Source organism: Ixodes scapularis, unplaced genomic scaffold (assembly GCF_016920785.2).
Source record: "Ixodes scapularis isolate PalLabHiFi unplaced genomic scaffold, ASM1692078v2 PGA_scaffold3__209_contigs__length_174095766, whole genome shotgun sequence".
Classification (NCBI taxonomy): Eukaryota; Metazoa; Arthropoda; class Arachnida; order Ixodida; family Ixodidae; genus Ixodes; species Ixodes scapularis.
The window spans coordinates 137,148,606-137,220,694 of NW_024609868.1; the positions used below are offsets into that span (position 1 = coordinate 137,148,606).

Sequence of the window (72,089 nt, forward strand, 5' to 3'; positions counted from 1 at the left end):
TTTTGTTTTTGTTGTCGGGTCATATCCAATGAGATCGCCGCATTGTCAGATAACACTGCTGAAGAAAAATTACTACTTAATAGTGTTTACATAATAATACCTGCCGATTGTTTCAAGCTGACGGTGACTGGAGTGCGATACTGTCGAGACCGGTTATAACGAAGTCGGTTAAAACAAAATAGCGGATATAGCGAAGAGATTTCCGATTCCCGTTGGCTTCGTTATAACCGGTCTCGACAGTAGACCCTATTCAAAGGAGCCCCATCTGGGAGCTACTGTACCAAATACCCGAGTGTGATATTGATTGGATACATTAGCTGAGCCTGTATCGGACACGAGTGCTGCATCAGCGTTCGGCGAGGACCCGAATCCCATCACGTGGTATGGGCCCAATAAATGGCGATTCCCATTGTTGCTTGATGGTTGTTTTAAAAGGTCTATGAACTTTCGCAAACTCGTTCTTTTTTTCGCCCCTTTTGGCCCACATCGAAGGGTTTACCAGCGGTCGGCAGAGGGTCGGACTTTGCATCTCTGTGCCACCCCTTTTCAGTTCATTTCATTTCATTCATTATACCTTAAGGGCCCCAGTAGGTCCTTAAATAAGGCAGGTAATATAAAAGCACAGTAGATACATATAAGGTTATTACAAGTGTAGGTGACTACTTATCAAACGCTGTTCGCCTTCAATTATGACATTCTACTAAAAGAAACGCATGTCGAGTGAGCTACGTTGAAAACAAGGGATGATCAATTATTGTTATAAGAGATTCCGATAATGAATTGCAATCACTTATAGACGAAATTGGGGGTGAATTTTCAATGTGTTAGTTCTGAAAAAATGCAATTCGTGCTTATGACAGTGGTCAGGGCGAAGGATTGGTTGGTTGATTTGGTGTTTATGGCGCAAAAGCTACTAAGGCCATAGAGCGCCAAAAACGAGACTATTGCTGGAAAAGGTTTGTAGAGAAAAAAGAGGCTTTAGTAACCAGTGATTAGATAAAAGATGGTAATGGGGTACCAAAAGGTAAAAGGGTGATGGGCATGATCTGTAGGTTAAGAAAGCTACAATCGGTGTAGAAGGCCGATACTATCTAAAAATTTGAAAACATCAGTATGTGTCACAAGAGAATCATCACTTAAGAGCAGAGCTGTGTGTAGTGGGACTTGTTCTTGATACAGTTGCGAAAAATACAAAAATTGTTCCTCATGATAAGCAGGATATTCAACTAGAATATGAAGAATGCTTAAGTCATTGTCACACTGCTCACAAGTGGGGGCATCTTCCCCACGAAGGAGGTAGCCATGAGTCAGATGAGTGAGACCAATCCTGAGCCGGCAAAGGACAACCTCAAAAAAGCGTTCCTGGTGGCGTGCACTCTGCAATTCGCTCAAAAGAGGTTTGATCATGCGCAACTTGTTGCCGAATTCTTGGTCCCATTCAGCCTGCCATTTGCACTTAACGTGACGCCTGAGAAGGCTTTTGTAGTCTGCATAAGGAATGCTGTGGAGGTCAACTGTTCGCTTTACACAAGTACATGCTGCGCGATCTGCTGCCTCATTGCCCGGAATGCCCACGTGGCTGGGAATCCAGCAAAATACAATTTCGTATCCCTGTCTTGAGGCAGCAACAACCTTATTTCGCAGTTCAAGGAGCAGGAAGTGCTTGAGGGGTGTTAGTGAAGACAGTGCATGCAATGCACTGAGGGAGTCGGTGTATACGATGGAGCGAGAGAGCTTTTTATCAAGTATGAAGCCTATGGTAAGAAGCAGACCATAGAGCTCTGCTGTAAAAATAGAAGCAGAGGAGTTTATTCGCCTAACAAGTTGAACTGTTGGGCCAATCATGGAACAGCCAGCAGCAGATACCGTCTTTGTACCATCTGTGTAGAAGCTTACATATTCGGAATACTGACTTTGCAGTGCTAAGAATTCCTGAAGAAACACACCATTAAGAGTATCAGCTTTCTTGTATCGCGTGAGTGAAAGGTCACACTTAATGACAGGGTGCTCCCAAGGTGCTCCCGCAACAGTAGACTGCACTACCGGGGGCCTCCAATCGAGTCCCATGTTCTCACTGGCACTTTTCAATCTCAAAGAGAAGGGAGGCACAATTGCGGCTTTGTTTTGAAACACCCTTTCAGAGCGCATGTCTTCCACAGCCATTCGCGCAGGGTGATCAGAGATGGACCTGACTCTCAGGGAATACATAAAGCCCAGTGAAAATCTTCTCTTCTCAAGAGACAGCTCGTTGGCCCCTGCATACAGACTTGGCACAGGAGACGTGCGAAAGGCACCCGTCGCCAATCGCAACCCAAGATGATGAATGGGGTCGAGCATTTTTAGAATGGAAGGCCTAGCGGAACCGTAAACAACACTGCCGTAGTCCAGTCGTGATCGCACTATCGAGCGATATATCCTCAAAAGGCACGTTCGGTCAGAGCCCCAGGATCGGTGGGACAGGACTTTAAGAATATTAAGTGATTTGTGAGCGTCGGGGCGAAGGGAGATGTGATTGCTGTTGACAAGAAGTCGCGATCAGTCCAAGTTTTGTATAACATGTTAAAAAACAAATGTCTCTTTACAGTGCGCCTGTCCTGAAGGGGAGGTAATGAGATTGAGGTTTTTAGTATTAAAATGCTTGAGGCTCAATAATTGTGAAGAATGGGGTCGGTCGCAAGGTTTTGATTTGCTGCTAATATATCAGAGAGATAAGTCTGATGAGGTTTTCAGATGGTAGATGCATACTTCAGTTTGGATTGGACGAAGGTGCAGTATGACAGCTGTTTGATTTTTCGTGATGTTTTATAAAGATGGTGTCTTAGGATTCCTAAGGCTTTCTTTGTGCTTGAAGCTATATGTTCATTATGAATTTTTAAGGCGATTGATAAACATAAAATGAAGATATAAGGCGATTAATTAACTTGAGTCACTCAGCACACCACTTCTCAATCAAACATAGGCCATCTTGTAATGTATTGCAATCGACATCACGGGTAATGGCTCAGTATATAAAAACATCGTCGGCAAACAAATGAGCACTGCTTCTAAGTTGGCAACCAATATCAATAATGAAAATAAAAAAAATCAAAGGTCCCAGTACCATTCCCTGGGGTAGTCCTGGAATAACTTGTAAATAATAATTGGTTGCATCCCCAAGTCTGCCAGAGCGGGTTCGTGTGGTAAGAAAGTTGTTCCTACAAAAATAGCCTTCCACCGATTCTTCTTACGCTAATGGGATGCATTTCCAGAGCAGGGACTTGAATTCCGCACGGTCCTCTGAAGGCCTGATTGGAAAGCACAATTTACCGGTCGAGTAAATTTAGACCCACTCACGAGCCCGCAATAGGCAATGCAAGCGTTCCGTTCCCCTTTACAAACGGACTCCCTGGAGGAAATGGCTGTGTTGACATTTGAGTGATTGTTCTTTCACTTAGAGAGCTATACTCTCTATTCAGGAGACAAACACGCGCCAGTAATTCATTGATGGCAAACACATTCCCAAAGTGGCGTCCAAGAGTGGTCATGGCTGCCCTCTTCGGGCAGTTGAAATAGCACCTTGCTTTCGGAAGAATAAACTTAATATAAATGAGCAAACATTAATTGAGAGACTTTTTACTTAAAAAAGGAACGAGATATTAAGAAATCTGCTGCCTCTCTTATTTGACTGCGCACTTCAAAAATTCATTTGCTGTAAGCCATGTTGCAATCTCGCTCAACGAATCCCTATTAGCGAAAATACGCTGAGGCCCTAAAAACACAATATGCGCGTTGGCCAGACCGGAAAGGAAGTACCAAGATGACTGAATTCTCATTTAAAAATGTAAAAAGAAATCGTTTATAAAGTTATGATATATATTTCCTGACTTACAACCTTATATATATCCTGACCTTTAATTAATATTTGTATCGTGATTTGCATGTCAAAAAATTTCTCATGATTATTTAAATCGTGCCTTTTCGCACAAGTGTACACGAAACTGTCATGTTTAGCGTTAATCAATTATTTGATGTGTTCCATGTATATTTTATTTAAATTAAATATTCAGCAAGAAATAAAAATATATATTAGACTGAACACGAGCAAAAGCGGGGCTATTTTAAGCACATCAGAAAGTTGAGCATTAATCTTCCTTTCCCTTTGTTCGTAGGTTGCAATTCTATTGAAGTAAAGTAGAACCCTGAAGATATGATGGAAACAAAAACGCAAGCACACATTAGCAGACCGGCAAAGAGAGGCCGCTACTGATCAAGATATCGACTAATACGTCTAGGTTTGACATAGCATCGGTCATTATAATCATTTCGTGCTACATGAGCTTGCTGCATCTTTTATAACACGAAGCAGTCGTCTTCCGCATTGTAAAATGAGAGCAAAATACAACGGGCTATAGGTGATTTGGAACGTGTCCTCAATTTCTAAGGTCAAAATTCTACATCTTAGAAGTCGTTTTGTTGTATTTTTTATATTTACTATTGATCAACACGATAACGTCTTGTGTGCAGCCAATCACAGAGGCAATTGTCACGGGGATACCCTGTACAGAGCGCGACACTGTTAGCGCGAACAAGCGATCGCCAGGTTTCTGTGTTGTTCTCTTAGAACCGAAAGGTGGTCATCACAGATATCATTGTTATAGAGAAAGTTCATTTAGGGCTCTAATTAAAGGGGCAAAATTGTGTGCCCACTAATACTCTTTCCTAATGAAATGCGAAAAGGCGCCGATGTCGTGTTCGCGCTAACAGTGCCGCGATGTGTACATATAGTTACGATAACATAATTCACTTGAAAATTTTAAGCGTGAAGATGCGCGGATTTTTTTCCCCATTGTCCTCAAATATTAAACTCAAAAGTGCATATGTTTTGGTTTCCTGAGATGTAGGGATTTTTTTATTAAATACAAGAAGATATTGTTCTTATTATTATGAATTGCGGGCTGTTTTCTTGTACCCGTCTTTATGTTATTGTATTTCTCCCTTGTACTTTCATAAACCCGTTCAATGAAAGGAGGAGGGATTCTGGCTGTGTTTATAAAAGTTATTTTGCCGGTGGCCATGTCATAAGTTTTCTTGCAACAGGCGGATGTAGTTGCGCTGCGCTCAAACACTCCTGTGTTATCACTGATATTTCTCAATCTTTCGTACCCCGTGCTGCAATGCATGGTTATTTCTGGTCGAATTAGGTTTACCTTTGACTTCTTTTTCTGCTAAAGAGCTTTTATGTTAAATGGCGATATTAATTTTGACATGCTTCGTGCCTCAGTGACCATATTCCAAGAAATTCTTGATGTTTTTTTTCTAAAAGAGATTTAGAAGCATCAATTTAGAAGGCGACGCGGGAGGATTTTGTGTCTTTCCAGATTGTGGTATCTAGTACTGATCAATAAACGTACGAGCGCAAAATATGGTAATCCGCTCTGCATGCATTGAAACTCAACGTGTTGGTAATTTTAGTGTTCGTTGTTTTTTTAGCATAGATAACTAAACCGTACACTTGTGTTGGCGCTGAGAAAGAGTTTTAATATTCAATCCCAGGCACTTCAATAAACTTGTGAAGCAACATGATTGTAATACTTCTCTTCAAGCTATTTATAAAGCTGACGGTTATGAACAGTTCGTACCTCAGTTTAACATTTTTAAAAAGGCGGCTACATGGAATGTATATATTAAACAGCGTAGCATATACCGGAAGTAGATCTCTTCAGAAATATTTGCAGCTATCAAATAAAAATACCTCCCATGTGCGCAGTCGAAACGCTCCCCCAATGGCACTATGCTGAGGTTAAATTTTAACCCGTACAGTAATAAGGTTAATGCCAAGATTCGTCGGAATAACGCACGCACTGTTGAAATACATTTAAGGACCGCCGTTCTAACACAAAAAATCTTCGTCCCTTATCAACAATCTTCATGGTACAAAGAATTGCATAAAAGTATGAAAATTAATGCCAGCTACCTTCTTTCGCAAATCTCTACTGATGGCCAGAATATTGCACCATTTTTTGTCTCGAGTATCCGGTATAGCAGGACAACTGCCAGATTTATGTACTTTAACGTATAATGTCCTGACTCGGCTTATCTTCTCCTTCTCTATGAAGAAGAGCCTAAGTCAATCCCGTTTAGTCTTAAGCCTAACAAACATCCATGTATCGACGCTATATTAGCTAATAACTTGCGCAGAAACGTTTAGGCCATTAAGGCTGTTTTGCTTTAAACTTTAATAGCTCTATATCTAATAGTGTCATACCGTTAGCAATAAAACCATATTTGATGATTATATAGTTCAAGGGAGGCGAGCGAAGTAGCACAGAAAATTATAATTCTCTTTCAATTCCACCTTGCTTTGATAAAATTCTGAACAAATATTTCTGGCTAACTGTGAACACATTTTTTAGAAATACACGGTATAGGTCTCCTTATCATTACGGATTCGCACAAGGCAGAGTTTCCCAAATATTCACTGATTATTTTTCCGACATGCTCAATTCATCTTTTGAACGGAATCCTGGGTGTCCCCAAGGCCTTGTATAGTGATTGTAACCACGCTTTCATAAGAGAGCTTTTAAAGTTAGTCTTTCGAGGTTTTTTTTGCTGCTACTGGAAAACGTACGGAATAGGCGTCAAGGTTCTTTGAGTTGGAGGGTATCAAAGTGGATTTATTTTTATCAAAGGTGGTGTTCCCCAGGGCTCGGTCTTAGGATCACTATTATGTAATCTTTATGTTAATAACCTCTACACTGTGGTTCCAACTTCACTATTTCAATATGCTGACGATGTAGTTATTTTATCTAGAGTGTCTAATTATTCAGATGCCTTTACGGGTTTACAAGCTGCATAAATTAAAACTATGGACTGGCTTGAAGCTAGTTTAATGAAAGTTAATGTACCCAAAACCCAAACTGTATGTCTTCACAACCCGTTAAAAAAAAGTTAGCATAACATCTTTGTTAAGGTTACAGACGTCAGAATGTTTGTAATATGCATGTGAGCCTGTACGGAATACATCTTCTGTATTATATCTTAGATTATTTTTTGACGGCAGCCTAAACTTTCATTTTGCTCATGTATTTAAGATATTCCGTGCAGTGTCTTATTTGTTAAACAACATTATATATTTTTTGCCTCTATCCGCTAGGAAAATTGTTGTCTGTGCTCTAGTTCACACTGTGGTTGGTTACGACATTATCATGTATGGTCATTGTGCTCTCTATTGGCACTTTCAAAATAACTCAATGCTGTGTTCTCTGTTAGAGTAGTTCCCATGATCAACGACTCAGAAAGGACATTGAAACATTTAAAGCACAACATTTGCCTGATTTTAACTCACTTTTGAAGGAAATTGTGTTTAATAGACACTTTTGGAATGGTCAATTTAAATTTATATGTGCCATCTCCTATTCTTAGACCTTGAGAGCGTTGCCAAATACTTCGATGTTCGAAAATATTTCGAAAAGGGCTTGTTGTAATGTACCGCCATTTCGAACAAACTGCCTTCTAGTATTCTTAATTTCAGAACATAACACAAAGTCAAGAAAGCGCTGAGAAATATTAGATTGTTAAGTGCTCACTAGTTTGCTTTTTTAAATTCTAATTTACTTGTGTGGAGTTTATTTTTCATGTTTCCTTTTGGATACGGCTGGTTTCGCTAAATGTGATATGCTGCCAGTCTATCCCAATGTGACTTTGAATATATATATATTATATATATATATATATATATATATATATATATATATATATATTAACGAATCATATTCAAGCTGAGAGGAATGTACATCGACGGTGTCGAGCATGACAGTACTATAAATCATGTATGTGTGGTTCATAATCATGGTGTTATAGGGCAGTGGGTATTGGGATAGGCTGTCAGCATCTATATATATATATATATATATATATATATTTATATACCGGGTGTTCTTGCGAAGACTTTCAAAAATACTAAAAATTAGGGCGATTGAAAAAAGAAGAAACTCTCTCCGGGAACAAACTACCAGCCACGATGGACGTCAGGAATTGCCAAAAACCTGCTAATTAGCCAGATAATTGATTAAAACTTGTTAAATAACTTTTTAATTAGTGAAAATAGACATATGATTCCAATTAGAAAGTTGCTGAGGGTTATCGAAACACACTAAATCAGTCATTTTCAGAAAGACTTTAAGCGCTTGAGAAGAGTAGTAGCGCACGAAAATTACCACTCGTGGAGCAGGTACAAGGCTGGGGCTAGATCAGAGGCGGAAAAATCGCGCGGGCGCCTTACCGCAACCGCTAGCCTTGTACCTGCTACACGAGTGGTAACTTTAGTGCGCTACTACTCGTCTCACGCGCTCAAAGTTTTTGTGAAAATGACTGATTTAGTAGTTTTCGATAACGCTCAGCAACTTTCTAATTGGAACCATATGTCTATCTCCCCTAATTAAAAAGTTAATTAACAAGTTTTAATTAATTATCTGGCTAATTAGTAGCTTTTTTGGCAATTCCTGCCGTCCGCCGTGGGTGGTAGTTTGTTCCCGGAGAGTTTCTTCTTTTTTCAATCGCCCTAATTTTTAGGATTTTTGAAAGTCTTCGCAAAAACACCCGGTATATTTAGAGGATCGGTGTCGATGGGATTAAGGTGATGACGTGATCCGTGGCTTTCAAAAGATGGCGGTTGAAAACTGACACCGGATCTTGCTTCTTCTTCGTTGACCTTCGCTGGTTAAATCCGAAATCCAATTTTGTTGTTCTTCGACTGCATTCGTGACAGGATACTCCCCGTGGTGGAAGCGCCGGTCGCCGGCGTTAGTGGTCGATGCGGTGATAACGCTTGAGGCGCGCGACTTGGACGATGTCAGTGTCCTGTGATCGGTGGCCAGGAGGGGGCGAAGCGGGGCCAACCTTGTAGTTAGTTGAGGAGACACGCTGAAGTATCCGCAAAGGTTCCTTGAACTTCGTGAGGAGCTTGTCGCATTTATGCGGCGACCGCGACGGTGTCCACAGTAGTACTTCGTCTTCCACATTATAGTACACAGGAATGTGGGTATCGGAGCAACGAAGAACTTGGTCCTGTTGGAATTTCAAGGTGTAAATCCGTGAAAGTTGGCGATCCTCTTCTGCACGACACAGTATGTCTTCGGTGTAGCTACCAAGGGAAGTGTTGTCAATGTAGGGGAGAAGAGTATCCATCGGCGAGAGCGCTTCACGGGCATTTAAATAATATGGTGAAAATTTGGTTGTTGCTTGGCGACTGGTGTTGTATGCGTACGTGACATAAAGAAGGATGGTGTCTCATTGTCGTGGTCTTCTGCTACATACATGGATATCATATTAGCCAAAGTGTGATTTAGGCGGTCAGCAAGGCTGTTCGTTTGTGGGTGGTAAGCACTACTTATGTGATGTACTGTCGTCGCGAGGCCGCACAGTTCATTGAGGACCTTCGCGACAGAGGGTGTGCCGCGGTCACTTATAAGTGCTTGGCGGGCACCATGCCGGAGAAAAATATAATGGTGAAAAAAATCAGCTACTTGAAGAGCTGTGGCTTCGGGAGCCGCTTTAGTTTCGGCGTAGCGGGTAAATAGTCAATGGCAAAATTATCCATAGATTGTTTTTTTTTGAGCGAGAAAAGGGGCCCAAGAAATCGACACCAATTCGCTCAAAGGGATGGCTCGGCGGGGAAATTGGGCGGAGGTTTCGAGCAGGCTCGATCGTTGGTTTTTTCTTGGTCTGGCGCTGGTGGCATGACCGGACATACTTGTTAATTGCTCGGTGCATACCACTCCAGAAGTACCTCGCACCAGGCACGTAGCCAGGATTTTGTTTCGGGGGGGGGGGGGGGGGGGGGGGCGCCCATAAAAAAATGCTGTATGAGGGTGAGCGCGGAGAGGAGGTCACAGCGAAATGGAAGATTTCGGGGGGGGGGGGGGGGCGGGTCCCATGGCCCCCACCCCCTGGCTACGTGCCTGCTTCGCACGTATCTGTAAGTAGGTCTTTAAGAAGCCCAGATGTACAGTGGGGGGTCATTGTGGTTATGTTCGACGACTTCTCAGTAGCCACCGTCATCCTCGAGGCCCGTAATTTTTGCGTTAGAGAACAACATTGTAAAGGTTGAAGAGCAGGGAACGACGCTGTAGGTGCGGGGGGGGGGGGGGGGGGGCTGGTGGATTCTTGGACGTAGTTTATCAGCGGCTTTAACGAATCATCTTCAAGCTGAGAGGAATGCACATCGACGGTGTCGAGCATGACAGTAGTATGCATCATGTATATGTGGTTCATAATCATGGTGTTATATGGCAGTGAGCATTGGAATAGGCTTTCAGCATCTAGAACTTTCTTGCCCGATTTGTAAACTAGTGTAAAATTAAACTCTTAGTTTCAGAGACCAGCGACCAAGACGTCCTGAAGGATCCTTGAGACTAGCCAACCAGCAGAGTGCGTGATCGTCCGTCACGATTGAAAAGGAAGAGCCGCAGAGGTAGGGGCGAAACTTTGAGGCTGCCAGGCACCCTTTTTCTGTGGTAGACAAGTTTCGTTCACATTTTGTGAGAGTCCGGCTGGCTGGCGCAAAACACGTTGCTTGTCGTCAATGACTTCAGTGAGAACGGCACCGATGCCATGGCCGCTGGCGTTGGTTCTTAATTCTGTGTCTGCACCTTCAATAAATTTATCGAGAATGGGAGGAGATGTGAGTGCAGTTTTCAGAGTGGCAAAGGAAGTTTGCTACTCCGAACCCCATTCGAAATGGATTCCAGTACGAAGCAGCTGGTTAACAGGTTCAGCAATATCTGGGGAAAAAAACACAGATGAACTTGCGGAAGTACGTGCAGAGTCCGAGAAATATCTGGACGACTGTGACTTTTTTTGGAAGTGGAATTGGGATACCGCTTTCAATTTTTCAGGGTCTGGGCGGACGCCATCAGAATTGACAAGGTGACCCAATATTGTAATTTCGCGAGCTGCAAAAGTGCGCTTTTTGGAATTGAGTTGCAACCCAGCAGTGTGAAAGCACTAAAGTACTTGGTGGAGCCTATTTAGGTGGTCAGCAAACGTGGAGGAAAAAACAACCACGTCATCAAGGTAGCAGAGGCATTTTTTCCACGTTAGTCTGCGGAGGAGGGAGTCCATCATACGCTCAAATGTTGCTGGCGCATTGCAAAGTACGAAGGGCATCACGTTGAAGTGGTAACGACATTGAGATGTGATGAACGCAGTCTTGGGTTTTTTGGTATCGGCCAGTGGGTTTTGCCAGTACCCCCTGCCCTATTGGAAATCGCTCTGAGGGGGCTTCATCATTATTTAAAGGGTGTGAAGGGGACTTCAGGAAGTCTTGAGATTTTTAAAGGGGGCACCGATTTTTTCTGGTGGGTTCGATGTCACGTCAGAGGCTCTCCTGAAATGTCTGAAGTGTCCTTTACAATGCCTTGAAATGTCTGAAAGCCTGTGACGAACTTCTCTAATGGGGTCGGTAAAACCTTCAGCCATCTTGAGATGTCTGTGGGCCACGACTTAGGGGGAGAAGATACATTTCGCAAAATTAGAGCATAGTATACGTATTGTTCGCGAAGGGAAAAAATTAAGTACATGGAGAATGTAGATTGTATGTGTGCACGATCAGATTTATATTACTGCTCTTCTATCAAACACGACTGGGCACATGGACCCGTCTGTCACTTGCCGGGTGTTCGGTCGCCAAGAAGGCCACTGGGGGCGATCGCCCCAAGTGGAGAATTGACGAGGCACGGGCCGAGTGTTGTTGGCCGAGTGGCGTTTTGAGGCGAACAAGCTTTGCCTGTTGCATGATTAATAATAAAAAAGGGCAATCCGAGAGCAACGCATTGCCCAGGAACAGGGACACGGGGGAGATGGCAAGGGCGAAGCGGCAGGGACTCGTCCCGGAAACCGGTTCCTCCGCGGGGGACGATCCCCAAAAAAGAGAAAATAAACAGGACCGTTTTGCGTTTCACCAGAATCGGGCGTCCTCTATTTTTCGTCGTCAGAAACACGGACAGGCAACCCACGCTGCGCTTCTCTCCGCCCGGTGATGGGAAGAGGTTGCAGAACCGCCAGGCCAGCCGGGCCCTTCTCGAGCGGTCTGCGGGAGAGAGTGGTGTGAGGAAGCCAAGGAGGTTAGGAGGCCGCTATAGCCATTTTCTTTCCGCTCGTGGGTGGTTTGCTTCTGACCGCCGTGGATATCTGGAAAGAACCGGTTTCCTCCAGACAGGTGAGCATGGCTTTGAGGGCTGGCCCATTGGTCTGTTTTGATTCGTTCAGTTTCTTCATTCATTCCGCGGGTGAACCCCAGTTCGGCGTTGGCCGCCTTCAGCACCGCTCGAGCGCCATCGTGTTCAGCACATTCAAAGATATGGTGGCCGGTGTCGGCCTACTCTCCGCAACCCTGGCACTCGGGGTCAGCGTCCCACCGCATTTAGTGTCTGCGCACCCGGATCATGGCACTGTGGGTTCTGAGGCGGTGGATTATGGCCGCTGTTCCGCCTTGTTCCTTGCGCCTCTTCGTCCGTCCGGCTTCAGAAGCATCTAGCGAGTGAAAAATACGCCGAAGACGCCACCCCGACGGCATCATGGGCGAAACCGTGACTGTGCTCAGGATTTCTCAACAGTGGCGTGTGCTACTTGCGAGTTCGTGGTTTTCGCTAAACGTGCTTACTGAGACAGTTTATGTGTCCGTGAGGTGCATGGGCTCGGTTTTATTAGCTGAACTGCCGTACATCAGGAATTTACCCAACGCCATTGTGAGTACTTTGAAAGATACTTTTGGTCGTGATAAAGAAGTTAGTTGTCTCTATTTGATATGATCTCTTTCGTCTACAGCTGCTTGCGCCCGGGTTTGAACAAGGGTCGTTTTTTATCGTCTTTTTGAGTTTGAATATGCATGTAAAACTAAATGTACGCAATAAATTTTCGATAACGTTTTGAACTGTATTTTTGTCCATGGTTCACAATCATTTGGACGTCTAAAGGGTTGATGGGCTAAGGGGTTTGGGCTGGAGGGTCTGACGGGTTAAAGGGTTGTGGGGCTGGAGGTTTTTTCTGCGGGGTATACCTGAAGGGTATTTCTGTAGGGTATTTCTGAAGGGCTTTGAAGACCTGTGGGGTTCCATAGCCCTTCAAGGTTGATGGGCTCTTTAAAATTATATTCAATAGGGCGCGCAGGTCCATGGTTGAGAAATAGGTGGAGCCTTGCAGTGTGTCCAGGGTGTCATGGATTCTAGGTTGCGGGTAGACGTATTTTCTTGTCACCTTGTTGAGTCGGCGATAGTCGACGCAGAAGAGCCAGGTGCCATCTTTTTTCTTTACAAGAACAATGGGGGACGACCACGGGCTAGAGAATGGCTCGATAATATTTTTCTTCATTATGTCGTCGATGTGCTCTTGAATGATGCGACGTTCGGCAGCGGCTACTCTGTATGGTCTGCTGCGGACGGGTGGTGAGTCAGCAGTGCCATTGTGGTGCTGTACGATCGATGTTCGTGGTAGCGCATCGCTGTTGAAGTCAAAGACGTCTTGGCGTGTCGAGAGAAATTGGGTCAATTGTTGCCGCTCTTGCGTGGTCAGGTTAGGATGTATTATGTTGGGGGCTTTCAGGGAAAACTCGGCCGAATATAAGGTGGTTGGGCTTGACCTAACGTTGGGCAAGGCTGCGAACATTTCTTCTGTACACCCGTGGAAATTAGTGATACGGCTATGACGAGGAAGAATTTGCGGCTGTGAGGAGGTGTTTGTTAACCATACGTGGATTTTCTCTTCAGTAACGACCACGATAGAATAGGGAATTAGAATGCCGTCTTTGAGAAAAGAAGTAGTAATTGGCTTGATGAGACGAACTACGGTTTAAAGAGGTTTTCTGAGAGTGAGAGAGACTGCGAGGGCAAACTATGGTCGTAGCAGTAAATCAGTGTCGATTTAAAGAACTGTGATTGATGTACCAACAGGAGGAGGAGGAAGAGGAGCGTCAGAATTGTTAAGGTGGAGCTCACGATTTGCACAGTCAATGAATGCGTCAGTAAGCGACAAAAAAATTTAGCCTAATATGACGTCGGCGACGCAGTTGGGAGTACTGTAAACATTACAGTGTGGTAACTATGGCCAACGCGTAGACGAAGAGTGGAGTAGCCCAGTGGTTGTAGGAGGTCACCGTTTCCCATACGCAGCCAGTGTCTGTTAGACGTTGGGGTGAGTACGCAACGCGAATGGCGACGGACAAGTTCCGTAACACAAGATTTGGCGTCACCTGTATCGACTAGAGTAACAAATTGTTGTCCTCCGATTTCTGTTACAGTTGTGGACGGTGTTATGGAAGGAGAGTTTGTGGCGTCATTAGTTAAAACAGCCTGACCTCCGTTGTAGATGCAGGCTGCTCCTTTTAGTTTGACGGCGGCAAAGTCGACAAGGCGGAGTCACTGAGCGGCGATACAGAACGGCGACGCTCAGGGTATGGCGACAAGGATCGGCCAGGGTGGTTTTTACGATGTTGCTACGGCACTCTGAGGGCGGCGGTTTCGATTGACAAGGTGGTGGTCGTTATCTGCAGGGTGTAGTGGGTAGCTCGGTGGAAAATGGCGCCGTGTTGAATACTTTGTCTTTCGACTTTTAGGGAACGATGTGCTATTCTGAGTGTCTGCGATAACACGGGGAGTGCCTGGTGGAAAACGACGGAATCGAGAGTCCTGGTCTCGGCGGCTGCAAAAACACAGAATACGGCCAGGAGTGTGACAATAGTAGCAAATGGGTTGGTGATCCTCGGTTCTCCAAATATCTGTTCTATGGCGCTGTTGATTTCATTGTGGTGGTGTGGAGTAGGTGGTGGGAAACGTTTGGCAGGTGCGGAGGAAGGCGAGTGTGGGTTGCGACGTCACAGGTTCATGAGTGAGCCGGGTTGGCGCGATGGAGTGTAAAGCAGCACAGAGTTCATTTTGGATCGTTTGCCGGACGTTGGAGGGTACTCTAGAGTGTTGAAAAGAATCCTGAGACTCTTGTTGCTGCGCCTTTAAAGTTTGCAGTTCTTCATAAATTATAGGGCGAATTAGCGTGATCAGACTGGTGTCCTCTGAAATGCCATGGCACACTTCTGGGAGACGGTCGAACGCACGGTTCAAACTTCGGTCACCATCTAGCTCCCCCCCTCGTACTTCCTACACTCTGCAATTAGAACCGTAACATTTGTGGGCGATTTTGGGGCCACAATTAAAAAAAGGTGGTGTGAAAGTTCTTTCAACAAATGACAGGCTTTGACGTTTTCGGGCATGTTAGGGTCCACGAGTCGGCAAAGGCGGAGGACGTCCTCTATATAGGCCGTAGAGGTCTCAGCTTGTGTTTAATAGCGGTGGAGCAACTTATCTGTGGCTTTTTGTTTTTGGTGTTCTGGGTTTCCAAATGCCTCGACAAAGAGCGTTTTGAAGCCATTTCCAGAGTTGGTGGTGTCTTCATGGCTGTCAAACCAACAATACGAGATGTCTTTCACGAAGATCACAACGCTAGCGAGCTTAAATGAGTTATCCTAGTTGTTGTGGTGACTTACGCGTTCATAGTGCTTGAGCCAATCGTCGACGTCCTTATATGGCGCTATCGAGAATATGGGAGGGTGTCTTTGGGGGTGCTTGGTAGCTGGGAAAGGGGGAGGGGGGCGTTGGTTTCTGGTGTTGCCTGTTTCGTCGGGCATAGGTACTTGCGCGGTTCGCCCTCTGCAGAGCTCCAGGATGGTAGCGAGAGGACAGGAGATCGTTCACCCCACCAACCTGAGAGAATCGGTGTGAATAGGTTTAAGGTGATAAGGTCATCCCTGGCTTTCAGACGATGACGGTGAAAACTGACACCGCATCTTGCTTCTTCTTCGTCTACCTTCGGCGGTTGAATCCGATATCCGATTTCGTTCTTTTTCGTTTACCTTCGTAACAATATATATATAAATATATATATATATTGAAGAAGTGTCCGGGGAACTATCGCTCCTTTCGACTGCTCTGCAAGTTTCCACCGGTCATCGCTTTGATTCGAGACATCCGGCACCAGCGAGCTGTTTACTACTCAGATGAATCCCCGGCGTCGCCAAGGGCAGCGTCTTTGACCAAGATCAGTTACGCAACGTTTTCACTGACAGCATCGCACCAGGTATGCCTAAGTGGGTTCGCGTTTTGGCCCGGCTCGGCTTCTGGAACGCCCGTCATGCGCAAGCTTGCCTGGCGCGACGATCTTCACGGTGAGCAAACAATCTCGCGGCAGCCTGCCCAAGACATTAGGGCGACGCACGTACCACGAGAGTGTAGCATTTTACATATTTCCATTCTGCATCACCCAGCCCGGCTTGAATGTCCTGCTTCGTGTCTCTCAGCAGTGAACTACCCAAGAAAGTACTAACAATCTCCGGACGCCGCGCGTCACAGGAAGACGCGGCATCTATCGGCCTTTCCTTATACTCTTTGCCCGTCGGCTCTCTCTTCGCAAGCCAGGTGCGCTAAATACCAAATGAGAATTGCCAGTGATGGTCAGCATATGTCTTTCGCCGATTGTAAAGGATCTTCTAATTGGGAGAGAATTTCTCCGGCATTGCGAACTACGCGTTCAAAACCGTGGGTGCTGGAAAGCAGGAAGTCTGGCGCTGTCAAATATGCCGAGGCCACTGAGTGGTAATGGTTCCCCGAGTGGGGCCGGTATGTTGAAATGCGCATCTTCTGCTACCCCGGACCTCTTTCAATCGTTGTCAGCTAAGCTAAATTGCCTCACATCACTCAGGACCAACCTTGATGCCCTCCTGACATTGCCAACCAAAACGGATAAACTCTTGATCTTGAAGCCGCCAGTCAAGAGCCTGAAGTCAGTGGTCATTGATCTCCAGCAGACTGTTGACTTCCTGTCCGATAGATATGACTCTCGGTTGCTGGTATCCACCGCCAATTCAACCGGAATAACAGAACTCTGAAACGAGACCTCGCCCCTACGGTCAGTTGTAAATCAGCAGTCTTAGACTGTTAAACCTCTGGAAGAGGAGCTATACGACAGCGGTCAGTTTAGCCGACTCTCAAATTTAGAAATACATGGGCTGCCTCATTCCCCAAATGAAAAACCAACGAGTGTTGTGAGCCAGCTGGCTGGCCAACTCGGCCTGGTTGACTTTCAAACAAGAAACACACAGATGATGCACTGCCTCCTATCAAGACGCAACATCCAACCAGACGCAGCCAGCAAATTGTACGGCCGTCCTCCAGCCATCCTGATTCGTTTCGCTTCGGTGACAATCAGAGACCAGTGGCTCATGGCAAGGGGGAAGCTGCGCACCCTGACTGCAACCGGTCCTCTACCCAGACTTTTACCTAACGCTGAAAAACACAGAGGTATTTTGAACGGTGCATTAGAAGGCAAGGGTCAAGCAGTACAAAATCGCCTGGCTCAAAAATGGGAAACTATTTGCAAAAAAGGGTTGAAACCATGTTCTTCGCGTGTATCCATCGGTTGGAAAAACTGGAATATTGTTGAGCATTCCTTCTTTCTCAGTGGTACGGATATCGTGGCAGATATCAACGACTTGGAATACCGGAGATAGAGTTTTTGACGGTTCTCAAATTGATATCTTGGGAATGATTCTTAGATCTAGTCAGTGATAGGCGTGTTGTATGTTAACATCCGAGCATTTTTTTAAATATTGGGATCAGTTTTTAATAGCTGTGAAATATGTACGTCTACATGGAGATGTTTTAGTGCTAACAGAGATCAATCCTAACAACAGTCCATGCGAGGAATTTTAGATGCCGGTGTACAGGGCTTACTTTTTTTACACGTGCAATTGGGCGAAGAGGAGGAATCGCGATTTACGTTCAAGATGTATAATGTACTGAAAAAAAAAACTTGATATATAACTTATTCACTGCGAATCACTACAAATAAGGATATGGAACTCTAAATTCAGTAAAATGAGTACGTGGGCTAGTTGGTATATGTTTAACTTGTAAAACGTCTAAAAAACGAGGACGTGAGGAAGACGAGTCAGGACCAAACGCTAACGTACAACTCAATGTTTGAAGAAACACACTTACTATTTGTACAGAAATTCAGGCTCCTGACACAAAAAGGCAAATTCTTTTCCACATAAGTGCGTGGACGATGAACCTACAAAGCTATCCTCGACCTTTACTCTAATGCAGTAGGCCTTAAACAATTCTCCCTCAGTTTTTTTTATCTATTTTTGATTTGTCAATACTAGGCGCGCACGGATACCTATAACAGTGAATTTCTAGATTACCCGATGGGGAACATCTGGCAGATAGGGCATGCTCGCGTGCCCTATCTTCGATGCATCTCCCAGTTTGCCCTATATACGCTTTTCCGCAAGTCATAGGTATTTCGTATACAACTGACATTGCGCATTCAATGTCAAGCGTGGCGTGTTTTCTAACGCAAGCGTCAATTTGTTTTTCTTGTTAACTTTTGGGCAAAGAACGGACAATTTTGACGGCGCAGAGATCACCACGGGCACCTCAAAGTGTGCGCCAACTATTTTTAGGGTGTGGGACAGCTCTTGGCCATAGGGAATTACCGCCGGTCTTGTCTTCTTTGTCTAGTCGGCCACTTCCCCTCCGTTTCTTTTTTTAACCTTTGAAACCAGGATTTCTGCAAATTCTATAAAAAAAGCACCCTTGATAGCCCACTTAAGGCGTCAGACCTGATCAAGAAAGCTTTCGCCCATGTTATGTCTAGACGACTTGACTAGGAAAGCTCTCATAAACGACGACACAATTCCTCGTTTCACTAACTTAGAGCGGGCAGACGCTTTCTTCGATCGTGTGTGGTACTTCCAACATACGTCGTCCTTGTCGAAGTGCAAGTTTAAATATAAGAAATGCAGCCGTTTTGACCCATAGTTTGGTAGGTGAAGTTGAGGATATTTCATTTAGATGTCGTTGTTACAGACATGGGAATATGGCACAAGCACCAAAAAAAAAATCATCCACGGAGTAGACAACCTTGTAGTTCACTCCCGTGTCTAAGTCCTCGGATATTCCTCTGTCATATTCAGCTAAGGATGTATCGCACAACAATGGCGCGACTCGTTGCCCGATGCATATTCCTTGCTTTTCAACAAAAAAGCTGTTATGAATGGACACAACAGTTGAGGATAAATATAAAATTCGCATTTCCATAAAAAGCTCCGCGCTCACACCGCTAGAAATCGTGAAGGAAGTCTCGCCATTTGCTTCAATGCAAACCCTAATGGCGAGTAACAGTTGATCAAGCGGAACTGAATAGAATAGAACACGACTACTGAAAAACCTCCGCTATACATCTCAGTCGATTAGAAAAAAGCTGTGAGACCGCCTCTGAGTTCCAGACTAGAAACGAGTCCCTAAGGACAAGTGTGACTAGCTGCCTCCTAAGGTATCCTCCCACTTCCTTCTGCCAAGTGACGCTTTCGGTCACGATGGCCCTGAAAGGACATTGTACTTTCTGTGTTTTTGCGGTAAAAAACACGCTTAGGGACTCACTTCAAAAAAGTTTTAATAGGCTCCTTGGCCTGTTAAATCTTTTTGCTAGGATGGTGAATTCCAGGCGTTGTCACAATTCTTTGGCTGCAACTTTGATCTTGCTTGAGGACACTTTTTTTACCTGCCAGAAATTCTTTGCGATAGCTACCCTTGACGTGTCCTCGAAGAGATCCTCCGGGAGCACCCCGAAGCCACCTTCTTTGTCCGCCATCAGATGCTTGAGGTTGTGATCCTCGAAGAAGGAAATCACGGGACCAGTGCTGAATGGCCCCTGGTGTACCCCTGGCTTGCGTCCCCGTGTGTTGACCACTTCTGAAATGTACCTATTGTTTTCATCAGGTAGAGTTCTCTCTGCGAGGGAACGTGCGAAGCTCAGCTTCGCGATGGGGTTGAGACGATGGGGTAGGTAGTACTTTGGTCCAAGTTCGAGCACTTCCGTCACCTCTTTTGGTGCCGACGAGTCACCCAGATATATTCTTATCTAGATGGGACAGATGAGTCCATGTAGGACAACACGCGGGATTGGGGACGGGGATGTATTGGCCTGCCGGGATACTGATCCCGGCCAGTAGAGGAAACGCTACAAGGGGCGACATCAGGCCGGACCCAACACTGGAATCCAGCCAGTACCGGGAACTTGTTGGCACACGGGACTTCCGGAATACGGAGATGTTCTCAGCGAGCTCCCGACACAAATGCCCGGCATGGAACCAGTGGTACGGTAGAAGACCATCAGTGTGCCAGCCGCCTTTTTTCGGGTCAAGGCCAGTCCGATTGCAGATTAGTGTCAGCGTAATTGCGGGTCAGTGCCAGCACAATCGCGGATCAACGCCAGCGTATTTGCCATTCAGCGTACCCAGCCTAGAACCATTACTATGCTAGCTATGTCAGGCTTTGATGCCCAAGTATAATATTCTACTGCGTTAAAAGTTTGAAGAGTTAGCTTCTCTGTGTATCAAATTCACTTAAATATGGAAATGCTAAATGTTTTCAGCCAGAACTGTTTTATGGTCTTTCAGATACTTTATAGGTGCTAGCTGACCGTTTGTAATACGTTTTTCGGACTTGAACCGAAACAGGTCACTTTAGTATTTGCCTAACTTTAAGAAAAAATTCTGTGTGAATAATTGACTTTCTTCTTGTATAAAGTACACTCATGGCAGTTATGGTTACTTGTTGAGTCAACATGCCCCATTCATCTGTCACCGAGATGCGTAGGGGGGAGCAGTACAAGGAAACATACATCACTTTGTCACCATGACGTTGTCCTTTATTGTTAGTCGCCCATAGCAACTAGCTGCTCAGCCAAAGCTTGTCCCTCATCTTTAGAGATTGTTGGAGACACCAGGGGAGTCTTTCTAACTCTATTAGCCCTACCCCCCCCCCCCCCGCCCCTCCCCATCGGATGCATCCGACAAGAAGCGGCTTTTCTCCACCGCCTCGAGGCTGCACCCTGTATTGCGACTTTGTATGACATCTGTAAAGAGAATTGTCAGATCACAGGTCAGTTGAGGGATAAGGGAAGCCAATATCTTGAATACTAGCTGCACATAAGGTGCTGTTTACGAACTGCAGTTTGTGAGTGTTTCCATGGTGTAAATAGAAGGACCCTCACCAGCCTGCAGCTCAAAGGTGACAGAAGGAGCACCACAGAAGTGGAGATTCTTGGTTTGGCTACCACGGTAAGGTGCCGATTCCATGGAGGCATATGGCTCTTTTGTGCAACATTCTATTAAACAGAAACGCGGGGGGGGGGGGGGGGGGGGTTGCAGAGAGGAGTGGCTTAGAAGAAAGCAAAACTTCCCTGACACCCTACAGACCAGGGCATCTAAATGCTTTTCATTAGATTTTCAACGCGGAAACTGAGAATGCATGACCGACAAGACGTTTTTTTTTTAGTTACTTCAAAGTGCTGCTTTTGAGTATGAAGGTTCCGAGAATGCCAACACTGGAGTTATTGATAATACAAAATGCAAGGCGAATTAATCCGTCAATTTAACTGTCATCATATTTCAAAGTTCTTGCTTGTCTGTTGTGCTCCAATAGAGATCCAGTGCTGTCCTCCACTAGAAATAAAGAGGTCCCTAGTACCACACCAGTACCAGGTGGCTTTGTTCGGTCGCGCACATGTCACCTAGCTGTGTTCGGAGATTTTATTTGTCCTTTGTTCCTCGTGCTCCCCTTTCCCAGGGATTATAATTTTTTTATTCTTGTGCAGCTCGCTTGCATATATGCATTATCATTAAAATCATCAATTAAATTGCTAGTAATGAATATGCATAATCTATCACCACCTTTCACTTCGTGGTGTCCTTGTATCTCGATTTTTTTTCGGTAGCTTAGGAGGGAAAACCGCTACTGGACTTGTTTCGAGAGCAGGCGCCCAACCATCTCTCTTGCGTTTTGCAGCGTCTTCACGTCTCATAGAGACAGCAGCTGCTCCTTCTGCACACACAAAATGTGTTTGGTCTCAACATGTTAATAAAGTTATTGACACGCAGACACAACGGTATGAATATGTCTTAGCTACCAGGATGTGCATGCGCAGGTAAATGCAGCAAATCCACATTACACGAATAAACATTTTACATACTTACTGAAGAGGGAAAAAAAATATTTGATTATATGGTAATTGTACCTCTGCTAAAGCAAACAAGAAAAATTAAAACATTTCCCTGGATACAACCACTAAATATAATTCGTCGGTCATATGCGTTGCGTCGTTGTTTAAATCCTGCAATATTTTAGATGGATCATATTTACTCAATGTCTCGTCAGCATCTGCCCAGCAATTCTAATAATATATGTGGCTTTCAAAGAAGTGCATTTAAGATCCTACACATCATGATTTTTTTAAAATATATGTCTGCCGGATAGTCACCCCGCGCATTCCTCGCCCATATATTTTTTTTTCTACTTTACATAGACTTGAATAGAAAAAGGCATAATAAAGGAGGACTTCACCTTAGCCGTCTTAATAGTTGCTCAACATGGCGCGACAGCAGCACAGTGTGAGTTGTTTTGTTCACATAATTTTGTTTCGTGCTCTTTCAGTTATGGCACAGGTCAATTGAAGCCCGTCGCATGTAGTGATCCAACTTCCTCAGCTCAAGCCCATCACATGTAATAATCTCTTGTGTGACTGCGGTACACTATGCATGAAGAGACAGCTACGCATGCACTCACACCCCTGAATGAAGTGCCAGATGCAATGATAATTATTCTTTGACCTTGCAAACTTTGTTTGCTGTCATAGGACGGCCTTCGGTTAGGATACGTCAACACTTCAATTTGGATATGCACTACTTATGTAAAGTAAACATTGTAGCGGTGAAAATGTATGCGGCAACCATTTACAAATTTGTTTGGGCATACACTTATAACGATGGGCACGCCCAGAAACCTTTTGGAGAAGGCTGAAAGGTGTAACTTCACTTCTGCAGCAGATGCGAAAACACAAATGATTATATCGCCTTAAGTATATACATATCTTGATTATAGCCTCAAGTGAGAACAGCGATAGGACCAAACGAAGGAAAATATTTACAACAGCATCTTCCTCTGCCAAGAAAGCGTTAAACAAAAAGCTCGCAGGCGGGCTCGTGTGTGCTCCGCACACAGACCCACAGCGAGAGTTGTTGCACGTGCGGAGTTTAATCTTGAAGGATAAAACGGGCAGAGGTGCCATTGGAATACAATATGTTTAATGATTATTTGCAGGCCAAAATTTTGTAAGTACCCAAAGCAAATGTACCGGGCAATTTCCTTTGAAGCAATATGAAAAAGCGGCAGCTGAAAAAGGCCAAAGTGCGGTTCAATGAAAATGAACATGAAGGCGACTAGTCTACACTGCCTTCGGGTGGAGAAAGCTGTTTAAAATGTAGCGACGCACAGGGCACCTAATTTTGGCGGCCACCGTCCACCATTTTCTTCCTACAGTGACCTCTATGAAAGGCAGTTTGACAATTGCAGGAAGTACGCAGGCCACTAAAGCTGACTTGCAAAACCTGCAATTGGCGTTACACGACCTTGACACAAGTCGATCGCAGGGTTCAGGATAAGAATGTCTCCTAGAATAGCCTTCTATCGTGCAATGGCTGTGCGTGCACTCTGCCGTTGTCAATAACAGAAGGAACGTGATGACGGCGGGGCATCTTGCTCATTTCTAATCTGCCACCGACTGCACTTGAAACACACAGCTTGAGTGGGCATTTGTTTGAAATATTACGGTAAAAGTTTTCAGTCAACATTTCAACCGATTTGCATATCTTCAGAAAACCCAAGCCAAACCACAAAGTTCGAATTGCAGCCTTATACCATTCAATACCGTGAAAAAGAGGACACAAATATCAGCAGTGTCCTGTCGGCGGGGTTCTTAACCGCGCGAATGCAGCAAGAGACTGCTCCATGTTGCACATGGGCATAAGGAACAACTCGGGTGGTTCGGGCCGGGTCATTATTTGGGCTGTCGCTTGTTCCATGGGCCTCCCCTGCTGTCTGTATTGCTTTAAAGACACCACGTGCCGGAGCACCTGCCCCACAGAGACTTGCATTTCTCTCATCTGCTGCTGCAGCTGCTCATTTTAAATTCATGGATCAAGCACAACCTTGAGCAGCTGAGCCTCGAAGTCTGAAAGATAAGCGAAGCATACGAAAGCATTTGCCATTTTCCTGACGAACATTATGCACTGATGGTGGGGAGAAACTTGTTCTGAAACATGGGTTTCAATTAGTTTCAGAAGAGAGGTGTTTTGGATAGGTTTGGATAGATTTGAAATGGTTGCCAGACACAGTAAGTGTGTAAGTGCGTCTTAATATATTGTAAAAAATGTAATAGACGTTTTAAACTGCAAAGAATATTCAAAAGTATAATAGAAATGGTTGTTTGAGTAAAAAAAAGCTTTCTCAAAGGGATACACCGTCAGAATTTACCGAATTTACGGCCAAAAAACGGTGTTTTCGGAACTACACAGTTTTGGCATGTATGGTGAATAATTAACGTTCCCAGAAAGTTTTGTGATGGGTATTAACAAAGACAGCAAAAAAAAAAAAATTGATTCGTCGCCGACGCTCGCGAGACGCGCTGCGCTTGGTTGAGCGGAAGAGAGCCGCAATGAGCAACTGTTTCAAAATCCGATCGCTCCGTGGCTACACGGCCCAAAAGCCTGGATGGCTGCCGCCATTTGGGAAACGTCTGGGATAGCTTTCCTTTTTTTTTAATTGTTTGAGAATGGGAAAGAACACCATTAAGAACACTTGTTCCGGGATAAAAAAACGCAACCCGGGCTGCAGATGGCTGCTCTGTGGTCATTTGATACCTTGTGCCTAGGCTTACGACGCTTCAGAGCACATTTCTTCGCTGTTATGCGCGCTTAACTCTATTTTTTTTCTCATCTCCCTAGCCCATTTTCATTAGAAAATGCCAATAAATAAAGTTCCTTCTCGTGAAAGCTTTGGTAAACGCTCTCGTTTTACGAAACTAAGCAGTCGAGTTTCTTTGAAGGGGCACTAAGAGGATTCTGCAATCTCCTGTTCATTGCCGCAACTGATTCTAGAGGCCCTAAGCCCCCTAAAATTTCAAAAATGAATATCGCTTGACGCCAATTTTTTTACTAAAAACGTGATGAAATTCGGGACACACCATGTTCTTAGCCGATTATTCTGCTTAGGAAAGGCAGGGCATACCCCAAAAGCGGTGTTAGTGCGGTGACGATGGGCGCTCGTCGGAAAATCGCAAATTGCCTCTCCCGGAGAGGCGACCTGCTAGTGGCCGACGAGCGCCCATCGTCACTGTGCTGGCACCACAGGTGTGCTCTCCACATTTTGGAAACTGATCTTTTACGAATGCCGTGCGTCGTGCTAGGACATCGAAACCTGAGACGCGAAGAAAACCTGCTACGGCTTTGGTGGTTGTGAATGGTGATCTGCTGTTTTGGGGCTCCTAGTACTAGGACGGCCGTCCTGTCTCTGCATTGTCGGCTGCGATTCTCGACACGATGCACTCATTCCGTGTCAATGAGCTGGCCAGAAAATCTCGCGGGTTAATGCAGCAGAGGCCGAGTTCAAGGAAAACTTTTACACGCTACAATAAATCTCCAATTTTCTATTTTTTTTCGGGCTGTTCGGAGGATTGTTCGTGCGTACAGGCAGTACAAGTTTGAAATTTCGTGCAGACATTTCTTGCAACTATAAACTCGGAATATATCTGTGTTTATATATTTCGAGGGAGGAGCAGCAAGAGCATTCAGTTTTGAGCGAGGTAAAAGAAATGCGGGCCCCCAGCCGCTGCTCTAGCCTCTAAACAATGCTAGTGTGCAGAATCTGCGTCGCGGGTGGTCGCAACGTGCTGCATGTCATGTGTCTCGTTTCGCAGTTTCTCGCGCGCCATGTACCCTGCAGTGAGCGTGATATCGCTTCAGTCTTGGTCCTTATATGTCTACAGCTTTAATGATATAAAATAAACATCCCTCTCCAAAGGCACTAACCGGAAAGGAATGGTAGGGAGTATCCCTACATTTTCGTCTCGGTACCCTCAAAATACTCAGCAACGTGGTTACAAGACCTTACTGCGTTAAAAAGCGCGCATCTAATATTGTGATTACTTACGAGTGGCAGAGTCCTTTGGCAGCCCTGTCGACTCTCAGATTCCGCCTGTCTGCAATGGCCCGTCCTCGTCTGTAAACATATATATTAAATCATGAACAGCTTATATAATAAAACTGGCGAACCAGTGGTAAAGATTATACAATTATCTGCTAGATGCTGTGTACAAAACAAAAGTGTTTGCTCTGTTTTCACGTGCAAACAATGTACTCTTCACATGTGAGGTCTGCATGAGATAAGCGCAGGGTGCAAAGCTGTCAGTCACCCACCAAATTTCAGTTGATGGGACCTGAGGAAACGAAATCATTTGAAAAGCTACCTCCTATTAGTCTTGTTTCCCTACTTAAGGATAATTTTTGATATTCATGAAACAATGAGTTTATACTCAGCATCCTCTGAAAGGCCCACTCGCCAAATATTACGACTCAAACGAGTCAACAAACTTTGAGCGGCCCCACGTTGACAAAATATGATCAATCAAGGAGGCAAGGAGCTGCGCAGTCAATGCCAGTGTGTTTGTACAGCCAACACAGCAAAACGTCGCAAACGTGCAGAGTTGTTTTGTTGAATTTTTACTTTTCAAAGTGCTGCCGCGGTTGGCGCGCGAGGACAACAGAAAAAGGGAGTGTGCAAGGGAGGAGAAGGTGTCCTCATGATCAGGTGTCCACGTGATCCGGAACACGCATGAGCTACTGAGCCTGTCAATGCTCTTCCCATGAGCGAACGTTTGCCATATTGTCGGTTTTATGTACCATGCTACATTCTCATCGCAACATTTTTACGTTTACTCTACTAAAATGTACCTTTCACTCACACTCAGCAAACATTGGTTAGGCAAACTTTGCCCCTTTCCAAGTTGAACGCTGCAGCAGTGGTAGTGCAGGCGTCGTCGGTGTGACAGGGACAGCGGATACGACGGAGCTTGCTTGCACCGTCGTCAAGTGGTTGATGTAGCTCTTCGTGCCGCATGGTTTGACTAGCTGGCAAAGACACAGGACCAGGGTGTAAGATAGACAGGTGGGGAAACGGCCCATAGAAGCCTACCGCAGCGCCGTGACCGGATTGTGTACTCGTCTGCTTGCGGGTACCCCCGATTTGCGACAGATGGCGCAGCAGCAAGAAAAAAAATCGGAATCGGATTTGCGTGGAACTCTGTGGGAGAGTGCGCAAAATAAACCAAGAGCACGACAGTCCTCCATTGAAAATCCACGAGAAACCATCTCCGTCAGTTAAGCCGGTCGCCACCGGTCACCCACCCGGAGTGAGAGTTCGCGGTGCTCCACATAGATGGCGCCACAGAAAAAGAGAAAACCGAGGGGGTACACAATCCGGTCGCTCATTTGGTTCTCGTTTCCCCACCTGTCTATCTTACACCCTGCACAGGACCAGCGTTGCGTGCCAGTGGCAAAGCTTCCACTTCGGTTCGGGAGTTTCGTTTAAAGGAGGGTTGCACAAAAACTTTTCAACTTTTTAGAAAACAAATGACGGAGAACCGTTTACAAGTATTTATGTTATAATGATCACTCATAATACCACAATGGGTAGAATATACGTTTTAAATAGTTCATCAAGCAACATTGGTTGTTGCCATTGCTTGCTCACAAAGCACGTGAGCAAGCATTATATTTTTCCAAATATAAGGAATATTTCTTACGGGATTTATATACCTAATGCATGCTGGAAACTTCCAAAAGTGTGCCGGCCCCTGGTGAGCGAATAAAAGTTAAAAATATAAGGTGGGTGAACTTAAAAGACAAAAAATGACAATTTTGGAGAAACACAAAGCAATAAAAATGCGTGGAAGTGCTGTGTAATGGGTGGCCACACTGACATGGCCTAAAAGCTGCATACAAACCGATTATATTTCAAAGAGCCACAGAAAATGTGTGTGTTTGTGTGTGTGTGTGTGGGGGGGGGGGGGTTATCAAGAATCGATAACGAGGGATAAGCCCGTATCTATATGGGACAAGTATCATTCTTCAAACCAACGAAACAAATGCGTGGCGGAACATATTTCGAACCGCCAAGAAACGGCAGTCGATGCCCCTTACAACATTTATTTGTTGGGTTCAGTAAAGTTCGGTAAAGAAAGCAGGGTTTTAGACGCATATATAAATTATAATCAGTTTAACTATATGTCTGGTAACACAATGATTTCAAACTACAATCTATCCTTTATTATAAGGCCCGTTTCTTCTTTTTTAGTTGCAGGAGATGGGAGAAGGGAGTACACTTTCAGACAAGGCGCGAGCCTCACCTGGTCCCGCGTGGAGCCACATACATTCGCGAGCCGCAGCATGGCCACTCCAGTGATATGTCCCTGCACGGCACGGCAGCTGATACCGTACGTCACAGACGCACTGAAATCGGATTCTACGAAGCAGTTTGACTGTTTCTCGACTTTAGGAATGTTATGACGAGCAGTTACAAAAGGACCAAAAGGTCCAATTCACGTCCGGATTATTTGCTGGCACATCTATTTCAACAATAAGTTTGCGCTAGTCCCTTAAACTCACGTAGGGCTGGCAAAACGACGCTCGTCTCCTCACCGCCGGGAGGCCGCCAAGCGCCTCGAGTTGTGCTGGCGGGTTCTGATGGTAGATCAAAGCAAGAATGGTTGACTCTACAATCTACTTGCTGATTGTTGTGCTGGAGACAACTTTTAAAAACAAAAGCAAGTCACCTCTGTCGTCAGGATCACCAGCTTACATCGATTTAACGCAGGGCAATGTTTCGGCGATAGTTGATTTTTTTTGCCTTCCTGAAGGCCTTTTTAGGGAGTGGTGAGAACTGTGAGTAGTCCCCCTTAAACTTTCCCCAGTAACGAAATGAAGTACATTTGGACATTCTCTGAGCATAAAAGACAAACAGATGAGCCCCAAACATAAAACACGAACAGCTGAAACACCACGGGTGCATTTATCCAGCAACATGAGAGCTTGCGTTTTAAGTTTAGTCGATGAAGTTAGTCGTGATCATTGTCAGTCTCTTTCAATACGCTTCTGGTCATGAAACTTCCGCTAAAATTTTAAACAGCTACAGGGGAAGCCACTAGAGGCAACACTCTAAGTCGGAGGGAGGCGCGCAGCGAGCCCCTGCTGATGCCATCGATTTACAGATGTATTTGCGGCACTTTCAACGCACTAACGTGCTTGTGCACGTTACTGCATTCTTCTAATACTTACTGCAGTACAACAATACTTTCAATATTCTCTTAGTATAACACATCAACTTAAAGGAATAAAACATTGGTGCCAACGTACGCCTGCTGTTTTAGGAAATCGGATACCGAGAAAATATGGGAATCGTAATGGCTAAGAGGACTGTTTCTTCAGTGTGCAACTTGCGTAGGCGCCCTATGGTTGAACTGACCGGTACGTAGTTGGATCAGAGTTAAACCAACCAATGTGACTGGTATAGGGTTGAACCTTGTGGCTCAACTAATGTACAAGTCACGAGTGAAAACACCTGTTGTATCTGGTCATGCACTGCATGACTACTTACACGCAACCCACAAGTCCCAATCTTGCGCTTACCTTTGCAAGAAGTATACTAGACTTAGCAGCCGAACGCTCACCCCTCGTGAAGGTGCCAGAACTATCAGCTTTTCACTTTCGAAAGCTGGAGAATTAAAATTAGCAGATGTGGTCAGCTCATGTTAGGATCTGTTACAACCTGCCTTTAGGTACTTCCCAAAAGCTGACCAGGCGCGGCTTAATCTTGTTTACCACTGAGGCTGACGTCACCATCCCCGCACCTTCTCTACTCGGAAGGCTGCTTGGAGGGGCTTTGGCTCGGCATTGTGTATCTTTTCCAAGCGAGACCAACAAGCAGACGTCTTTTGGGACGGCCTGTCTCTTACTCGGTGCACGTCACCTTCCCCAAATGCTTTGGAAGCAAGGCCGACGGCTCGCAGTTGGATTATCCCAGTCAGCAGGCACGGACTCACCAATAGTCGGAGTAGGTAGCTGCCTAGGGCTGCAGAATGTAGGGGCAACAAAAATCCAAACATTTCTTTTCTTTTTTTTTTAGTGGAGGTGTTTGCAAAGCATTAGGTGCTTTCTGCGCAATAAAAGAATTCCAGGCTGTTATTTCCGTGAAATTAAACTCTCACTACAAAAGAAAGTGAAGGAAAGGACATCCATGGAGTAGACTACAAAAAAAAATCTTCCTTTCTCAAGCGTCGCCATGAGTGCCTGTCTCACGGTTTCGATGGCATCCAGCGCCGTCTACATACATGAGAGCAGAGACAATGCTTTTCAGCGGTGTACATGCTAGGCTTCGTACAGGACCCTGTAGCACAAAAAAAAAAAAAAAACACGAAACAACAATCCAAGTGGGGCATAGCACTTCGCCGCACACACACGAAGTGGCCTCCAGTTTTAAAACAAGGGCGAAAGGGCTCCAATAAAGATCAACCAGCGAGGCACTGAAACTGGACCTGACGGTGGCAGTGCCTCTGTGCTGCCCATTTGTTTCTTACTATAGCTCCAAAAGTTCAAACACAATATAAAAATCATAGCGATACTATTGCACATTCCAAGGGTTCAGCAAGAACTAGTCTGCTGTAGCAAATTGAAGCCGAAATCCAACAGCCTGGACTTTCGTTAATGCATCTCTATGGGTAAAGGTCGGTGCATTTACACTCACAGCTCGAATATAAAAACAAATCTGACGACAACTTCACAACTTTGGAGATCTCAATTTCATCGAAAACCAAAATCTGGCCATTGGCACAATAGTTCAAAGTACAGGCACAAACAGCAAAGTACGGCACTGAAGAAAACTTGCTGCACATAAGAACAAGCCTCTAAGCTATCTGTCGCAGCTCTCCAAAGTATGCCAGCACTGCAGCCGTGCTTGGGAGCGGTCAATGCTTTCCCACAGCATTACGTAAACGTTTTGTGACTAGTAGCGTAATGAAAAACTCGGTCATTACTGCAATAGTGCATTTATCATTACGAAGATTACGGAGCTAGCTAAATTGAGGGACTGCAAGCAAGCGGATGTGGGCAAGCATGCTAACAGAGAGCTGATCACAAACGTAGGCTAGCACGACATGAAAAGGAACAGTATAAAATAATTCTTACTGCATTTCTGAAAAATTTAACCTCTGAATGAAGGCCAGCCAAAGTCCGGTTTTCGGCCCGCTTGTAAACGGGACAGGATGTCCGCCCGGGGCATTTTGTTGACACAGCGGTTCGTATCCACGTCGAACCAAGAAGGAGGAGCGGGTGCCCCCGTTATTTCGTCATTGTCTTGAATAAACTCTACCACGGCGCACTTGCACTCCTCACTGTAATAAGAGGCCATCATCAGACAAGTCGTTCTTCCAAATTACTTCACACTGCCACTTCTTCGCTACCTTTAGCGTACATTATAATAGCTTCATGGCTAGATCCCCATGCTCGGTCACAATGACCCACAATGGCATCGCGTTCCAATATACGTGAAATCATACTACTAGCGGTAAAAGAAACCAATGGTGCTCATTCTGCGTAAAGGTCTGTTTACACAGCGCACCTTGTTTTCTTTTTTGCAACGGTTTCGCGATAAGTAAAGCTGTACGCACTACGTCGGGCACCTCCACCGAAAATGGCTATACGCACGACACGGAGATTTTACGTCATTTGGGTCACCCTTTTCGGACGGCGGATGTATCGCTGGGAAGCGTGTGAAAACAGCACCCCCCCCCCCCCCCCCCCCCGCACGTCGTTCGCAGTGTCCGGCCGGAAAGCCACCTCCGGAAAGGGAGTCCTATACAATGTAGCTCAATAACGTTTCGTCAAAAACCTTCGTTTTTTTGTGTTTTTTTTTGTCTTTTAAGTGGTGTTAATCCTAAAAAAGAAAGGCCATAAATATCGCCCAATGCCCGAAAAAAAAAAAGTTCACACTGGGGATCGAATTCAGGTCCGCTGTGTATGAAGCAGGCACCCTACTTACGAGCAGGTACGTAGACGATTATTTAGTGATTTTGCAAAACTGTGAAAACCTTACTGTATGTGAAGTTGTTAAAGATGTGATGAGCGTGTTTAAAGAAAGTTCTAGAGGCCTGAAGTTCACCCTTGAACGCCAGAATGGGCAGTTTCTACAATTTGTGGATTTGCGAATGCAATTCACAGGGGAACACGTGTGCCGGGGTCACAAACCGCGTACCCAGAAGGGAATCCTCCCCTATGATTCGGCGCTTTCGAAGTTGGTGGAACGGAGCATTGCGTCGTCATGTCTAGAGACGGCAATTGGAAAGTCCTGTCACCATGCCATGCAGGACAGCCTATGTAGTCAGGTCAAGAGACTTGGAAGCGCAGGGTATCCAACTTCCCTTGTGCTCGCAGTGGCTGAGAAACTTCTGAAGAAGTTCAGGGGCAAAAGACGAAAGGACAAGCAAAAAAAAAAGAGCAAGACCCCACGTGATGCCATACTTACACAGGGTGTCACACAATATAAAAAAGTGGCGGAAAGGTTCGAGGTACCTCTGGTCTTCTCAGCACCACGTAAATTGGCTCAACTATGTCCGAGGATAAAAGAAAAAGGCCAAGATAAACGGCAATGCACAGTAAAGCACGTAAACAAATACGTGGAATGTGCGGTGGGCGTGATCTATCAAATTGCATGGAGCTGCGGCAAGTTTTACATAGGCCAGACCGGAAGGTGTTTGAATGAACGGTTGCGTGAACCTGCTTTATCATGCGTTCAACAACAGGAGCCCATTTACACATACATTGCAGATATTGCCGTTGCGTTCCCAACTTTCAAGGCACTACAATCGTTGGGAGAGGTAAAGAAAAGGTGGCGAGGGAGGTACTGGAGGCTTATATGATAAAGAAGGAATGTCCTGATAAGTGTATCAGTCAGCCCGCACTTTTCCGTCACAAAAAGGAAGTGGACTTTATTGACACGTGTGGTGGCCCAGTCATAGATGACTAGTCACATTTGTAGTATTTGTGGCTTTTTGCTAGTTTTATTTTGCTGATTCTATTTGTTCCAATAAAAAATTATGTTGATAGTCAGCGCTCGTCCTGTTTGCCTCTCTGTCTCCGTATTCCTCGTTATTGTGCGCTTTCACTACTTTCAACATGCATAACCAACTCGCCTGCATCGCCACATTAGTTACCTCTAAGCTACGCCACCCCTTCGGAAACTCGTTGTAACCATTGATTTTTTACGAGTTTCGCGTCGTGCGTATAGCCATTTCCAGTCGTGGTGCTCGAAGTAATGCATATCGCCTTACTCTTTCGAGTTATCGACGTTTTAAGCGAGTTGCTTACTTGCATCAAATTTTTCGAGCAACAGCGATGGTGTTTCGACTATACTCTGTTCATCCTTAAGCTCATACTAGAAGCGCCGCCTTCAGTGCAAGCTCTGCGGACCGCACTCTGGACATTGACTCACTAGGCCTATGCACGACTAAAACGACAGAACACGAACATCAAAATCAAAGCACGGGCGGGTAACTTCGAGGTATTTTCGCCTCGTGTACGCGTACATGCAGCGCTTTCACTCGTCACCTCGGTCACATGAAAACTTTGAACTCTGCAGCCACTGTACCTGGACTATGCTACGAACCCAGCCGCAAACCACACCAACTTTGTCTCGCTCGCTATTTTTGTTTGCCTGAATTTATCCGGCTTTGGATTGGATACTGGGTTGGTCTTTTAACAAAAACTATCAACAGCTGGCTGGATGAAGTCTATTGTAGTAGGCTGGATCGTGGATCGAGGCCTGTCATGGTGATGTCGAGTGAAACCAACGTTACTAGAACCCTCAGTTGGGAAACTGACCGTTAAAACCTGGGGCGTTGGCATCCACCGAGACCGAGCTAAATACGAAAACAGCGCCACTCTTCATCATTTGTTTTTACTGTGATCACCTTGAGCTTTTGGAAAGCATGTTTTTGCGTGAAACCAACGGAAAAAAGTTATTTTTGTAGTAGCCTTTATTGGAGTTTAGTTCTGTAATACCCTCTGTAATACCCTCCCTGAGGGGTGTCTTGAAGATCAACCTTCTGCAATACCCTTCCTGAGGAAGTCTTGAAGGTGAATTGAAATAAAATTAAACAAAAATGAAGGCGGGTGATGTTTTATCAAATATTTAGTTCACAAGCTTTTGCAGTACGATTAATAATATTTTTATACAGCCATGCCTCAGCGGTGATTTCAGGTACCGCGTCCCGACCTAGGCGCATCTTAACCTCGGTGGTAATCTGCGGCGCGTCCGCTTGGAAGACGGGGGTGGCACCCCTGAAGCCCCTCCCACAGTATCTGTTTCGGCGCCAAAACGACCGAATAAAGCCAAAATAGAAGTCGCGTGCAGTTCCTCGAGTGGCCGCTGCGGGAGAAATGGCGGCGTTGTGATCGCCATTAGCTCGGTTCTCGAGAACGAATCGGTGCCACCTTTTCAGAGCAGTTTTATGGCAGTTTTCCAACTGAGTGGTTCTAGTAACGTTGAGTGAAACCAACTACTTCGTTGAGTGGCACCCATCTGCAACTATTACTTGACACCACCTAGTACATGGGAGTGACTCTATTAGAAAAAACGAGAAGAAAGGGCACTTTTTCTCGTTTTTCAGCTGTTGGTGGCAATGAAACTTTTCTGCACTTGGTAATCCTATCAAATAGTTTTCCAACAATGGTTTAGCCGTCGACTAGACTGGTTTAGCACACGACAAGCTTGAAGCCTTTTCCACGCAGAATTCGTCCACTCCCAAAAAAACACTCACTGGCAATATGTAACCTGTCAGACATTCAGTGGCATATGAGCTTTTTGAGGGCGCTCTTATTGGTGGCAAGTTTCTGTCTGTGCTCTGGCAGATAGTTGTCTGCGAACTACGAAAGAGGGGCAGCCCAACATGCCTCCACCCGTCAAAACACATTGACATCGTGCCGTTATATCGGTTTTCAGTGCTTTTTATACTGTATAAGATCGATACTATAAAAACGTAGCGTCAAAATAGACTTAATACGCACGAAGATACATTCTGATGATTGTCGGTCGTGCGGGTGGCGACAGCGGAAAGATAAGTCTACGGAAAGAGTTCGCATGCGAAAACGTTTACTACAAAAAAAAAAACCAAGTTTCAGTCTCAATCGCGAAACATTTGCATCAGTCCTCGAAAGATACCATAAAACATCCACAGCCAAGCTCTGTGTCTAAGCCTTTAAATCCTTACTTTTCGCGTTTATTGCATAAGGTCTCATCCACTGAGTGGCGTCAAGCAGTGAATGCCGGTGGTGTCACCAGCGGGCTCCTGCTCCGCGAATGAATAAAAGTGATTTTAATGGCTGCTTTTGTCACAAATTTAACGCGCTCCTGGTGCGCCACCGAATGACATTGCAAGGTGAGGCTGGAGCGCCGTAGGGCGACACGCTTGACGACTTACAAAATGCACTAAAACAAAATAAGCTTATCAAAATAATGTCACAGCCGTGAACGAAGTGAAGCACCTGAAATGCGACGGCGAAAAAATGCCTTAGCCCTTATAAACAAAAATGAACAAATGGTCACGCAATCTGTCAGGCAGACCACTCACCTTGTCATAACAGCAGATCGGGGTCAAAACAACAAGGGGATCCTTCAAACTGGCGAGAAACACGCAATATAAGCCTAAATACAAAAAAAAAACTACACGAAAATACTTTAGAACAAGGAAGTATCGGAGATTCAACCGAGCACGCGAAGACCGCCCAAAGAAAGACACGGCGTGCAAGCAAACAATCAGGGAAGAAGTGGGACGCCCCCGGCAAGCGGCGGTATTGGACCGCAGAAGAGATATATAGAGAGAGAGAGCGAGAGAGAGAGAGAGATCCTAGAGACGCGGCTTTGTCGAGAATCACTCTGTTGACCCCTAAGCTGAGGCTGCAGTGGAGGCCACGTCCTCATTGAACCAGTCGGACACCTCTCCTTCGACACGTCATCACGCTCCCGGACATACCCAAGCGCGGAGAACCGGTTCAATAGACAAGAGGGAAATGGCCTATTGGTCCCTTGGGAACGTAGCTCCCACCGTGGTTTCAGCTTAAGTGTGATCGGAGGGGCGACGAAAATATTCAGATGTCTTTCAGTAAAAAAAAAAAAAGAAATGCCTTACTAAAGGTGCAAAACAGAAACAAATACTTTCCAAAACTGAAAAAAAAAAAAAAAAAAAAAACATGGATCATCGCATTGTCACAGTTGTTTCATCCAAATTTCCGCGAGTATGGTGCCACTAAGATATGCCTTTTAATTAGCACGGCTTCACCACTAATAAATTCCGGTGTATAAGTCACGGTTTTTCCCCCAATCTCTATGGTGTGACTTAAGCAAATACGCGACATTACAAAAACCGTTTTCGTTAAAACAGCAGATTATAACCAGGTGCGGCTTATACAGCGGTGCAACCTATACAGGCATGTTATGTCGTTCTCTACGGCCCGTTGTTAATTGAATTGAAATCTACAGCCTCATTTAAGTATCCTCCAACACCCGAATTTCTATCGCGCAATAGTAGTGCTTGCGGAGGTCGAGCTAGGCCACGTTGGATACTTGGCCTCTGTTTCCAAAAGGCATGCCTAAAAAGGTTAGATGACTTAGCTGCCCACTCATGAACTCTTACCATTAACTCAAAACGTTCTCTTCTTTTCCAGCTCTTTGTCAAATCTCATTGGCGGCAGTGACGGTGCCAAATAGAGATGCAGGCAAAAAGCCGCGTCTTTGGTGTACCGTTTCAACTCTCAGCATGTGCTACAGAAATTTCTGCCTTACCAAGCCACCCAAAAAGTCTCACCAACATAACCTTGGTAAAAAAAATGAAAAGACAGTGTGGGGATAGTTCAGCAGCACGATGTTTGTCAGCCGTTCAGAGACGCCTGTCTCGCTGTCGGTAAGAACTTTAGCCCGTGAAGTACGACGTCCGCGTGGCAGTGTCGCTACTGGCACACAGTATGATACACGACCGCACTCTGGTACGATGCCCATCTACATCTGCACTCTGCACTGCAAGCTTTCGCTCCGCGTGCTCAGAACTGGAACGAATGTGGTGACCTGTTTCCAGCCCGAAAAAATAAACATACGCCTCGCAGAAGGTTGAAATTACGTTTGTATATGTAAACGTTATCATTTGTAAGTTACCGGTGGGGTTCATAGTGTTTGTGAAGAAAACATCACATATATCGATGAAATTATAATGGGGACAATGGAATATATTTATCAATCTCTATGGGCCATCACCTCACCCTAATGCCCATCAACAAAAGAAATTCCATGCTCTGGGAGCCTAGGGCTTTTATTTCGGCGGAGGAGTTCGGGAGATAGAAAGTCTCCTTTCTTTTGGGCTTGTTCACTGAAATAAGCATAACAGATGCTCGCAACGCATTGCTGGGTAGGTGGCATATACGGTGACGCCGGCTTAAGAACGAATATCGTTGTTTTATTTACTTTTTGACGTAGGTCTTTATGTTCTGAATTTTTTTCGCTGGCGAAACATTTATCCAGTAATTCTCGGATGCTAAGTTTATTTATGCATGGTCGCAACGTGAAATATTGGGCTAGGTGGATTATAGCCTTTAAAAATATAAAAGCGGCGAAAAAAGGCAAGGAAAGACGAGGGAAACAACACAAGACATAAACAACACAATCTGTTCATTTGCGATGATAAGGTGTTGGTGCGTGCAGGTAAACAGATTAGAAAATTGAAATATTAATACACACACGCACACGTAAGGATGTCACTCTTCCCAGTAAGTGATATACTTATTTTTCAGCAGAGCCGCAGCAATTAGACAAGGTGTTAATATTTTGACACATTAGGGTCCTGGCATGTCATTCGATTTTTTTTCTAGAACTCTGCAACTCAGTTAACTAGTTTTTTTCCTGTGTGAGCGCAGTCTCCCTAAAGCTAGAAAAATCCACCTAAAGCGAAACCTAGGTAAACACGATCAGCTTTCAGTCCAGTACAATGGTTTGTGCTGGCTCACTCTGGAAACAAATCTCAGCATTTATGTGCCTGCAAATAAATCACGCTGTATATTTCAGTCTTTCTTATTCGCATTAGTGACAGACGCTGACGCTCAAAAGTAAGGTATCGGGATCGCGAGCTTTTGTGATCATCGAACTATTGTTGAAAGCGCAGCATGAAAATGAGCGACACCGCTCGCGAGCAAAGTAAACTTGTGACTCCACCTGTCGTGGTACACATTAGTGAAGGGTGATGCGAGTCTGGCTGGTATGACGCAAAGTATTTCAGATGTTCTTTGTCACTCGTGAACTCGCGTGCGCCATCTAGGTTTCCGCGGCCTCTAGCAATGAGTTCACGATGGAAGAAGCTTCGTGCTGCTTGAGAGCATCATCGGAGCATTATGCATGTCATTGCAGCCAGTACTGCCGCTACAGCCATACCATCCGTGGACGTCGTTGCTGCTTCCTTCTGAAGTGATCCTGTTGCATATAGTAATGTCTGGTACCAGAGTTGCCCCTTAACCAGTGCGACCGAAAGTGACGAGAGGGATCACGCCGCACAGAGAGACGAGCAGGAAGGTGAGCACACGGCGGCGGACACTGACGATGCCTCTTCCGTGCTAGAAGCGCCTTCGGCCACGGAAGAGCTAACAACCCTTGCGCGAAGATTCAACCTTACTCATGGGGCCGTCAACGCCTTTCCTCCCTCGCTACAAACGCTGGGCCATGACGTCCCCAAAGACACCCTAACCATTTTTGGCACGGAAAGGAGAGCTAAGCTTGATCAGACCAATACGTTTGTGCACTTTGGTTTAAGCAAAGGCCTGGAGCAAGCGTTGGACAATGCTCCTCTGCCACAAGAAGTGCACCTCCAAACGAACGTCGATGGCCTTCCACTCTTTAAGAGCGCCAGTGTCGGTTTCTGGTCCATCATTTGCCGTGTGACTAACTGCGGCGACTCAACACATTTTATTGTGAGTCTGTTCTGGGATTCAGGGAAGCCACCGAAGCTTGTAAATTTCCTTGAGCCTTTTTTGAAGAAGGTCAAAGAGCTGACGTCCAGTGGCATGGCATTTTAGGGCTCACACATTGACTTACTTTTGACAGCCATTGCTTGACACGCGGCGAGGCTCAGAAACAAAAAGAAAACCGTAGGTCGAAGGAAGAGTGACGTTTCCTGAACTCAACTCTCCTCTTCGGACAGACAGCACATTCCGAGATAACGCTGATCCAGCACGCCACACTGGTGACTCGCCAGTCACATCGCTGGATATGGACATAATCAGTGCTTCCCCCTTCGGCAACATGCACTTTAGCATGACTTAGAGAGATGGGTCGCCTTCTTCGTGGATGGGTCTGCGGTCGTGAAACTGAGTGCAGCCCAACAATCTGAGCTGAGTCAGAAGCTTCGGAAGCGTGCCAACTAATTCCCTTCACACTTTCAGGGAAAGCTAAGAGGCGTGAGCGAGCTCAATTGGTTTAAAGCTACGAAATTTAGGTCCTTCCTACCCTACGTGCGACCTGTGGTTCTGAAGCCGCTTCTCCCGAAGAGTCACCAAATTATTTCCTCATCCTTCAAGTGGCCTTAGGATCCTGGCATCCACAGTTAATTACATGTGCCACAACAGCTTTGCAAGGCAAATGTTCCGCTTCTCTCGGCTGGAGTTCGGCGTTTCTAAACTTTACGGGACAAAGCATTTGACCTATAATGTTCTAGACCAAGTCACCTGGCGGAGGAGTGCCTTCTGCAGGGGCCCCTTTACGCATTCAGTGTATTTACCTTCAATAACTTTCTCGGCAAGCTCAAAGGGATGCTGCGGACTCGGAACAACCCTCTGGGCCAAATTGGTCGTACACGTTCGGAACGGATTGGACCAGGGTCATTCATGACAGGAACTAAGATCTTCCACATCATCAAGGAATGGCAATGTTCTGTGCTAAATGAATAACCACCGGTCATTGTGAAGGTTACGAGTACCACCTGTGAAGCAGCAGCCCTCACAAATTCTAGATATTTCTACAAAGCTCCACCGTACTCGTCCGCACTTTTTATCTTCAGGACGAACCTCCAGAGTGCCACTGCCAAGACATGGCCGCTAGACACGGTCAGGAGTGCCCCAAGATGCATGATGCTACCTTAAAAAAGGGGATTTGTTGTTGTTCCTCTGCTTTAACTTCAGGGGTAACTGCCTGTCCTTAAGGTACTGAGAAGCACTCGCACATGTGTTGCGTGCAAGTAGGTTCAAACCGTCACGTGTCGAAGCAGCAGCATAACTTTTGAGCGGGTGAACCTCTTGATTTTTTATCTCAATGTTTCCGAGTGCAGCCCCCACAGCTTCAGAAGTGCTGGCACTTGTTGTGTGCAGTCTGCTGAAGCCGTCGTCGTGCATCCAAGCAGCAGCACAACTTTTGTGCGCGTGAATATTTGGATTTTTAAATCTCTTAATATTTTCGTGTGCAGTGTGACACTTTGAGAAGTGATCGGACCTTTGCTCTTTAATGGAAGTGTGTTCAAGCCGTCGTCGAAGCTGCATCAAGCCTTTGAGCGGGTGAATCTTTATATTCTTTCTCTCTTTATCTCGCCAGGTTCAGTCAAGCACTTTAAAGAATGCTTGCATTTTTGTTGTTGCATGCATGTTCAAGCCTTCGACATGTGCCGAAGCTGCATCGCGGCTTTTGGGCAGGTGAACCTTTGGATTCTTTATATATCCTTTTGTGCCCCAGTGTAATACGAAACTTTGAGAAGTGCTCGCACATTTGTTCTTGCTTGCAAGTCTGTTGAATTTGTTGTCTGCGGAAGCAGAGGCTTCCGAGCCCAGCTGGCCTCCTCCCGTGACATGAGATGTTGGCAATGACTGGGAACTTTTCCTGTGGCAGCTGGCGTCTGAGAATCCGAGATTGTGGGTTATTACGTCTCTTTATGTTTTGTCCCCAGGTGTGCCCAAAGAATGGGTTGCTGACCCCTCCGTGCGCAAAGTGGTGGGTTAGTGACACCCTTCACCTTTTCAAGATTGTTTCGGAAACTTTATAACTTGAGTACCCAAAGCTGGACATTATTAACGAAATAACAGTGAGAGCACAATGGTTGCCAGTTCCTCCGTGGCCGAAGGTGCTTCTTGCACGAAAGAGGCATCGTCGGTGTCCGAACAAGAGTTCTCCGTGTCCGGCATCGTGTGCTCACCTTGCTGCTTGTCTCTGTCCGCGGTGTGATCACTCTCGTCACTTTCGGTCGCACTGGTTGAGGAGGAACTCGGGCACCAGTGATTACAGGTTACAACAGTATCACTTTAGAAGGAAGCAGCAACAATGTCCACGGATAGTATAGCCGCCGAGGCAGTACTGGTTGCGATTAACGCAAATAAAAGAATGGTCATTATTGTTGTTCAAAACTTAGTGGTGAGATTATGACACTGATTTTGGTTGCTTCTTTCGGCTGGCGGTCGTGTTTTTCACTTTGCAGTTTGAATAAATTTGGCCTAACTTATTAAAAAAATCTTTCTTTGAGGTTTTTGTTTTATGAATAATTACTATAATAAACCTTTAGCTTCTTTTGGAGCATATGGGTGATATTTATGTTGCCCAAGATCACATGAAGTTTATAGTTTGCGTTTGTTAAATGTAGTACAGTTCAAGCAAGCCATTAATGAAATTCAGAAAGGAGGCTATTTTTTTTTTCGATGTGGACTGGTGACAAAATTGAACTCGCACACTAGCCGAAATTGAAAAGGGGGTTGAATCAAAATAAGAATGCTGGAATAAAGAAATTTGCTAATTCATGGGCTTCTCGTGTGACTTAACAAAACGTCTGTTACTTCGCCCGTCTAAAATTTTTTTAGCGACACATATGCTTACTTTTGTTGTGAGTGTTTGATTGTGGCTTAATAACACCATCCCTTTTTCTGGAGTTGTGATAGCATTCTAAGAGGTGCATTTTCCTGCAATTACACATGTGCAGCATTCAGTAGTCCAATGTTTCACTTCCCTTTGTGCATTTTGTTTGTGAGCAGGTGAATTTTATTACATAAATGAATACTCTACAGAGAAAAAACATAAATGCAAGAAACAAGAGAGACATTCATCGAGACGCAACAATTGCTCAGATTTCCCTGGTCCTCCAATTAACGGCCTACCAACAAGAGGGAATTTCACTTGGTGAACCCTTGGAGCCAGGGCACTAGCTGATAGCACCGTGAAAAAAATATCTTGGAAAAAAATTAATTTGAAATAAAATTGATCTTTAGTTGAAGTTAGATGTGTGCACTTCAAAACAAATAAAAAATGATTTCTCAAGTCAATTGCAATCATTGTCTGTAACTTTTTGTGTCTTGGATACTGAGATCGAGGGAGAATAAATATAGAAGAGGATGAACAGTGGTTGGCGGCACAATTGATACCCTAGTGAAAAGGATTATTAGTTGTAAACCGAACTAAATTTTCAATCTATAGCCATGTTTCATCCCGTCCTATTTAGCAAAGCTGAAATAAGTCTTTCTTAACTGGTGTAAGGATGATGCGAAATTAAGATTAGGATAAGCAAAATTTTAGGTATCAACTTTTAACACTTTTAAGACATGTCAAACATAACGGTCATTTGTAGCCGTCCTAATTAGTTTCTCTATCAGTGAAAACGCTGTGTCGGTTACTTATAAAAACAATGCAGGGCTGGAATAGCCAGTGAAGGCAGCGAGAAAACGAAGCTGGTTAGTGTCCCGCAATTACGTGGCTGAACTGGCCTACGATTACAGCGAAAAAACGATGTCGGCCAGTCAGCGGAAACTCCATGGCTAGACTGACCAGTGACTACAGCAAAAAAACGATGTCAGCCAGTCACCGGAAACTTCATGGCTAGAAAGACCAGTGACTACATCAGGAAAACGATGTCGGCCAGTCACCGGAAATTTCATGGCGAGACTGACCGGTGACTACTGCAACGAAACGATGCCAGCCAATCACCAAAATCTTCATGGCTAGACTGACCAGTGACTACAGCAAAAAAAACAATGGCGGTGAGTCACCGGAAACACCATGACTAGACTGGCCGGTGACTACAGCAAGAAAAAAATGTCAGCCAGTCACCGGAAACTTTATGGCTAGACTGACCAGTGACTACATCAAGAAAATGATGTCGGCCAGTCACCGGAAAATTCAGGACTGAACTGGCCGGTGACTACATCTAGGAAACGATGTCAGCAAATCACCGGAAACTTTATGGCTAGACTGACCAGTGACTACAGCAAGAAAACAATGACGGCCAGTCACCGGAAACTCCATGGCTAGACTGGCCGGTGACTACAGCGAGAAAGCGATGTCAGCCAGTCACCGGAAACTTCATGGCTAGGCTGGGTACTGGCTACATCAAGAAAACGATGTCAGCCAGTCACCGGAAACTTTATGAATAGACTGACCAGTGGCTACAGCAAAAAAAAAAACAAAAAAACAACGGCGGCCAGTCACTGGAAACTTCCCCTATTGGAAATATTTCTAAAGGACCCGTCAGCCTTGAAGGATTATGGGACCTCACAGGCCTTCAAAACCCTTCAAAATACCTTTCAGAAAAACCCTTCAGGGATACCCCATAAAAAAACACTTTAGCCCCACAGCCCTTCAACCCGTATGAACTTTTAGCCCATCAACCCTCTAGACGCCCAAATGACTGTGAACCATAGAAAAAAATGCAGTTCAAGACATTATTGAAAATTTATTGCAGACATGTAGTTTTACATGCATAGTATAACTCAAAAAGGTGATAAAGGGCAACGCTTGTTCAAACCCAGCGCAAGGAGCTGTAGACGAAAGAGATCACATCAAACAGGGACAACTGAATTCTTTATCACAAAGAAAAGGTCTTTCAAAGTACTCACAATGCCGCTGGGTATATTCCTGATGCACGGTAGTTCAGCTAATAAAACCGAGCAGGTGCTCCTCACGGACACATACACAGTCTCATTAAGCACGTTTAGCGAAAACCACGACCTCGCAAGCAGCACCCGCCGCCGTTGAAAAATCCCGAGCACAGTCACGGTTTCGTCCATGATGACGTCGCGGCGGCGTCTTCGGCGTATTGTTCGCTCGCTGGATGCTTCTGAAGTCGAACGGACGAAGAGGTGCAAGGAACAAGTCCGGACAGCGGCCGTCATCCACCGTCTCAGGACCCACTGTGGCATAATCCCGGTGCGCAGGCACAACATGTGGTGGGGCGCTGACCCCGACTGCCAGGCTTTGCAGCGAGTAAGTCGACACCGGCCACCGCCTACTTGAATGCGCCGAACACGATGGCGCTCGAGCGGCGATGGAGGCGGCTAAGGCCGAACTGGGGATCACCTGCGGAATCAAGGAAGAAACTGCACTGATCAAAAAAGACCAAGGGGCGAGCCCTCAAAGCCATGCATGCTCACCTTCCTGGAGGAAATTGGTCCGCTCCGATAATCCGCGGCGGCTCTGGGGCTAACCGGAACCGCCCACGAGCAGAAAGAAAATGGCTATACTGGCGGCTGGCCTCCCTCGCTTGCACAAACCACCCTCGCCAGCCGACCGCTGGCCTGGCTGCCCTGCACCCTCTCCCCATCGCCGGGCGGGGAGAAACGCAGTGTGGATTGGTTTTTGGGGACCGTCCCCTGTCGAGGAGCCGGTTCCCCGAACGAGCCGCTCCCGCGTGCATTCCTGTTCCTGGAAAGCGCGCTCTGCTCTCGGCTTGGGTTTTTTTTTTTTTTTTTTTTAATGGTTGCACGGATTTCGCCTCGAGCGGCAAGATGGCGTTCGCCTCAAAACGCCGCTCGGCCAATACCACTCGGCCCGTGGCTCGTCAATTCTCCACATGGGGCGGTCGCCCTCGCTGGCCTACATGGCGACTGAACACCCTGGCAGTGACATACGGGTCCAGGAGCCCAATCGTATTTGATAGAAGAGAAGTAATAAAATCTGACCGTACACACATACGATCGACATTCTCCAAATACTTATTTTTGTTTTCCCGTAGCGTACAATAAGCAGCCACCTAAGCCTTTGCCCACAGACATCTGAAGAAGCCTGAAGGTTTTTCCGACCCAATTAGAAAAGTTCTTGACAGGCTTTCAGACATTTCAAGGCACTGTAAAGGGGACTTCAGACATATCAGGAGAGCCTCTGACGGGGCCAACGAACCCACCAGGAAATATTGGTGCTTCCTTCAAACATCTCAGGAAATTCCTGAAGTCCCCTTCACACCCTTTTAAAAAATCCTGAAGTCCCATCAAAGCGATTTTCAATAGGGTCATGGCTAGACTGACCAATGACTACCGCAAGAAAATGATGTCGGCCAGTCACCGTAAACTTCATGGCTGGACTGGCCGGTGTCTACAGCAAGGAAACAATGTCGGCCAGTCACCGGAAACTCCATGGCTAGACTGCCCCACTGAAAAAAACATTTGAAATTCAAACTGGTGTCAAACTGGTAAATCAAACGGGTGCAAACTTGTCGACCCGTTTGGATCAAACGTGATTATGGGATTCGGGTAGCCGTTTGAAACGGTACCCGTTTGAAACGGGTGCCCGTTTAATACAGGTGCCCGTTCGACCTTGCACGTGACCACACGTTTGAACGTGCCTTTTGAATCGGGAAATTATGCGCTAGCCCTAAACGGAGATCGTCTGGTAGGTTGGCTATCTTAAACTTATTTAAGACGTTCCGAAACTCATAAACCTATTTATAAGATGAAGGAAACACGTAGAACAAATGTGCTCACGTAGGTGCTTGCAAATGGACAGGAAAACAGACACAAAAAATTGTTTTCAATTCTCCTCAAAGTTTATTACGTCTTCTGTAGACAAGTAGAAACGTGCACGCGATCTGTGAAATGTGAGAGGCACTCTAAGCTTTTATACAACTGAGGAGATAGCAAACCAAACAAGAACCGAGGTAATTCTAGACTATGAAGGTAGACTTTCGGGAAATTATTCGCTCGGCTGCCGCGAGAATAGTGGCTGCATAATTATATAGATAATCTGGAAGAGTACGAGCAGAAGAACGGTCAATCGTTGCCAAGAAGTAAGGTTGCAGTGCACTAACCATAAAAATAGCGGTGTTGAAAGATGTAATCCGCGATATTTGTCGACACGGTCAAAGCAGGACAACCACACAAACACAAATGAGAGGGAACGGCTTCTTGGAAGTTTAAACACGATGTGGCGCACAAGCTGTCAGTTGCCGAACCCAACCAAACCGCAAGATTTTCTGACTTCTTTGAAGAATCGCTTGTTGCCGATATAGGCGTAGGACTTTTCGAACACTGATAGCTTTCGTGCACATCCAATACGTTGTCGAGAGACATCCTAATAAGACCGCGGGGTTAGGCGACAGGTCGAAGTAAATGGACGCGCGAAGGTCGAGCTGGAACTAACAAGCAGACAAAGAAAAAAGCGGCTGCTCGGCGCACCCTTCCGGATCTCGTTGCTTATCAGAGTGTAGCTCGCGCGCGGCTGCAGGTCACGTGACGGGTGTCAAGAGAAGAGGTAGGGGGCGAGGACCACAGGGACGGCCCCTCTCCCTCTCCCCAGGCATTCCAATGAGATGTGTTTTTGTAACCTCGAAAAAAAAAAAAAACACGCGCGCGCGCATTTTAGCACGCTCGAACCTTGGAAATGGCGGCGGGGCGGCCAGAAGCCCGGCTTGCGCCCGAGCGAAGAAAGTACTCAGCGCGAGCTCGTAGTTTGACTGCTGCAACGGCGGGCGTGCTCTCGCAATGCTCGATGTTCTTGCAACCGCGTGTACGCTTGCTATCTTCGCTGCGTCTTCAATTAAAGTGAAACGGAGTCTAGACGTACATTCTTTCACGCGGTCGCGTCTTCTGCGAGAGAGATTCGAGCTGAATAAGTAAATTGAGGCAACAAAGATGGACAAAGTTTTAAAGTTCTGTCAAAAATATCGGCTCACCGACGCCGCGCGTTTACTTAAAACAACAACAAAAAAGGTGTTATTTTTAGTTGCAATATAAGCGAACATCAGCGCAATTGAAATATAAATATAGTTACTTGCATTACGCGGACGATCTGAAATCGATGAACCGGCGCTCCCAGCCTTCCGGAAACATTGGCTGCCACGGATGAAACGCTAGGCGTGCCCACGCCGCCGATCTGTACGTTCAGTATCAAACGGGCTCCTGAGAGCCGTTTGATTAAACCGGTACAGTTTGCAACATAATCACCGGTTTGAGCAAACGTGCGACAACTTTGCCCAAACGAGTCGCCCATTTGCCCAGACGAGCGACCCATTTGCCCAACGAGCGACCCGTTTGACAAGGGAGTGACCTGTTTGTCCAAATTGGTGAGCGTTATGGCTCATACGGGAGACCCCTTTGAGCCATACCGGCGACCCCCTTGACAAACTGGTGACCGGTATGGTTAAACTGTTACCGGTATGGACCCGTTTATTTTCATATAGGCGCCAAATGGTTTTTTCAGTAGGGTGGCCGGTGACTACAGCAAGAAAACGATGTCGGCCAGTCACCGGAAACTTCATGGCTAGACTGATGAGTGACTACAGCAAGAAAACAATGGCGGCCAGTCACCGGAAACTCCATGGCTAGACTGGCCGGTGACTACAGCAAGAAAACGATGTCGGCCAGTCACAGCCCTACTGAAAAAAATCATTTGAAATTCAAACGGGTGGCAAACTGGTAAATCAAACGGGTGCAAACTTGTCGACCCGTTTGGATCAAACGTGATTATGGGATACGGGTAGCCGTTTGAAACGGTACCCGCTCCAAACGGTACCCATTTGATACAGGTGCCCGTTTGATACCGGTGACCGTTTGATACAGGTGCCCGTTCGACCTTGCACGTGACCACACGTTTGAACGTGCCATTCGAATCGGGAAATTATGCGCTAGCCTTAAACGGGGATCGTCTGGTAGGTTGGTTATCTTAAACTTATTTAAGACGTTCCGAAACTCATAAAACTATTTATAACATGGAGGAAACACGCAGAACAAATGTAATCACGTAGGTGCTTGCAAATGGACAGGAAAACAGACACAAAAGATTGTTTTCAATTCTCCTCAAAGTTTATTACGTCTTCTGTAGACAAGTACAAACGTGCAAGCGATCTGTGAAATGTGAGAGGCACTCTAAGCTTTTATACAACTGAGAAGATAGCAAACCAAACAAGAACCGAGGTAATTCTAGACTATGAAGGTAGACGTTCGGGAAATTATTCGCCCGGCTGCCGCGAGAATAGTGGCTGCATAATTATATAGCTAATCTGGAAGAGTACGAGTATAAGAACGGTCAATCGTTGCCAAGAAGTAGGTTGCAGTGCACTTACCATAAAAATAGCGGACTTGAAAGATGTAATCCGTGATATTTGTCGACACGTACGGTCAAAGCAGGACAACCACACAAACAAAAACGAGAGGGAACGGCTTCTTGGAAATTTCTACACGATGTGGCGCACGAGCTGTCAGTTGCCGAACCCAACCAAACCGCAAGAATTCCTGACTTCTTTGAAGAATTGCGTGTTGCCGATATAGACGTAGGACTTTTCGAACACTGATAGCTTTGGTGCACATCCAATACGTTCTTGAGAGACATCCCAATAAGACCGCAGGGTTAGGCGACAGATCGAAGCAGGTGGACGCGCGAAGTTCGGGCTGGAACTAACAAGCAGAAAAAGAAAAAGCGGCTGCTAGACGCACCCTTCCGGATCTCGATGCTTATCAGCGTGTAGCTCGCGCGCGGCTTTTCGGGTGACAAGAGAGGAGGGAGGGGGCGAGCACCACAGGGACAGCCCCTCACCCTCTCCCCAGGCATTCCAGAAAAATGTGTTTTTGTAACCTCAAAAAAAAAAAAAAAAAAAAAAAAAACACGCGCGCGGGCGCGCGCGCAGTTAGCGCGTTTGAGTCTTGGAAATGGCGGCGGGGCGGCCAGAAGTTCGGCTAGCGCCCGAGCGAAGAAAGTACTCAGCGCGAGCTCGTAGTTTTACTGCTGCAACGGCGGGCGTGCTCTCGCAATGCTCGATGTTCTTGCAGCAGCGCGTATGCGTTCTACCTTCGCTGCGTCTTGAATTAAAGTGAAACGGAGTCTAGACGTACATTCTTTCACGCGGTCGCGTCTTCTGCGAGAGAGATTCGAGCTGAATAAGTAAATTGAGGCAACAAAGTTTTACAAAGCTTTAAAGTTCTGTCAAAAATATCGGCTCACCAACGTCGCGCGTTCGCGTAAAAAAAAAAGTGTTAGTTTTAGTTGCAGTATAAGCGAACATCAGCGCAATTGAAATTTAAATATAATTACTTGCATTACGCGGACGATCTGAAATCGATGAGCCGGCGCTCCCAGCCTTCCGGAAACATTGGCTGCCACGGCTGAAACGCTAGGCGTGCCTACGCCGCCGATCTGTACGTTCAGTATCAAACGGGCTCCGGAGAGCCGTTTGATTAATCCGGTGCAGTTTGCTACATGGTCACCGGTTTAAGCAAACGTGCGACAACTTTGCCCAAACGAGTCGCCCATTTGCCCAGACGGGCGACCCATTTGCCCAGACGAGCAACCCGTTTGCCAAAGGAGTGACCCGTTTTTCCAAATAGGTGACCGTTATGGCTCATACTGGGGACCCCTTTGAGCCATACGGGCGACCCCTTTGACAAACTGGTGACCCGTATGGTTAAACTGTTACCGGTATGGACCCGTTTGTTTTCATATAGGCGCCAAATGGTTTTTTTCAGTAGGGAGGAAACTTCATGGCTAGACTGACCAGTGACTACTGCAAGGAAGGGATGTCTGCCAGTCACCGGAATCTCCATGGTTAAACTGGGCGGTGACTACTGCAAGAAATCGATGTCGGCCAGTCACCGGAAACACTATGGCTAGACTGGCCGGTGACTACAGCAAGAAAACGATGTCCGCCGGTGTCGGGAACTTTCCGACTAGTACTGGCCAGTTTCCCACTAAACGCAAAGATGGCTACATGACGGCTAAAAGACGTCTTGGCAAGATGTACAATACGTCTTGTAGACATCCTGGCAAGACGTTATATAGCCCAAGACGTCTTGAAACGTCTTGTAGCCGTCTTCTAGTCGGGCTAACGCCCCGTCTTTCTTGGGCTACAAGACGTCTTGCAAGATGTCTTGAAGAACTCTTGAAGACGACTACAGGACCTCTAGATAGGTGTATTTAATATCTTAAAAAGGGATATAAGATGTCTTTTAGCCATCTTTTTCTTAGCTCATGCACCATTATTTTGGTTTACAAAACAAACTGTCTTTAAATTTGTCTTGGCAAGGTCTACGAGACGTTTTGTAGACATGCTGGCAAGACGTTATATAGCCCAAGACGTCTTGAAACGTCTTGTAGCCGTCTTCTAGTCGGGATAATGCCCAGTCTTTCTTGGGCTACAAGACGTCTTGGTAGATGTCTTGAAAAACTCTTGAAGACGACTACAGCACCTCTAGATAGGTCTATTTAACATCTTAAAAAGGCATATAAGATGTCTTTTAGCCATACTTTTCCCAGCTCATGCACCATCATTCTGGCCTGCACAAAAAAATGTCTTAAAATTTGTCTTGGCAAGGTCTACAAGACGTTTTGTGGACATCTTGGCAAGATATTATATAGCCCGGACGTCTTGAAACGTCCTGTAGCCGTCTTCTAGCCGGCATAACGCCCAGTCCTTGGGCTGCAAGATGTCTTGCAAGATCTACCATAGACGACTTGAAAACTATTACAGGACACCCAGTCACGGCCTGGATATTTTAATCCCAAAAAGCCATAAGGCTTTGAATAGCTAAACTCCTTATATAGTGGTAAGGACGAGTACTGAAGCCGATTCGTACTGCAGCGACTGACTATGTGAGGGGGCTCACGTCAAGATACAACCATGACTTACCATGGCAATCAACAATTGCAACACTAATTAGTTGCCTTAGCGGCTTTCAGTCTCTTGAGTCAAGTCTTTGCAATATAGTCAAGTGCTGTTGCAAAAATAGGCCTTTGCACCAAGCTGGTGTGAATAAAATGACATGGTTAACATAGCAAAGCATAGCTATTGCATCTCTGTAAGTTCACCACATATTGAACATCTGTCAATCGCAAGCTCTCAAGTGACACATCCATAGCTGCGCACCAGTAAGTAAATGATTTTTCTCCTGTTCAAGAACTGTAAAAACATGTTTATTAGTAAAATAGGTACGTAAATATAATTGAAGCTTTCAATGCACTGCCTATTAGTTTTAAAACAATAAGAAATGAAATAATGGCTTGCAATCCAGATGAATTGTGGAAGTTTCCGGCTGACTCATGGAAGTTTCTTAACTCTCACACTCGTGGAAGCTTCCTGCAATGAAACGAAAAGTAAATTTTTATGAGTTTAATATTCCCTATTGTTCCCAGTTTTATAAAGGTATCAAGTGTCTAAGCATGCATTATATAATGTACCCATAATGTGCCCATTGTAAATACCCCATGTTTTGCAGCCTATCAGGAATTTTCAAGATTTTTCGGATATAAAGCTACTTTCAGAAACAAATTTTGTATGACACTGCTAGAAGTTTCCTGCGAAACTTCAAAGCAGCCCAAAAATGACTGAAGTTTGCTATAGAAGGGAAGTCCAGAAAACCACTTTTTAAGATTTGAGAATGATTCTGCTAGCCAAAGTACACCACGCCAAAGTACACCACAAGACCAACATGAACTACTTTGTTTTTTGCAAAACAAGGTAAAAAAACAAGGAGCGATCTACAAAGCAATTATTTGCAATAGTATGCCAACAAAGTGACTCTATGATGTCTAAATGCAAATGCCGACCAATTTTCCGGACTCGAAGGCAACCCGAAAAAGCAGTCTAAAAAGCTATTTTAAAGGCCGACGACCAGACTCGAGATTATGCAAGGCAGAAGACCCTCCTCTCCACGCCTTTGGGCGAGGGAAGCGAAGGATGGAAAGAAGGGACCAAGAGGGGCGGGCGTGGGTGGAAAGGGTAGGAGGGAGAGGAGGAAGCGGGCGAAAAGTGGAAAGCGCGAACTGGTCGTCGGTCTTTAACTTAAATGAAAAAATTTAATGCAACCTCTGCATGGTATTGCCCACTTTCCACTTGTTCGATGCCAATATTAAGTTCTCATGCAACTTCCACTTCATACTGGTCGCTTTCCACATGTTTCGATGATCGCAGTGCCAAGCGTTGCTGAGGCCATTGCTGCCGCATACAGTAAAGATAAAGCTGGTATGATTTGGAGGCTACATTCAGCTGACCATGCTCGCTTTACTGCTGCGCCTATCTGCCAAATATACTCGTTCGAAGAACACGGGAAGAATGGCGGACAGTCGTTCTTCTCCTGGTCGCGGTAGGGAAATGCAAACACGAGAAGATACAGAAGTATGGCCCCCAGATGGCGGCTATGTTGGATATAGTGGAACTGGAATATCTGACCATGGCCTAATCCAGCTTTTTCATGCGTAAGACGGGGATTCGAGGCTACGAGACCAAACAACCAAAATGCTTGCAATGAAGCATACGGCGACTGTTTGTAAGTATAAATGGAAAAAAAAAAACTTTCGAAAATTTGAGCAACGAGGTGTACGGTATCCGAACTTTCAGTGAGTGCTATACATTAAGTTTCATAGTCATAATTATACAAGGCTTGTATTATTAAGTTACTTTTAAGTATGTTTTCAATTTGCCACTTCTCAGTCAGCAGGAAAAGGAAAATTGTTTAGATGAAATAATGCTTAAGTACCATACCTTTTTGTGGCGCTATTTACGCGTGCTCGGCAGTTCTTCAGCCAATCCTTGGCTCCTGCTTCAATTTCTTCAAGCACTCAGGCCTTTTATCAGTCTGACTGCTTCTGTAAATGACGAAAATATGAAAATCATAACCAAGTGCGTTATCCTGGTGTAATGATCACGGGAGATATGAATGCCTACCACCACTACAAATAGACATGGGTGAATATATGAGTGTTCTGACCAGATTAAATGGTATGTCACCCTTTTGTTAATGACTACCGACATAGGCTGTGCCGATTCATTTTGCCCAGCCTGCCCCATGCACACTGCATGACACTGCTAGTGCGAACACGAAATTAGCACTTTTTCATTGCATTTTGCTCATACAGAATATCGATGCGCCCCAAATAGTACTTTAAGCTGGAGCTCAAAATTAGCACTTTCCCCCACACTAGCAATTCTGATGGCAGGTATCAGTTACATAATTGAAACAAAGAAAAAGACAGCCCATTGCTTGTCCGTGCTAACTGTGACGTGCAGTGCACAACATCAGAATTTGCTTGAATGTGCCTACCGAATTACTTGTTTCAAATTCCCTGACCGGTGTTTCTCTCGAAGGAGTGCTTCTACGACCGAAGAACTCTGACCTGCTATTGGTCCTATGCTCGCCATAGTTGCTAAATTATGGAGCCCGAGTGGCTCTTCCCTTTAAATGGATGGTTGCTTGATCTGCCTAGTGACATTTCTGGCAACATTACTCAGTGCAGACACGCTGCTGCACGACAGTTGGGTTTCGTTGCACACCGCCATACCACTTCCATGTGTCATTTTCCCTGATTTAGCTCTTTACTAAAATTTCCTTGACTTTTCCATATGGTTTAAAATTCCCTGACAATCCCAGGTTTTCCAGACTAGTTGACACCCTGTATAATACATGAAGGCGATTTACAATTTAATACAATTTATTGAAATTTCTTGTCATGTTGCTGTTGGCATGTTTTACAGTGAGGGTTGTTTTAATTATTTGGAGCGGCACATTTCCAGAAATAGTAATAATAATAATACTTTATTTAGTGCTAGCGTCCAAAAACAGCTGCAAAGGCCTTGTTATTGGTACACTATAAACAAGAAATTAGCTTCACACTAAAAAACAAACGAACAGAAAACACAGCAACATGAACAAAAGTAATCGTCACCCTAAAAACGCAGCTAAGTGAGCAAACAAAATACAGGAACATCAGAGGTCTGTAGAATGAGTATAGGGCATGCTAAAAGCGAAACAAAGCCCAGCACTAAAACACAAACAGAATATATATAAAGGCTACGAAACAAAGCCCAGCACTAAAAAACAAACAAAGTATATATAGAGGTTACAATCTTTTTAGCATTGATAAGAAATTATGTATATGCATATATGTTCAGATCCGCATCATGAAGTTTATTATACAAGTGCGTAATTCTAGACATGGGTGAGGAATCATATGGGCATTAGGGTAAAATGGTAAAATCACTCTACTACTTCGTGTCGGTACGTGAAAGTTCACAGATGATAAGAGTGATTGCTATCAGTCCGGCCAGAAGTTACTTTATGTAAAAACGCACATCACAAATGGTACGTTTTAAGCTGAAATAGTTCATAAGTGATTCATAATTATATTAACAATGTTGAAAGTATCTGTCATAAACTGTTCGCACCAGGCGCTTCAGAACTCGCTTAATTTCGTTGCTCTGACTAGAAGACATTCAAGTCATGAACGAACCAAGGAACAAAATAAATGGATCAAACATGTAAAGCTAAAAAATTATGCGTCGTTCGTGAAATTAGCCCCAGTGTACGTAGGGAAGTACCCACTATCGAAGTGACTTGTTCTTTAAAAGTGAGCCGGCTATCAACAACAACGCCAAGGTAACGCACAGTAGAAACACTCTGTATGACCGTTGCACACGGCAGTGTGTATTGAAAACCAACCTGATCGCGCTTTGTGGGCAATGAAATATTTTTCGTCTTTTGTGGATTGAAAAACAAATTATTAGATGAGCACCACCTTGACACGCTATTTATATCTTGTTGCAATAATGAACAGTCCCTTAATGGCATGAACTGATGAATATAGCTTGATGTCATCAGAAAACAATAAAATCTTAGCATATTTAACGGAGAAAACAATATCATTTATGAAAACTAAAAAAAGGAGAGGCCCCAGGTTTGAGCCCTGTGGCCCTCTTGAAGTTGAGGAAAATTGATGGGATAATGTATTCAAAATCCGAACAGAATTCTTGCGTGAAGAAAGGTATGACTTAAACCAGGCAAGATATTGTGGACATAGGCCATACAAGCGAAGTTTTTTGACAATAATAGAACATGATTTACAGTGTCGAAAACCTTGAACATATCGAAGTAGATAGTATCCACTTGACCTTGGTTAAAAGCACAGGGGACGAGTAATAAAAGAATTGCAGAGGTTAGTTTTGACTGATCTCCCCTGAAGAAATCCATGCCGGTCATGATTTATCTTTTAGCAGAAATAAAAAGCCGCCCATGAACAATGATTTCAAAAACCTTCGAGAAAGAGCACAAAAGGGAACCGGGTCGGTAGTTATTGACAAGGCAAGCGTCACCTGCTTTAAATATTGGCACTATAATTACTTCTTTCCATTGCCGCGGAAAAATACCAGCCTTAAAAGATAAGTTAAAAATATGCTGTAAGATAGGAGCCAGAATGTCTCCGCAATCTTTGATAATAAAACACTGGATAGAGTTCATCCAGTCCCAATGAAGAAAAGTACTTTCTCGACAGAAATTCACGGTACAATGAACCAACAACTGGGCATGCTCGATGGCGGAGTTACAGCAACACTTCCTGTTGTGAGTGGTGGCTCGCACAGCCTGATGATGTACTGGGCACTCAGCACAGCTGAGCATATGCACCGTCAGGCTTTGTTGCATACATCCATGCCACTTCCGCTGGTCGCTTCATCAGACTGACTCTCTGACATCTTCCCTGACCTTTCCAGGTACTTAAAATTCCCTGTTTTCCTGGTTGTTAGACACAGTTGTGTTTTCCACTGTTTTGCACCTCCTCTTTTCACCTCGCCACAATGGCAAGGTGCAAGGAGAAAGTGCAAAAGAGTGGAAAGCACGAACTGTATGTTGCAAGGTGTCTATCAACCAGTTCAGCCCGGAATAAAAAGGGCTTGCCACACAGTTCAGGAAAGGACACTCAGATGGTCAGTTTAGGAGAGGAGGACAATTGGAGCTTTATCTTTGCTGCAGAAAACCAATATCCATAATAATACCATTAGCGTAATATAGAAAAAAAACTTTAAACTTACTCTGAAGCACACTGAACAACTCCATTGTAGCAAACAAACGCTTCCCCTTCTGTCCATAGAGGCTATATTTCTGCCCCTGTGAGCTTTCAAACAACTTTGCAAGGATGCGAGCAGTGGCAGTACGAGGGGTGTTGCCCCCAATACCAGCAAGCTGCCGGGCCTGCAAAAGAACATTGTGGGTTAAGTGTAGGCTTTTGTGTTTTCAGATAAATCCAATAAAGTCTGATAAACATCCGCCGGCACGAAATTCGCCGATTCGGATTCACCTGAAAAAGAAATTACGGAACAGCAAGTTGTACAAAACCATCCTGTCTTGAAACGTTCGCTCTCCGGAAACAATTTTTATGTATCTCTTCTTTTTCAGTTTCAACTTTTGCTCCTAAGCATCACACAAGGCCTAACTGGAGATAATAGCGTGAAGGTCGTAAAACACACACTAAGAAGAGCCCCAGTTATGCTTAATATATGAGATTACACAAGGCCCCTTATCAGCAAATCAAGATAGCCTTCCTACCGCAATGGTCGAACACATCTCACCTACGAAAAGGCTGATTTACTTAAATTGGCAAATGTTGTTTTCTGCCTTCGTTTCCTTCACCAAAAACCCTGAAAAACTTGGAATTTGAGTCGCATAAAAAAAAAGAAAAAGCTCCGAAAAACTCTATGATTTGTGGTTAAAACGAGACAACGAAAAGCACCCTCCGATTTCGTGCAAAAGTAAGCTTCGAAAATGCAGAACCTTAGTTATATAACATATTCCATCTAGATACCATTGATTCCAAAATTTATTCCTTACAATGTTCGGCATATTGAATTCATACTTATACTATCACTATGATATTAAAGCTGAAGTTTTTGGTATCTATCTATTCTGAGTAGACAAAACTAAAACACAAAATAGGAGAACAATTACATAAAAAAACAGGACAGCACAGCCTTTAACAAACAACTCAGTTCTGCTTCATCAAAATAGCTGAAATCCCTGTGCAGATTCTTGTTGAAGTGTGAAACAATCTACAGAGTCTTGTACTATGTAAGCGTTCCTACGCAAGTGCTGTGAAACTGATCTGAAAATTTTATGTTCAATCGATTACACTTTCTTCATACTGTGAAAATTGTTAGTGACGCTTAGCAGCTGCATCAGCAGCCATGGTGTTTGAGCAAGCCGCCGCCGCTTAGCTGTGTCGTACGCATGCACAGCACGGCACCGCGCATGCGCTAGCCTTTCCCAGCTCACCAACTTTCATGCCGCTGTGCCAGAACTCTACCGCTCAGCGCCGCCACTTCTCGGCACTACCTTCTCTCCTCCTCAACACATCAAGCAACAGACGGACGCCGGTGCAAAATTTTGGGTAGTAGGGACTCCAATGCTCTGCATTAATCATATTCAGGGTAGATTTCGCAGTGGTTTTATGTTAATATTGAAAACCAGAAACCTTGCGTGTCTTTTATATGAAGCCTTAAGCCATGTCCAAGCTGGCAAAGCAAAGCACACTACCACCTAACCAGGTTATCACCTGCAGAGGCAGAAATACATAGAAAGCAAGGTTAGATGGTGCTTCTGATGCATGGTTGAATCAGATAGCTCATAACATTTGCTGCAGTCCTCTTAAAGGGCAACTTCGGTTGCTTTTTGATGTTGAGAAAACGATGCAGTTCTCTTCAGTATCATCTAGAACAAGCACACGTCAAGTATCACCACGTAATACCGCTTAAAAGTTTATGAGATTGGCGAAAAAGCGCATCCAAACGCTGAGTCAAACGTCATCGCGCAGAATAATTGTTTCCTTTGTTTTGTACTAGGTGGCGCCACTAGCAAAACAGGATACGGACCGCGCATGCGCCTTTGTGCGCCCGCACTCTCCTCGTCGCTTCATCTGAGCTCAGCGACGGTGGAGGTCAGATTTGCCTGGAGCAGACTACACTTGTAACCCGTCGTGCAGGCTGGCGCAGATGTTCGGACTACATGGTCACGTACGAACAGTCGATGACGACACGGAACCAGTATAGGCAGCCGTAATTGAAGTTTCGGTTTCACTTTCGGGTTTACGCTTAATAAGGATTGACATAAAAATAGTGAACTTTCTGGGAAACAAATGACGTAGAACCGTGTTTTAGTGTTTCCCAAAGTATAATCATTTATTATCCCGATATTTTCAAAACTAACCGGAGTTGTCCTTTAAGGGGGCATTGAAGTCATCTTTGACACAGTCTTTTTTACAATGATCACTCAATCTGTCATCTTTGACACCGTCTTTTTACGATGATAACTCAATCTGTGCGTTCCAAGCATTCTAACAAACCCAAAGTTACAATCCTGCACGGCCTATTTCCCAGGAGATCTTCCTTGTGGTCGACGAAGAGTGCTTGTCGTCTAATTGCAGGCGATGGCTTCCCCTGAAGCCATATAACAGAGTATCCTCAGAATGTGTGCTTATCATGCTCTTTTCAAAACGAGTTATAATAACTTTGTTTACAACCTGCGTGGATTTTAGGAACTTCCTTGGTCTAGAGAATGCAGTACACCAGAGAGATGTGTGCTTTTGTATTGCCCTGAGATGAGTAGGCGGTTTTGTATTTCAGAACTTGAAATCTGTAATAACTAATCTCTTTTGAAGAATAAGATATCAAAAAATGACCTTCAGATATGACTTCAGGGCCCCTTTAAGGTGCAACAGAGTAACACATGCGTTTTCTAGAAACTTGATTTAATCTTACCAGTTGCAGGCAGAACTCCTGGCTTGCTTTCAGCTTTTCCTCAATTTCATCAACATCTGCATCTGTTTTCAATGGTGCTGAAATACAGGCTTCTTCAGCTGGCTCGCAAGGTTCTTCTCTTTCCAACAGCTTTTTGGTTATTGTTTTCAGTTGCTTCTTTACGAAGCGAAGCTCTCTTAGTATAAGACGTGAGAAATCTGAAAGCACAACAAAAACAAAAAGGGCAAACATGTTAGACAACAGATAGAATGGAATGTAGTGTCGTTTCTGTTATCCAAAGGAGGGCACAGAGAGAAGCACCAGCTCGCTCACATAAAGATATAGAAGCTACTGCATGCGCTATAGCATCCACTAGCGCTGCTACTTAAATAGCACTACATCGGTTGCACTGACGTAATTTGGTCCTTTTTTTGGCTGGCCGAACTACCTCGAGCATAGCCTATACTGTACCTATTCTACAAGCAGGTCGTGAGTGAGCAGAAAGGAGTCAGTGCAGCTTGCACCGCATTAACGACACGCTTCTGCCACCAGCGAGGAAGGACATGACGCCACGTACAGTCCACGCATATAAACAGTACATTCAACATTAGGTTAAATATGATCATTAATAACTGCCACTGATAAGAAACAACACATCTGTATTTTGGACGAACCACTACTGTAAATTACTACTTTGGCGGGTGCGACAACTTGCAAATTTCACGAAGTGCCAGTTCTGGCACTACGTGCAGGCACCGACATTCGCAATTGGGACCGGTATGATAAATATTCGTATCCATGAGGTGACATCTTCGTGCAAGTAATTTTTTGTAATTTTTTTTTTGAATTACGAGGTTCGACAAAAATAGGCACCTGTGAAAATTAAGTTGTTTACAGTATATTTCTCTTTGTAATTGCCACCTAAGCGGCCACCGAAGTAGACAAGATCGGAACATTTGCAATGCGACCTGCTGCTACACGCGCAGTATACAAAACAAATGCAGTTGTGGTTGTGAGCACTGTTAGTACCATTGAGTCACAGCTTTGTGAGCCTGATTGTCTGAAGACGAGCATTCCTTCTCTGAGAGAGACACTCTGTACATGCATGTGTGTTAATTGTCTGAAGACGAGCATTCCTACTCTGAGACGGCTCTGTACATCCATATGTGTTAACATTGTGCAGCTCCTAAACTTAGCAGTGCTTCCGTGTTATGTGCTGTGCTGGAGGGCTCTCCCAATTCGAACAAATTCAAATGTAAACAATGCCTTACAACAGTCATTGGCAACGTTTATTGTTTCCGGATTGGGTGATGGTGTAACACACAGGCTGCAGTCCGATGCTGGCAGAGTGAGAGGGGACCATTAAGTGCAGGTTTTACTATGGGTTTTTTGAGAAAAGGCTTCGGCATGCTGTCCTCGTTCCTTACCGGGCTGTGAAATGCTCAGCATGCAGAAAAGCTCTCCTCTGCGAAATACTGTATGCTGTGCATACTTTCATTCTCCAGAGACTCAGTTTCTGTGTTTGAGTGATAAGCGTTGAAAAGGTGTATACTTTAAAATGAAAAAGCTTACCTGGAGGGCTTGATGAGGGTGGGACCATGAAGTTGCCTGCAGCTTCGTAATCACCTCTCTCACTGGAATGTGAAGCAAAAAGAAAACACTAAAGAGTGTTATCAGGGTGTCTTGACTGCTTCGCTTCGCTCGCGGTGGCGCACTGAGCCCGAGCACAACAAATGGTTCAGTACACCACCGTGAGGTACCATGGGAGCAAAATTTGTACCTATATTGTCAGTGTTTCCAAATAAAGCCACAGAGAGCACTTGCAATCTAATAGTAGCACCAAAGGAACAGTTCATGTAATAAAAAAGGAAAGGAAAAGAATTTAGTGTTTCGACACCTCCTTGCAAAGTGGCGACTAGTGCAATCGACATGGCCTAAAAGAGAGGCATCTGCCCCCTCCCCCCATGTGCATCAATTCCAAACATAGAGCAGGATCAATGTCCAAGATGAAAAGCTTTTGCTCTTCTCTGTGTTAAAATTAAATGCTTATTCTATCGGAACAAAAATAATAAAAAGTTAGAAGTGTTAGTTTATACTATGCATAAAATATTCAAGCAACTGCATGGGCGTTGATAATCTGAGTTGCACATGCACAGAAAAAACACCCACAGACCCCTGCTTTCTGCGAAAGTTAGCGATGCGATGGTACATGACACCAATTGAGCAGTTGAAAACGCCCTGACAATTGGAAGCACCTTCCAGCATCTACAGCCAAAAATGTCACTGATCATACGTTTCAAGCTGTCATCGATACTCTGTACTGTTCAGATTAAGCACAGAGGGTACAACTGCCTTATCCAACTGTTGTTCTCCTTTAGCCCCACGCCCCTTTGTAATGCCAGTGGCAATGAATGTATTTGAAATAAATGAAGAAATAAAAAAATACATAGGCCCTATTGAAATTTGTTTCGTGTTCAATGCCACCTAGTTCCTTTAAAGGTAACCAAAATAACAAAGAAAAATAAATAGCATGATTTTGCAAATAGAAATGCTGATTTTGATTTTAATGATGAACTGAGATGTTGAAGACATCTGTTTTGCTTTCTTGGCAAGCAAAGAATGCAAAGCGTGAATTGGTGCTTGATTGCGAGAGAAACACATTTGAAAACGGTCTCCCACATCGCTGCAACTTGAACTGGTTACCAGCAAGAATTTCGCGAAGCAAGCGGAGGTCCTTGTCAACCTGAAATCGTATCCGAGGCCTATACTGCGACGCCTCTGCAGAAGATGTGGTTGGAAGTGACTGGCGGCAGACATCTTGGATTGAATGACAAACGTAAGCGGTGCCACCCTCCCTCTGCTTAGTAAACATGGCAGCAGAACGGAGCCTGTGCTCCGATTGCCCGTTGCCGGCTAGGCGTTGTGGGCATGCGCAGTTGCCTCCTGGCTCGGGTGGAGTCGGCCATAACAACAAAATCGCTACAAAAGATGTTTACTAACTAAGTCTTTACTAGACATTCTTTAAGTCTCAGAACGTTGTTATCCTCGGGGACGGCTTTTCTTCGCAATGCAGAAAAAGCTACGAGCGACCGTGACCTTACACAAGCAGGGCACTGATCGAAGCTACATACGTGCTCTCTTCACTTCCGGTATGCAAAGAAAAGTTGTCCCCATGTATAGTACCTTCCTCACGGCCATTTGGTCTGGTCGAGGTGAACACTAAAGTGAACAAGTTAATCAAATCCGCAAGTCCTGCACTATCAGTAAGAAGTTATTTTTAAAATCAGGGGTCTGGAAAATTCTCTCGCTGAACCAATGCTCAATTTCATAAAATATGGACATGTCATACCTGTCCTTAGCTTGTGTGAGCTAAGTCTGCATTTGATTACATTTATCGAATGCTTTCTATGTACAAAATGAACAGACATTGCTCTTTACTTCGCTTCTCCATTACAAAATATACAACATTCTCTTACCTTTGATGCCAGAAAGGGTGTGATGAGGCTCCTCCGATTCCTTCCTCATGGTCAGACTCATCCAATGAATGTACAGCGTAATTACTGCTGTTACGACTTTCCTATGAAAAATATTAGATCCTTTAATTACCACTACAATTAATTAACCTCAACTTAATTATTACGCCCTCAGGAGCCAAGAGCAGTAGAGTGTGGGAATGCATAAAAAAGCCACTACAAAATAAGTAACAAATACGCTATCAATTTGAGCATTTTGGTCAAATATATTATTGAGACAGTGAGAAAACTGTGCTGAGAACTAAAGTTAATCTAGCTTGTAGTCCGAGGGCAAAAAAGCTAAACCGAAACCGTCCATCATAAATACCATCTTCAAAAGCGTTGTCCTAATGTCAAGTGCTGTATACACAACACAACAAAGCAAACATACATGTTTTATGTTTTCTTTTGTACATATTTCAATTATTTTGTGGAAATCATCCATTGAACCAAGTTATAATCTACTAGAGTAGGTTGCTGAAGGGGCCTCGTCCTGTTTTCCAGATGCTACAAATCTTTGAGACCCTGCAATTACATGAAAATAGTAATACGTAGTTAACAGGATAAATATTTTAGTCTTCAAGCAGAGCAAGTATTTGATTCTACATATTTCCTTTAAATGTAGTACCATTCTTTACTGCAGTCTCTTGGTACAAATGCGAGTTGTCATGCCGCACCTCACTCATTAAGTGGTGAAAGCAAAGCTATGTGGAGTGACCATCGATTAATACTGTAAATGGCATAATTTTTGTGACGATGCCATTTTCGCAAATGTTGCCACGATCAAAATCACGAAAATTCGGTGATGCAAATAGTCACCCCATGGGTACCATTACATTGCATATCACTCCTAATCGCAAAATATTGTGCCTGCGAGCGAAATATTCCTGAAACCAGCACTTCCCAAAAAAATCAACTCCGTGAAAATAAAGGTCTTTGCAGTATTCCATGCAAAATGTCAATGTTGCCAAGAAGAAAAAAGAGCTGCCTCCAGCAAAAGATTTCTAGTCTCGACAGCAAATGCCTCTCAAGCGCAGCAAAAGCGTGGTGGAACACAGCGACGTTGTGAAGGAGGTGGAGCTACTACTGCACTCCTTACATATCAAATACTATAATAAAACAGGAGGCTACTTGCCTTACACTTGCACGGCTCAACAACACTGTTGTGGTTGCTCTTGAAAAAACTAAAGCAGCCTACGTCGCTAAATCTAATTTTAGTCACGTCCACTAATAATGCTCTGTTTACAATATGGAAGTTTATTGATTAAATAAGCATTACTTACATGAGTCTGTTATCAGCCTGTGCCCAATTGACTAATCAATAATTGCACACCATATGCTAAAACCGAAAAGCATACCTGGAGGGTTTGATGAGGGCGGGCACACAGAGCTGCTTGCAGTTGGATGATCACTACTCTCCTTTGACGCAGCGCCACTGAAATGTGAAGCAATGAACACTAAACATTAACCAAATCTACTACAAACTCCCAATGTCTCAGGACCTCTTTACTCCCTTGATCACGGGTAGTATTTGGTTCAGGCAAGGTCAGCATAGAACTGAAAAAGTTAATCAAATCCAAGTCTTACACTGCCAACAACAGGTTCCTCGTAGATTTAGGGACCTGGTGGTGGCCCTGAGAAGTGGCCACCCTTGTCTCTTTTGTAGCATTCAAAAATTAACAAACCACTGGTCTATGACTGCTGAGATAAAGAGGAAAAGTAAGTTGCAGTATTTCTCAAACCATGACAGAATCCAACCTAACTCAGACACAACAGAATCCAACCTAAGCCACTCACAACATAATCCAATCTATGCAACTGGATGTCAACTATTCTCGTTCTGACTTTAGGCTAGTGCATTTGCATCTTACAAAAAGGAGTCAGTGCTTTGTATGGCAGTGGAAGCCATAACCTTCAGATTTCACATTAATATTTATCATAACCGAAAACACTTTCTGTGTCTTTGGTGTCTGTGGGTATTATTTATTTGAATTTTAAGTTCAGATAAATGGCAATATTGCATAAATTAAACTCCAATAAATTTGAAACGTTCAATCACTGAAACTTTACTGGCAGCAAACTGTGATAAGTGCCAAATTTGCAGTAAAAAATAAGCTAAGAAAACATGGAGTCCTAGGCAAAACATATCAATGTATGATGTTGCCAAAGTTCTAACAGTTCACATACAAATTCAGCACCTTGGTCAGTTGATGTTGCAACATTATCAGTATCCTCCCCTTTCCTTAGTTTCGATCTTGCTTTCTGGAAAGTATCTAAGAAGATAAGCAGACAATGAAATAGCATATTTCACAACCGAAGACAGTCAAAATCCAAAGTAGAGATGGCATATTTATATAGGGTTGCTCAAAGATCAAATGAAGCTTTCATCCAAGAAAAAGATTTGCTTACTAGAATGAAGCATTCGCCTAAGAAAAAGATTAGCTTGTTTAATTCCCTCCTACAAGAAAGGTGTAGACAGTTAAAAGTGTTCCATAGCACATTGATTACCTCATATTAGAAAAATCCGGTACATGTGGGCTCGACTCTACTTTGAGACGGCAAGACCGCTCAAAAGAAGTGAGAGCAGCACAGACGCCTAGAACTATCGAAATTATATTAGCTCCCAAAGGGTCTTAGTTTATGTAATGGGCTTCAGTTTATGTTAGGAGTGCCCACTGATATCTTTGTGGTTGTGGATTGAGAATAGTAGTCACTAGAAATGTAACATCAGATTTATGACCACGGTAGTTAGCCAAATTCCCCTACATTTCCTGACTTCGGTAGACACTCGGCTAAAAAAGCATAAAAAATAAAGAAAACATGTTGGCTTGCCTACCTTCCTTGCTCAGGATGACAATGCTGTGCCTTGTGTATGTCAAATCTGGGGACTCTCTGAGTTTCACGGCTTTGATAGCTCTTGATGCCCTAAACTTCGACGGCAGAGGCACTCATTTCCATTGAGCCAATTCGACGGGACCACGTCAACACTGCTATCACTAAAAAAGCGAACAACTGCAAACATATTGTCTGAAATGATGGAACAACAAGGTCATACAGTCGCAAAATGGAAAAGGAAACCAAATGTTAAAGGGCAATTCCGCTTACTTTTCATGCTCTCTGATTTGCCTCAAAATTGGTTAAATACACCAATAAACAGAGAAGAACCAGACAGCAAAATATTTTCACAAAATAAAATGTTTTCACTAGGTTATTGAATTTTCAAATCTGGGGTTCACCGCGAATGTATGTGACATCACTTTTTCCCTGTTTGGGCTATTGTGGGCCGGAGAACTTGTTTCTGACTGGTTACGAAAAGTTTGATGGTACGAACCGAATGCTGTGAAAGTTAACATGGGCCCTCTGCCTCAGAGCGGAAAAATAGTGTGATATTTGGTTTTTAAACTTTCCGAGCGATCTGCAAGCGTGCACGCACGTGACGTCGTGCCCTGAAAAGGGCGGTAAAATCTGAATGTTGGTTTTGGCGTCGCCGTTTTCTCAATAACTAATCTGAATTTAGAGATGGAAACTAGTCTGTCAGGAAGAGAAACGTTGGGGCATTCAGGAAATGTAGTTCGTTTGGGTAGCTCAAAAAGTAAGCGAAGTTGCCCTTTAAAGCATCGGGTAAAATTTAATTTAGACAAACTAGACAGAATGAAGCAACGGGAATACCAAGTACTCATTGCACAACTCTACGTTTGCTAACAACACACACTTGGCCTGCACACTAGACAATGGCCACACTTTACAAGAGGACAAGGTGGACACAGTAAAAATGCCCAAGTCACTGGACTTGCAAGGGGAGGTGAAAAAGTCGCGGGATGTCATGAATTGTCTCCCGAGAAGTACTTTCGATCCTACTTTGTCGAAACAAAAGTCAGAAACAAGGACGATACTCGAGTCAGAAAGAATACAGCAGTTATCCCCAACGGTTGATTTGAGCACAAATTGGGGGAAGACAGCATCGTGAAACTGCGGCACTTCACACGAGCTTGGTAGCTGCCCTCCCATATGCATTTGCTTGCAAGTCACTTGAGGTTGGGCATCTTTCTGGAAAGCATAGAGCTTCCTGCTAGTCTTAAGCTCACTTATTCTGTTATGCAACTGCTCAAGGGGCCGTGTAGAGCTTCGAACGAGGCGTTTAAGCTGGAACATGAAGCTCTCAGCTGGGAACGCACTGAAATTATCGAGTGCCCCATAGTTCATAACATAATCAGCCAAACGCACTAGTCCGTGAACATTATACGACACCTTTCCACGGCCGTACAATGATTTGAAGGAGTGTACAAAGAAACAAAGAAGCTCCTTGGCATAATTGTTGTATGTGGTGCACATGCTCGGGTTTGCAAGAATCCTGATAGCAACATGGAGCACAAGAAAATGCTCATATCTCTCTTGGTCTAGGACACCTTTTAGCACCACTGGACCCAAGTACAGCAGGAAGCAACGAAGTTCAGTTGCTTTCCAGAAGCCTAGGTCCTTCAAAGGCCGATGCAAACGTGCAAACTCTGTGCAACAGAACTGTATAAGGTCAAGCAGCCGCTGCGACACTTCATTCACTCTCATTGAGGGCAGGCGGTAGGACTTGCTTCCTTTCATCCAGAGAAGCAGCAACTTTTTGGTAACGCCAATGCACACTAGATGCATGTAATCTAAAGGAAACTTTGACACAAGTCCTAGAGGCAGTGACTTCAGTGGAGTGTCCTTGACCTGGTGTTTTTCCTGAGCTTCTTGTGCGAAAGCTTCATCTGTTCGTAAAGGTGCATCAGTTTCTAAAAAAACTACTGTGCCATCTACAAACACGCCCTCCTGGGTGCATTTGTCACAGCCAAAGTAGCTTGAGTGCGACTTGATACCCAACAAGAACGCTTTTGCTGGAGCATCACATACAAATCCCCTAATGTACACCGTGAAGAGCTGCCCAGAAAAAGGGAGTCCATTTGTAAAAAGATTATCAAGGTCATCAATAAATACCGAAAGGTACTCATCGACCGAGGTTGGCTTCGAGTGGCCATGGTAGCAACCAACAAGGAACACTCCACTACCAGTTATGTCCGGTGTTTTCCCAAGTATTGGCCAAAACTGACTGTGCGTGCTCTTTGTTAGTGGAAGGCCGTCAACGTAGAACATGATGCCGAGCAGAGCGGGTACAGACGACATGTCAGCCACGTGTGAAAGTAGTGCCCTCAAGCTATCTGCAATGCCAAAATGGCAGTAGGATCCTGGAGGCACGCTCGTGATATTACCTCTGCGAGGCGTGGCCAACAAAGTTCTAGCGTCGCCTGGTATGCCCGAGTAGCACGGGTGCTCCTTCAGCTCTTTCGCCAGCGAAGAAAGGGCCCTCTGAGTAATCTTATGCTCTCCGCCCCATTGCGCCAAGAAACGTCTCAGGCGACGCTCTGGATCATCGGTATCTGTCGGCTGCTTATCAGAGACGCTCTCGGGAAGAGAGAGTTGTTCGGGTAGAGCCTCGACCTCCTCGCAACTTGAATCTGTCTCACTTTCGGTTATGTCTGTAGACTCACCGGTGGACGACTCTAGTTCACTCTCGGAATCAGAACTGGAGGATCCATTTCCGAACACTAGACTGTTGTCATCGAGGGTATCGCGGGCGCTAACTTGGGAGTCGTTTTCACTCCCGGAAGCATGCTCTGAATTAACATTAGCAGTGCCAGTCTCGAAACTGCTCAAGGCGGTTGCACGGGGCAGCTCTTCCTTAAGGCGGCGCCTCTTCTGCCACCGCGACAGATGTTCAAACGGTTTCCTTTTCTTTGGATGCGGCATATTTTGATTACCTGATCTGTAGTGGCGGCTGATGGTGCGTTCGACTGAGTGCGGGCATACGGGTTGGTTGCCTGAATGCGCGGGTAGCGAAGCAGCTAGAGGCTGGAGGAGCTGACGCCAGGGAGTTCGTCTCGAGGAGCGCGCCAAACCAAAAGCGAAGTGACCATTTCGCAAGCAGGTAGACCGACCAAAAAAAAAAAGGAAACGAATCCAAGAGATACGAAATCGGATGTCTTTTTATTAACAACTAAAATGTTCATATTAAAAATAAAAATATATGGAACACTTTTGAACTCATACGGGTCTTGCTGGTTGATATGGGCCCTATTTATTAGTGTCGTGACGTCACAATGTAATGCGGTCCGGTCCACTGATGCGGTGCTAGCGTCTATTTCATAGAGATGTCTATTTTGTCTTATTCTGACTGGTGTGTTCCCCGCGTCTTCTTTTGGGTCCCTCGGTTTCCGGCTTATTACGCACCACCGAGTCATTGATGTGCTCGTCGCGACAGTGGCGGTGGTCCGGTACACACTCACCTCACCACTCACCTCACCGACCTCACTATATATGGTGCTTCGAGCTCGGTCGGTGCCGTCCGTGCACCGTGGCGTGTGCTACTTTTGTTGAGTGTTTCGGTAGATTGTGTGTTGTCATTGTGCTTGTTTTAGCACCATGTGCTTGGCTGATGGGTGAGCGTCCTTGGTGAGCGTGCGATAATCGTGGATTGTCGACCGCTTCAGGTAACATAACGTCTACGGGCGCGCGCGCCCGACCGCGTTGCGAAACCTCGGCGAAGCTTTCGCCGAGATAGTTGCACAGAAGCCTTCACTCCAGCTCCCGTATTTGCCGTGGTCCCCTCGTCCCGTCGTTGCCCCAGTCGGATCGCTCGGGATGTGTTGTGTGTTCGTCTGCCTGCCGTTGGGGCGTGTGTCATGTAGTGTATCCGCTGGTCAGTTGGTTGAATGTGGTTGTGCTGGTGTACATTTTGCCAATGTCGTTCTGTTTATTCTGTTCGCTCGATTGAGTGAGTTGGCGCGTCGACGTGGACCTGTCTCGGAGCCGAGAAAGTACGTAGGCCTAACGATACGGCCGCGCTTTGTCTAGTTCGACGGGACGGACGTCGGCTTCCCGTTTTAGTGTCATATCCGTGAGTTCCGACGCAAAAGTCTAGTGATTAGGTTTGTGCACAGGGCATATTAGCAGCGGGTCGCTGCGGCCTGCGGCACCATCTGCTTCTTTTTCGTTGATGTTACTTTCGTCACGAAATAAATGTTTTTCTACGCAAGTAATCTTCGCTCTTTGCTCGATTTTGAACGTACCACAGCGCTGAGATACAAATTGCCGCGAATAGACGCGGACAGACAATTCCTTTCGCAACGTAGCGCGGCCTGGCGAAGTGGACGACGAACACCGTCCGTTTCACGTCGTCGGACGTTACGTTTGTACTTACGTGTACTGTTTTCAGTGCGCGATTATGCTGTGAACGCGAGTGACGTCGCACAGAGGCTCATGAGGGGTGGAGAAATTTGTAATAATTAACGCGAAGTAATAAAAGCAATCGTTGATAAGGAAAAAAATACATACCCATGAAAAACAGATTTATACAAAATATAGAAACTTTTTCGGATATCCCGACGTTGAGATCAAAATGTTTTCGAGATTACAAAAGACGTCTTGTAGATGTCTTCTGGACGTCTATAAAAATGTCTTCTAGACAGCTTGACAAGGTGTCTTGTAGACGGCTAGGTAAAGACGTCTTATAGACGTCTAGAAAAGTTATCTTGTAGACATCTTGCGTAGCCGAAGACGTCTTGAGCTCATTTTAGACCTTTCAAGACGTCTACAAGACGTTCAGTGTTCACTGGGTTTAGACAACGAGTCCTCAATATCGGACGGGGCCGCGATCCGCCGTACAGCGCCTGGTATTGGACGACGCAATCCCAGTATCGGCGGACATGGTGTGCTATCTGGGAATATCCGAGGGCTTAGACACGGCTGTGAAACTCAAGGTGTTCTGCTACGTGGATGATTTTGGGTGCTTGTACCACATCCACATGTCTGTAACTACGGCGTTATCAATAGAACGGTAGAGGTTTTTTCTCTAAATCACATGGCCCCACCTTTACCCATCGAACTATGGTGACAAAACGGCTACAGTTTTTGGATTGAAACTTGCACTTGGACAAGGACTACGTATGCTGGAAGTACCAGCCAAGCTCGAAGAAAGGGGTTTTGCCTTTCTGTCTGCCAACTCTATATTCGTGAAGCAAAGATTTGTGTGGCCGTTTATGAGAGCATCCCTAGTCAAGTCCTGTAGGCATAACATGGGCGAAAGCTTTCTTGATAAGGTGCAACGCCTTAAAACGGCGGGCTATCCAGAACGTTTTTTTAAAGAATTAAAAGTAAAAAAGTAAAAAAACAAAAAAGTAAAACGGAGGGGAAGCGGCCGATCAGAGAAAAAATGACAAGACCAATGGTGATCCCCTACGTACATGGGCTGTCCCACAACCTAAACAGAGTCGCCGCACACTTTGAGGTGCCCGTGGTGTTCTCTGCGAGGTCAAAAATAGTCCAGTCCCTGCTCAAAAGTTAACAACAACAAAAAATTAGCTTTGCGCCAAGAAACACGTCACGCAGTACATGGAATGTGCAACGTCAGTTGTCTTCGAAATACCTGTGACTTGCGGAAAAGCGTATATAAGGCGAACGGGGAGGTGCATCAACGATAGGGAACGCGAGCGTGCCCTATCTATTAAAGTTCCCCATCGGGTAATCTAGCAATTCACTGTGATAGGTGCCTGTGCACGCCTAATTTTGGCAATACAAAAATAGATGGAAAAATAAAAACCAAAACTGAGAGAGAATTCTTTGAGGCATACTGCATTAGAATAAAGGCGAGTATAGCTGCGTAAGTACACCGTCAGTGCACTTAACTGAGAAAGAGATTAACTTTTTGTTTCGGGAGTCTGAATTGGTGTAAAATGGTAAAGGGTTTCAATAAAAGTTCAGTTGTAAGTTAGCCCTTGGCCCTGCCTCGTTTTCCTCGTGCCCCTGTTTTTTAGGCGCTTTACAAGTTTAACTCTAAATGGTCCTTGGTTTCGCTAGCGTGCTACAGACCTCTGTCAAACAATCCTTTGAAGTTTATAGTAGAACTGAGAGATACTCTTTGCAAATTTCAGTCCATTAATGACATATGTCTAATAAGTGATTTCAATATTGAAATGCTGAAACCCGCCAAGTCTATTGTTTGTGACAAGCTCAGTCTACTGGCCCACTTCGGTGTAAAGGTCACGATTGTAGCTCCAGCTAGTGAACTTTTAGATAAGCACCTTACGCGCTCTGGATGTAATTGGAAAGTAGGCCGTAATAGGACAAAACATTTCTGACCGCTACTTTGTGGTATGTCAGCTCACTTCCAAACTATCTGTTAAACCACCAATAAAGTCTACAAAACTAGGTGAAATAATTGATCGAGTAAGGCTCGATATTTTAGTTAAGGTCAATAATTGGAATATTGTGATGTACATTCAAAAATTCGGCGAAGTCTATAGTGCATTTCGATATAAATATATGTCTTTCAGGGAGCAAGCTAAAAAAGGTATCAATCCAAACTGCCCTAATATTGAATATGAGTGGTTAACACGGGATATTTTGACAGCTAGAAAGTCTAAGAATGCTCTTTGTGTCCAGTGTTGGCGCTCTCCAACATATGTCCAGTTCAAGGCACAATTCTCTGGTATACGTAATTGTGTAAATGCCCTTATCCGTGCAGCCAAAATAAAATATTTCTTGATCAATTTCCTAAAGCAAGGCCGAATATTTCAGGGACATGGTGTTTGATAAATCAACTGCGAGGCAAGGCGAATAGGAGATCAGTTGATGACATGCTTGAGAATGTGTTCGGCCAAAATACGACAAAAGCAGTTGAAGTCTTCAACAGTTTTTTCGCCCCATTATTTTTGGTATCCCGTGACAATCATCAGTTTCCAACAGAGCTTCATGATTCCAATATTTCTTCTGCTTTCCTTCCCCTAAGGACGAAGAATGATGTACACACATCGCTTTCCAGTTTCAAAA

General features: G+C 44.8%; 1 long non-coding RNA gene and 1 pseudogene across 1 annotated transcript; both read right to left on the reverse strand.

The window, feature by feature from the left end:
* Positions 1 to 20,742: 20,742 nt before the first annotated feature.
* Positions 20,743 to 26,151, reverse strand: LOC115314255 (annotated as a pseudogene).
* A 32,667-nt stretch (positions 26,152 to 58,818) lies between these two features.
* On the reverse strand, positions 58,819 to 62,211 carry LOC121837097. Its single transcript, XR_006078112.1, has 3 exons — positions 62,196 to 62,211; positions 60,292 to 60,353; positions 58,819 to 58,937 (listed from the first exon to the last, which is right to left on the reverse strand). It is a non-coding gene; the product is annotated as an uncharacterized LOC121837097 (long non-coding RNA).
* Positions 62,212 to 72,089: the final 9,878 nt, after the last annotated feature.